This window comes from Pongo abelii, chromosome 8 (assembly GCF_028885655.2).
Source record: "Pongo abelii isolate AG06213 chromosome 8, NHGRI_mPonAbe1-v2.0_pri, whole genome shotgun sequence".
Taxonomy (NCBI): domain Eukaryota; kingdom Metazoa; phylum Chordata; class Mammalia; order Primates; family Hominidae; genus Pongo; species Pongo abelii.
In genome coordinates this window covers 56,983,530-57,055,618 of record NC_071993.2, presented here as the reverse complement: position 1 = coordinate 57,055,618, position 72,089 = coordinate 56,983,530, and the positions used below count along the sequence as shown (strand labels likewise).

General features: G+C 39.4%; 1 protein-coding gene across 1 annotated transcript; it reads left to right on the top strand.

Moving 5' to 3' along the window:
• Nucleotides 1-18,116: 18,116 nt before the first annotated feature.
• LOC112135138 (serine palmitoyltransferase 1-like) lies at nt 18,117-63,209 on the top strand. The gene is made up of 12 exons (XM_063727233.1): nt 18,117-18,136; nt 19,049-19,142; nt 19,977-20,049; nt 32,238-32,370; nt 41,011-41,140; nt 44,818-44,907; nt 50,226-50,333; nt 52,571-52,666; nt 53,015-53,111; nt 54,223-54,277; nt 61,753-61,870; nt 62,992-63,209. The coding sequence occupies exons 1-12, from the start codon at nt 18,117-18,119 to the stop codon at nt 63,070-63,072; spliced, it is 1,095 nt and encodes a 364-aa protein (XP_063583303.1). The 3' UTR covers nt 63,073-63,209.
• The last annotated feature ends 8,880 nt before the right edge of the window (nt 63,210-72,089 follow it).

Below are 72,089 nucleotides of genomic sequence, written 5' to 3'. Positions count from 1 at the left end.
AATAAAATGTTAAGAAAATCTAGGCTGTTGCATTTATTGAGGGGGAAAACTTTACCAATAAAAATGTGAACTGTAAGGACAATACAATTTATGCCATTAAGAAACAGGGGAAATTGGAGCAGATTGTTTCTGAGAAGAAATACTGTTTTCTTACGTAGGACATACAAGCTTATAATTTGTTTTACTGTTATCCTAAAATTTTTATTCTTAACCTTGATGATTAATTTAATATATTGGCTTCTCCATGTGAAGACACATATAAGTTACCGTCTACGAGGAACAGGCTCTTACCAGATAATGAATCTGTTCATGTCGTGGTCTTGCACTTTCCAGCCTCCAGAACTGTCAGAAATAAATTTCTGTTATTTTTTAATTACCAAATTTAAGGTATTTTGTTATAGTAGCCCAAATAGTCTAAGACAATGATAAATAATTCTTTGAAAAATATGAGTATTTTAATTCCAGCCTCTGGATTAAAACACTTAATTCTCATTGTCTTTAAGATAATGTTCTAATTTCTAACAAATCCAAAAACATATTACCACTTTGTATTACTTTAGCTTTGGTCAGAGATTCAGAGTTCTGTTGAGGGTATTTACTTAGATCTATAAATATTATCTTATCATATTTATGTACAAGTATTTCCATGTACTTCTCTTTCATATATTAGGACATTATTCAGTAAATTATATTTTGCCTCAACATCTACAACATATTTGTATATTTATTATTTCAATTAAAATAATTAAAATAGATAATACATGAAACTGTATCACAGTGATCACTCCTGTAATCTCAGCACTTTGGGAGGCTGAGGCGGGTGGATCACAAGGTCAGGAGATCGAGATCATCCTGGCTAACACGGTGAAACCCCGTCTCTACTAAAAATACAAAAAAATCAGCCAGGCCTGGTAGTGGGCGCCTGTAGTCCCAGCAACTCCGCAGGCTGAGGCAGGAAAATGGCAGGAACCTAGAAGGTGGAGCTTGCAGTGAGCCAAGATTGCACCACTGCACTCCAGCCTGGGCGACAGAGTGAGACTTGGAGACTCCGTCTCAACAACAACAACAAAAAACAGAAACTGTACCATAGTGAGATGTGAAGTTTGCAACAATAATTTGTTTTCTTTTTCATTTACAGAGAAAGAATAATTATCTTATTTCTTAATAACAAGATAGATCTGGTAGTGTCCTTTGTAGCTATCAGGAAGCACTGGGTGTTGCAACACCACTTAGACACTTACTGCAAAGTGATACTTCACCATCAGTTAGAGCAATATGCCTGTGCCTTCATCCCTGGAGGCCAGTAGAGCAGGAAATTGCAAATTAGTGATAGAATCTGGAAGAGCAAGTGAGGTTCAGTTGCCCTATATAATGAAAGAGTATAATGCTTTCTGTTTGATTTTGTAGTTGTGCTGATATTTTTGTCCTTAAACTGCTCCTTTTATTTTCCCTTTTTCTGAAATGGAACTGAAATCACTTTATGGTATATTACTGTTTTATTTTTCTTACAGCTACTTATTCCATTATATGAGCTCTCCAATTCTACTGCTTTTGACAAACTAGGCAAACTAGGCTATTTAGATATGAATCAGAAATGTATTGAAACACAATAATGTAATTATCTTGATTTATAATAATGCCTTCTATTTTTAAAATGGACCGATCTTAGCGTAATTTGTATAAAATTAAATTTTCAATGATTTTTTCTAACTCTAACCACATTTCAATAAAATATTAGTAGGAGTTTTAAAATCACAGTCCCAACATTTGAACTGATCAACATAATCTTCATGATTAATATAAATAAAATGTAGTAGGATTTTATATTCTGCTAAAACCTACTGTTTATAAAATTAATTTGAAACATTTGATTATTTTCCATATCAAAAAGTTTTCAGGGCATATCTTATTATCCATTCCTATCTTCTGTAATTTATTGTCTTCTCTCTTCCATTACTTTGGGACAAATGTTGGAAGCCTGTTTTTTGGGAACTGAGACCATAGATAATTGAGGAATAATTTTTAATAGTTGTTTTCCTATCCATCCTGCTTCAAACCTCAACAGTTGGGGTGTGTGGAGGTTAGAATCTAAGAAGAATTTCCTTCTAGGGTTTCTAGAAATACCCGAGATTGGGTAATTTATAAAGAAAAGAGGTTTAACTAACTTACAGTTCCACATGTCTAGGGAAGGCTCAGGAAACTTATAATCATGGCAGAAGGGGAAGCAAACACATTCCTTTTCACATGGCAGCAGGAAGAAGAAAGGCCAAGCAATGGGGGGAAACCCCTTATAAAACCATCAGATCTCCTGAGAACTCACTATCATGACAACAACATGGGGGTAACCACCCATATGATTCAATTACCTCCCATAGAGTCCTGCCCATGACATGCAGTGGTTATGGGAACCACAAGTCAAGATGAGATTTGGGCAGGGACACAGCCAAACCATATCATCATCTATCACTGTTTAGTGGCCACCCTACAGAATTAGAAGGGCTTCACCCAAAATTTGGTTCAGATGAGAAGACTGATGATGCTATACATACACCAAAATTATGTGACTAGGCTTATTACTTAATGAGGCTTTATGGGAGAGCAGGACAGCCTTCCTATTTTGGTCCAAAAATGATTGACAAAAGGAAAAAACTGGTTTGGGATTTTTATGGTGGTTTAGGGGTGTGGTCAAAGTGAGGGTTCACAACTGCAGGCAGGGTCTTATGTGGTTTTGAACCTCCTGCCAGTGGCAGATGAGAAAGCATCAGACTCTCTTAACAGCTTGCAACAATGTGAGGCAGAAAGAGGGGTGACTCTTGAAAGCTTTCCACAGTCAAACTTTTGATTACAACAACCTATCCACTAAACAAATTTTTCTTCCTAAAGACTTAAGTCTGGTCTTTTGTCATATGTTATCTGATTGAGTATATGATATGAGACTATGAGTAAACAGGTCAAAATCATGAGAAATTTGAACAGACCAACAATGATTTCAAAAGAAAAGCAACATGCTGGATTACTGATTTCCTCAGAAACAAAACTATAAGAACAGATGGACCAATACTTTTAAATTAGCTTAATAAAAATACAATAGCATAATACATCAAGAGAGAAATGTTAGTGATATTAAATAAAAGTGCATGAGGAATTACCAAGAATAATTATGATCCATGAAACATTCAAGAAAGTAAATTCAGAATATCATAGTAATATACATAACAAAACAAGCAAATGAAAACACAAGACCAAGGAAATATTTCAAAAGATGCCACAGAAAGAAAAGTAAAATTGTGAGGAAGAACTATGTGAAAAATAATCATAATGACTGTTTTGGCATTTAAAAATATAAAAGGCAGATTGAATGTACGTAAGTATAAAGTATACTTCAAAATATACAGTATACTTTCTAATATATGAAAGAGGAAAAATAACTAAAAACCCACACATAGTAGTAGCATTTAAAAGACAAAAGAGATGGAGAGGACATCAGCAAAATAGAAGAACAGGAAGTCTCGGGCTTCAATCTCTATCGAACCCCCCAACTCCCCGTGCCACCCAACACCTACAGAAAGTATAACCAGCGACTATTCACAGACCAGGCATCTTTTCCAAAACCTCAGTACTTGGTAACTATCTTGAGACACCCATGTCATTTGTGGAACTGAATGAAAACAAATTATATGCGTAGGAGTTATCTCACTATGATGCCGTCCTTCATCCCCCATGAAGTCAGTCAGCACAATGCTAGACAGAGGATTTCCCTGGGCCCACAGTTTCTACAGGCGGGCAAAGAAAACTGGAGGCATCCAATCTTCCCTAGCATTCTGAGACACATCCCAGAAAGCCCACTTCAGTCTCAACTCATGGGGAACAATGGGCTAATGGCATAGCTAAACTGCCTGGGGTCAGATAGAAACAAAGGAGGCAGAACTCATAGTGACCAGCACACAGATCTCGCTGGTATCTTTGTGTTCCTGACAGCTCAATCAGTGATACTAGCCAATTTTATAACCACTCTTTAAAACTGAGCTGATTGCCTTCATAAGTAAGGTAAGAAGTACATTTAGTTTGAGTCTCTAGATAGCTAATCTCCATGCTTAGCCTCAGAGCAAGATCTAATGACCCTGCCCAGGCAGAGACATTCCCATCTCCATATATTTTGGAGAAGTGTGGAGAAGTGTAGAGACTAGACCTGCTTAACCTGAGAGATCAAATGGCCACTCAGCCTAAAGCTTGCCACAGGCCTCCACCTGAGTGGGAGGCAATCCTCAGTCATGTATTTCCAAGGAGCACAGCCTCTGGTCCTGCCTGTCCCAAGCAGTAACTGACTAACCTCAGAGCACAGCCGGTAGCCCTGCTCAACTGCGGATCCCATACAGTAGAATTTCCTGGCCAGGAAATACATCGGCTTCCTAGCCTGAATAGAAGGGAAAGTAGTACCCAGCCAGCAGCTCTTCCTGATGGCAGAATCCTACCAGTGATTCTGATGGATGGCAGAACTCAGCCAGCGGCCCCACCTGGCATCAGAGCAAAGTCAGTGACCCCATGAATTAGAGAACACATAACAAGATCTGCCTGCCTGGGATTGTCACCAACTAGCCATTCCAGAGTCACGGGCTAGTCTAAATAGTGAAGGTCTGTTCCTGCCAAATAACACTTAAAAAGGCCAGAAGAGGAGGCTGTCTCCTCAGATGCACAGATAACAATGCAAGCACACAAGGATTATGAAGAATTAGGGAATCATTACACTCCAAAGGAAACTAACAAAGCTCCAATAATGGGCCCTAAAGAAATGGACATCTCTGTAATGACTGGCAATTCCAAATATTCATCCTAAAAAAGTTCAGTAAACTGTAAGAATATATGGATAAAAAAATCAAGTAAAATTTGGAAAACATGTCACAAAGTGAGTTTTACAACAAAATAGAAACAATTTTAAAAAACAGAAATCCTAGAGATGAATAATACAATGATTGAACTGAAAAATTAAATAGAAAGGTTCAACAGAAGATGTGATTAAGCAGCAGAAAAAAAAGCAGTGATCTGGAAAACAAAATTTACAGTTATCCAAAAGGAGCTAAAAAACAAAATAATGTAAAAATATAATGAAATCATACAGGAATTATGGGACCCTGTGAAGAAACCAAACTTACACAACAGAAGTTGTAGAAGATGAAGAAAGAGAACAAGGGCCATGGAGCATATTTAAAGAAATAAGAGCTAAAAAAACTTCCATATTCTGTGAATAGATGCCAACATCCAGGTGTAGGAAGCACAGAAGTCTCCACTAAAATACAACTGAAAGAGGAGTTCATCAAGACACATAATAAACTACCAAAAATCAAAGACCAAAAATTCTGGAGCAGCAAGAGATAAGAAACCCATCACATACAAAGAAGTGTCACTATCAGCAGATTTCTCAGGAGAAACACTGCAGGCCAGGAAAGAGTGGGATGACATATTCAAAGTGCTAAAGAAACACAAGCTTCTAACCAAAAATACTTTAATCAGAAAACTGGTCTTTTAGGAATGAAGAAGAAATATAAACGTTCCCAGACAAATGAAAGCAAAGGGATGTCATAATCATTACACCAGTCTTGTAAGAATTGCTAAAAGGACTTCTTTAAGCTGAAACAAAAAGCCACAAATTAATCATGATACATATGAAAGTACAAAGCTCAGTGGTCTAAGTAAAGCAGAGTCATATACGGAATACTCGAGTACTGTAATGCTCACATGTAATTTCATCCCTGGTACAAGAATTAAAAGACAAAACTATTAAAAATATAGCTGAAATAAATTGTCAAGGAACACACATTACAAAATGATGTAAATTCTGACCTCAATAACATAAAATGTGTGTGGGAGGAGCAAAAATGTGGAGTTGTATGCAAGTTAAGTTGTTATCTGCTTGAAATAGGCTGTTATTAATATATGTATATGTTATATATAAACCTTATGAGAAACACAAAGCAAAAATTATTGGACAAAAAAATTGGAAAGGTCAAAGCATACCACTTCTTTAAAAAAATCAATATATAATGGAAGACAGCATAAGAGGCAGAAAGAAACAAAGTATCTACAAAACAACCAGAAAACAATTAACAAAATGGTAGTAGTAAGCCCTTGCCTATCAATAATTACCTTGAATATAAATGCATTAAATCCTACAAAAAAGAGAGTAACTGAAAAGATAAAGAAACAGGCCCCAACTATTCGCTGCCCATAAGAGCCTCACCTTGTATTTTAGGACACACACAGACTGAAAATGAAGGGATGGAAAAAGATATTCCATGCAAATGAAAACAAAGAGAAAAACTCAAAAACTGAAATAGGAGACACATAAGAACATTATATGATGATAAAAGAGTCAATTTATGAAGAGCATATAACAATAGCAATTACACATATACTCAACATTGGAGCACTTAAAATATGAAACAAATATGAAATGCTCTTGAGAGAGAGAGACATTACCATACAGTAATAGTAAGGGACTTGAATATATCACTTTCAACAATGGACTGATAATTAAGACAGAAAATTAATAAGAAAACATGAGACTTGAACAACGCATTAGATCAAATGGACCTAACACACATATACAGAACATTCCATCCAATAGCAACAGCATACACAATATTCTCAAGCTCACAGAGAACATTCTCCAGGATAGATCACCTGCCCGGCCCAATTTACTAATCAGAAAGGAATAGATCGGCCTGGCATGGTGGCTCACGCTTGTGGTCCCAGGACTTCCGACGGCCGAGAACGGGGCCTAGGAGTTCCAGACGGGCCTGGGCAACATAGTGAAACCAGGTCTCTTTTTATTTTTTCTCAGGAGGAGTTTCGCTCTTGTTGCCCTGCTGGAGTGCAATGGCGCGGTCTCGGCTCTCCACGGCCTCCACCTCCAGGTTTGGGTGGTTTTCCTGCCTCAGCCTCCTGAGTGGGTGGGATTGCAGGCGGGAGCAACTATGCCCGGCTCATTTTGTATTATTATTATTATTATTATTATTATTATTGGTACAGACGAGATTTCTCCGTGTTGGTTAGGCTGGTCTCAAACTCCCGACCTCAGGTTATCTGCCCTGCTCGGCCTCCTGGGGTGCTGGGGTTGCAGGCGTGAGCCACCGCCCTGACCCAATTTATTAATCAGAAAGGAATACATCGGCCTGGCGTGGTGGCTCACGCTTGTGATCCCAGGACTTTGGACGGCTGAGCGCGGTGGATGGCTTGAGCCTAGGAGTTCCAGACCAGCTGGGCAACATGGTGGAACACGGTCACTTTTCTTTTTTTTTTTTTTGAGGTGGAGATTCGCTCTTGTTGCCGGGCAGGAGTGCAGTGGCGCGGTCTCGGATCCCTGCGACCTCCGCCTCTGGGTTTGGGTGGTTCTCCTGCCTCAGCCTCCTGAGTGGCTGGGATTGCAGGCGTGAGCCACCATGCATGGCTCATTTTGTAATTTTTTTTTTTTTTGGTACAGAGGGGGTTTCCCCATGTTGGTCAGGCTGGTCTCAAATTCCGGATCTCAGGTTATGCCTGCCTCGCCTGTCAAAGTGCTGGGATTACAGGCGTGACCGACCTCGCCAGGTGGTTCACACTGTTAATCACAGGACTTGGGACAGCAGAGTGCCGCATATCGCTTGAGCCTGGAAGTTTCAGACCCGCCCGGGCAACATGGTGAAACCCGGCCCCTTGTTTTCTTTTTTTTTCTTGAGGAGGAGTTTCACTCTTGTTGCCCAGGCTGGAGTGCAGTGGTGAGGTCTCGGCCCCCTGCGGCCTCCACCTCCGGGTTTGGGTTGTTCTCCTGCCTCAACCTCCCAAGGGGCTGGGATTGCAGACGTGAACCACCATACCACCATATCCGGCTAATTTTTCTATTTTTGTGGTTTTTTTTTTTTGGTACAGACGAGATTTCTTTTTGTCAGGCTGGTCTCAAACTCCCGACCTCAGTTTATCCGCCTGCCTGGGCCTCCCAGGGTGCTGGGATTGCAGGAGTGAGCCACAGGGTGCTGGGATTGCAGGCGTGAGTGACCGCGCCAGGCCCAATTTATTAATCAGAAAGGAATAGATAGGCCTGGCGTGGCGGCTCACGGTTGTGATCTCAGGACTTTGGACGGCCGAGCGTGGCTGATCGCTTGAGCCTAGGAGTTCCAGGCCAGCCTGGGCAACATGGTGAAACCAGGTCTCTTTTTTTTTTTTTTTTTTTTTTTGAGAGGGAGTTTCGCTCTTGTTTCCCAGACTAGAGTGCAGTGGCGAGGTCTGTGCTCCCCGCAGCCTCCGCCTCCCGGGTTTGGGTGATTCTCCTGCCTCAGCCTCCCGAGTGGCTGGGATTGTGAGCGTGAGCCACTATGCCCGGTTAGTTTATTTATTTTTTATTTTTTTGGTAGCGAGGTTTCTCCATGTTGGTCAGGCTGGTCTCCAGCTCCTCACCTCGGGTGATCTGCCGGCCTCCGCCTCCCAGGTGCTGGGATTGCAGGCGTTTGAGTCAGTGCGCCTGGCCAGATACCCGGTCTCTTAACGTTAAAACAAAACAAAAACCACAAAGATTAGCTGGGCCTGGTGGGCCCCGCGGGTAGTCCCAGCTACTCCGAAGGCTGATGTAGGACGATTGCTTGAGCGGGGGGTGGAGGTGGCAGTGAGCCATGATGGCGCTGCTGCAGTGCAGACTTGGCAACAGAGGGGGACTGTGTCTCAGGAAAAGGGAAAAGAAAAAAAAAAATAAAGAAAAAGCATATAAAATTGCTAAATCAAGGAACAGCTTGACGGTATATTATTGAGAGAAATAGAGGCAAAGGTTAGCAGACACCAATGTTCACTAAGTGGAACTGCAGATGTCTGCAGACAGGAAGCTGCTTCTTTTCCAAAAGAAATCTATTATTGACCAAAAAAACCAAAAAGTTGCAGGTTTGTAGGTTAAAATACACAAATAGCTATACTTTATATAGCCGCGACCCTCTTGTAGCACTGCTCTAAGCCTTTTCCTGCTCTGAAATAGTTACTATTGTTACCTCCATTGTAGAGAAAACAGATGCTAGAAGTTGTTGTGGAAGGACCAGGGAAACTGACTATGAAATTGACTTGTTGAAAGTTCCGGACTTAAAGGTTCTTCCTGCTCTGCTCCCTACATTGCCACATTTTAGTTAACCTATCTCTTAAAATACTGGTACTTTCTATGTTTGGAGGGACTCTTCCTGCAGTTTGAAGTTTTTTCTTGCACTAAGCATTTGGTCATAAGATCATCTGTGTTTTATGTCAATTTAAGTTTAGACATTGTTCAGTTAGGAATGTAAATATGAGCAAACAGGTATCTGATTGAAATAGATAACCTAGAAAAAATCACTTATGAGAAAGTCAAGAAAATGTGAACTCTGGATTTGTGGCTATTTTCAGAATGTATTAAATTTTTGGTATTTAATGGCATTGTGAATATACTTATTTTTAAAAATGCCTTGTCTTCTACAGATATATATATAAGGTAATTAAAAAATGATATGATGTATATGTTTTACTTCAAAATAATTTAGAAGAAGAAGGAATGTAAATGAGCAAACAGGTATCTGATTGAAGTAGATAAACTAGAAAAATCACTTATGAGAAAGTCAAGAAAATGTGAACTCTGGATTTGCATGGATTTGCAGCTATTTTCAGAATGTATTAATTTTTTGGTATTTAATGGCATTGTGAATATGTTTATTTTAAAAAATTATTTGTCTTCTATGGATACATATAAAGTAATTAAAAATGATATGATGTATAGGTTTTACTTCAAAATAATTCAGAGGAAGAAGGAATGTATACATAAGAAGTGGGAATATAAATGAAACAAAACTGGCTGTGGCCAGGTGTGGTGGCTCACACCTGTAATCACTAGCTTGCACTAGGATAATCAGACAGGGACCTGTTCATTTATTTGAGGGGACCCCCAAACTTAGTATTTATAGTTTTTATTCTCTTGGCTTTGTGTTTCCCAGGAGAAAAGTCCTCTAGTCTGTTACTTTGCAGGTAAAAAGCTACTCTCCACCATTTGGGAGCTGAGTTGAAGGCAAGAGGCCCAGGGTCTTACCATTCATTATGTAACTCACACTTAATTTTTGTCTTCAGAATGGCACCCCTGCCTTCATTCGTTCTTAGGACTTCCAGTTTATACACAGCCTCTCCAGAGAGCACTTCTTCAGGGTGGAGGAGGGGAGTGACTGCCTGTTGTCTAGGCACCCAGCCAGTCCTCCTGTTGTCAGCCTTTCCCATTTTCCAGTGTTTAATGGAAGCTGGTGCCCCAGTTTGGGAGCATGTTTCAGGCGTTGCTGCTTGGCTTTTCACAGCTGGCCTAGGCTTGCCTTTCTCTTTGATCTCTTTGACTTACCAAATACAACTTGTCCATTTGCTTTCCAGTTTCCAACATTTTGTCACCTTTCTCCTTGTTCTGGTCTGGGTAGGTTTAGACCTTTAAGCTTTGTAGGCATTTTGCATTTGCTTTCTGAGTGTGCTTTCAGAAGAGATCAAGGGTTGAGGTGTTTTTTAATGTTAGCTGATGTTAAGTGGTAGGAAGAAATATCAAAGCAGGGTCAGTAAAGACGGATAGAGTTGCTGCATGTATTTCTTGTTCATTTCTTTTGACTGCTACATATTCTTCTGTTATATACAGCCACCAAATTTTACTTCTCCATTTTCCTCATGATAGACACCTAAACCGCCCCCATTTCCCACTGCTGCAAAGAATGCTCTGATTAATAGTCCCTCATGAACCTAATATTCCCTTGAATTTCTCTGAGGGTATAGAACCAGGAATAGGATACTGATAAATGCCTGCCTAATTTTCCTGTAGGACTTTTCTGTGTCATCTATGGTCCCCTAAGATAGTGTATAGGAATTCAAGTTTTCCCTACATTTCTGTTTAGCAATACTGTTTGCTTTGGATTTCTCTTACTGTTTGAACCTTTGAGCATCACTTCATCTACTTTTTAGCTACTGGAGTTTTCTGCTTCTTTGAATGCCTTTTCATATCTTTTACCTGTTTTTTTACTGGCTTCCCAGTGTTTTGATTAGCAAAGGTTCTGTATACCTTGTAGATTTTACTCCTTAGTCAATTTTTGAGTTAGTACTCTGTTACATTGATTCTAAGACACATACTGTTTTTCCCTAGTTTAAAATCTCTGAAGTGGGGATGAATCTTAAAGCTGCTGAGAGTCACTGATGAGTCATTGTCAGCCAGGAAGGTAGTTTGTGACATGGTTGTCATTGCTTATGTACCAGTGAACTTGATGGTGGCGAGCTTACTGTCAGCACTCCAGTTGAAGTGTATGCCCTGCTGGTCAATGAGGCAACTGATGGCCAGAGAAATGGCCAGACCTGCAGAGCAGAGGCAGAGGATGGATGACAAAAGGCTTTGAAGATCTCTTTGTCAGACTTCCTGTTGCCTTTGGGTAGTATCAGCTTACTTTCTAGAAACATGTGATTTAATTGGAAGGACGATAAAACTATGAGGTTAGTTCAATAGGAAAGTTGCAGCATCAGAACTTGAGAATGGGTGACAGTTAACATGTCAGATAATCTCAGAAATGATAGTGGAGCATGCTGGTAAGAAATGCCAAGATACTGCCAAGAGCAAGAAGAACATGGTATGAAAACTTGTGGTATCAGTGACTTAGAGGAGAGGGACAGAACTCAGTTAAAGAGGTTTTAGGAATGTCTTGACTTATATTTTCCTTTTCATAAGTACAAACGTAGTGTAACAAAAATCTGGGTCTAAGAATGTATAATAGACCTTTTCATTAAGCATTAACTGACACTGTTTCTCTTCCTTAGTGATGAATAAAATACAATTGATGACATCTTAGATTCAGTGAAATACAATAAACCTCTTCTCTATCACCCATCTGTTAACTTTATCTTTGGTATCTTTCGTTGAACCAAATTTCTTAATTTTGACTTGGTCAGATGCATCCATCTTGGCCTTATGGTTTGTATTCTTGGAGACTTGGTTAAGAAATCATTTCCTACCCTGAGGTCCCAAAGACATTCTTCCACATTTTGTTATCTTTTCTAAAATACCTTTTAGATTTTTAATATGTCTGGAATTCACTTTATACCTGGCTGTTCAACATTATCCATAGAGAAAAATTTGTGTGAAACCTAGTGGTTTGTGATGTAACTGCTGTCATTTTCCAGGTATTCGTATGTACACAGTTCTCGTGAATTCTAGATTCTTTCATTGGTCTCTGCCTACCTGCTCCAGTACCAAACCTGTTGTTAACAGGGGTCTGTAATATTTGCTTTCTTCTGGTAAAGCACCTCCCTGTTTCTAAATTCAGTTAGCCATTCCTGAACTTGTATCCTTCTGTATAATTATTGAGGTTTATAGAGCTCCATTAGAAATCCTGGTGGAATTTTATTTGTGATTGCATTGAGTTTGTAGTTTATTTTGGCAAAATGTAATATCTTTAAAATGTTGAGCCATCCCTTCAGCTGACCGTCATATATCTTATCATTTATTACTATCTTTATATTTTTCTTGATACTGTGAATACTTTGTATTTTGTTACCTTTATTTACTACTAATTCCAGTGGTTTGTTGATTTCGTTGAGTTTTTTATGTAAGGTGATCATATCACCTGCCGATAACAGTGTGACTCTTCTCAGATGTGTGTGTGTGTGCGCACACTTGTTTATTCACATTTTTGGACTTACAGTTTTACTGGTATGGCCTTTAGTAATATGCTGAATAGTAAAAAGGTACCAAGCATCCTTGTTTTGTTCATATTCATAAAAGTAATGGCTCTCTTGTTTCCCAGTTAATATCTGTAGGTTTTAGGTATTATAGTTTTATCAATTTGAGACCATTTCCCCCGATCTAGGTTTCTAAGAGTTTTATAAATAGATGTTGAACTTCATCAAATGTCATTTCTGCATCTAAGATCATTGCATGACTTTTATTATGTTGTATTTTCTGAAATTCTTACTTGTTATTTAACTTCCATTAATATATCTCTTAGGTGTACTCTGTTCTTTTTCTAACTTAGTTGAACACTTAATTTACATTTCTAATCTTTTCTAGTATTGATTGACATTCTCTTTACAAAACACCCTGAGTGTAATTCAGGATTCAGGCTTAAAAAAAGGTTTTGAAAGATAATAAAGTACGTATTCCTTATTACAGAACCACTCTCATGCAGTCTAGGGCAGCATCCCCAGAATAGTTTCATTCCATTGAATAAATAAAAGCATTAATGAGCTTCATATATGTTTAGGACAGATTTTGCTACTGAATGAACTTGCTGCAAACTTTCAAAATTGAGTATGAGGGATAATGAACTTTTCTGTATTTAAGCCTATAAATTCCCTTCTAAGTACTACTCCAGCTGTAGGCTATACTTTTTTGGGTGGGGGGAGGCAGGATGGAGTCTTGCCTTGTTGTCAGGCTGGAGTGCAGTGGCGCAATCTCAGCTCACTGCAACCTTTGCCTCCCGGGTTCAAGCCATTCTCCTGCCTCAGCCTCCCCAGTAGCTGGAACTACAGGTGTGTGCCACCACACCTAGCTAATTTATTATTATTATTTTTTAATAGAGACAGGGTTTCACCGTGTTGGCCAGGATGGTCTCAATCTCTTGACCTCGGATGATCCACCTGCCTTAGCCTCCCAAAGTGCTGGTATTACAGGCATGAGTCACTGCACCCAGCCTGTAGGCTATACTTCTAATGTGTGTTATTCAGACCTAAATATTTTTTAATTTTCTTTTTTTTTTCTTTGACTAAAGCATAATGTTTTCCTTGAGTTTTTGTCTTCTCAGTAATTTATAATTTATTGCTATGTGATTAAAAAACATGTTCTGGATGACAGCTTTTCAGAATGATTCTGCTGCTCTTGTTGAGACTTGCTGTATGTCTTACTTTATTGTAAATTTTGCAAATGTTCCACAGCTTTATCACAAAAATTTATATTATATATTCCTTTTATTCAAAATGTCTTGTGTCCATTACATCAAGCACTTTAGTTATTATTCAAATAGTTGACAGTCTTAGCCATTTTCTATCTGGTCTGTAAATGAATGAGAAAGAAAGAGACAGTATAAAGATCAGTATTACCCACCATATGGATTCATTCTCTTTCTCTGTTTTGTTTTTAAATTGTTTAGTTTGAAGGTATGAAATGTATGTGGGCTCAGCATTTTTACATCTTTTTGAATGTCCCTTATCTCTAACAAAAATTATGTTTTACCTTAAAGTCCATTTATCTGATAGCAGTGTAGTTACACCAGCTATCATTTAGTTATTCTGTGATTAATAGGACTGTTTTCAGTTTTACTGTGTCATTGTGTGTAGTTCTTTTGTACATAATTGGATTTTAATCCTAGTACCATTTTTTAACTGAGGAGTTTAATCTGTTTACATTTATTTTGATTACTAACTTACTTGTATAGTAAACACTAATATCTGCTGAAATATGAGGTGATTCACAATTTTCCCAATAACATTTAAAACAGTTTCTTGGCCAATTTGATATGTAAACTTAAAGGGATGTATAAGAAATGGCCAAAAATAATGTTATTTGATTTATTAATTTAATTGCACATATATATTTAAAATGTCACTGTGCAAATAATATATTCAAAAATACTGCTCTTTCCTTTACCCCATGCAGCAGTTTTATTCTAATTCTTCCTAGGCATCTTGGATACCATATTCATCATTAGAAGCATTGAAAAATTTATGTTTAAAGTCTGTCATTTTCACTTCTGTCTGAATACTTGGATGCATAACGTTTTGAATCTGTGTATATTGCTATCCCTCAAAATTTTACCCAAGTCTCATTCAGTATTTGTGGTTCTACACTTGACCCCGTACAGGGTTGCTTTTTGTTGTGGTCTTTAAAAGGTTTGCTTACTTGGTTGTATACTGTTTCATTGTGAAGTCCCGCTCCCAGGAATATGTATTACGTGTGGGAAATAAGTACCATATCAGTGTCAAATTATTTTACCTCTCTTTATAAAAAACAAACTGATTTCTTCAAAATACCTAAAGGTAGCATTGTTAGAGATCATTCTGGTTGAAGTTGTAACTAGTTAGTAGTGGGTACAGCTGCATATAATAGGAAACCCAAACTTAGATGGCTTAGGCAAAGTAGAAGTGTATTTGCTCTCACAAGTGTGGAGCAAGGTAGCTAGTGCCACAGATGATCAGGGACCCAGGTTACCATCCTGGTGTTCTGCCCTTGAGGTGTGTGACTTCCATTCATAAGTCACCTTAAGGGAAGATGTCAGGCAGATGGGCAGAAAAGAGGCTCTTTCTAGGCCTGTCAGCTTGGTTACGGCAACACTGGCCACACCTAGTTGCAGGAGCAGTTGACAGATGTGGTCTTTTGTTCCAGGGCAGTGGCCTTAATTTGTTCATTTCTGTTTTTTTCCCTTGCCTTTAGTCTGCTTGATCACGTTTTCTTGGTTAGACTTCCCTGATTCTTTTCTTCTCCTCATGCTTAACATAAGTAATTCCTGTCCAATTTTTTGTTTGTTTGTTTTTTGAGACAGGGTCTCACTCTGTTGCCCAGGCTGGAATGCAGTGGCACCATCTCGGCTCACTGCAGCATCTCTCTCCTGAGTGCAAGGGATTCTCCTGCCCCTGCCTCTGGAGTAGCTGGGATTACAGGCATGCACCACCACGCCCGGCTAATTTTTTTGTATTTTTAGTAGAGACAGGGTTTCACCATGTTGGCCAGGCTGGTCTCAGACTCCTGACCTCAAATAATCCCCCCACTTTGGCGTCCCAAAATGCTGGGATTGCAGGCATGAGCCACCTTGCCCCAAATGTTCATTAATCTTCCTCTCTTCCTTACTGAGCAGTACAAGGACTTACTAGACTCCTACCTCAGTTATTCCCCATCCCCACTCCCCCTTTCTTGATGTCCTGGTCTGATATTTGACCTCCACTTATTTTGTATCCTCCAGGATTATTATATTTGAGAACCGCCTTCTTTACCTGTTTACCAGTTTCTTATTGCCAATCTTTAGGTTTTCTTTCTTTATCCGTGCAGCTTCTTTGGGCTTAAAATTCCTTTTTCTAAAATATATTATCTATTAGATTGTTATGTGGAGATTCAGAGAAGGTAGTCTGTATCTCTTAATGAGAAATGTTTTTATTTTACCTCCTTGGATGACAGTTAGTGGGTAACAAGTTCTAAGTGGATCATTATTTGACCTGCAGCCCTTGGAGAATTTCTTCATCATGGCCTGGGCTGTGTTATGGGGAGACTATGTCAGTCTAATTATTGCTCATCTTCTGTTTTTTCTAGTGGCTTTCACAATTCTTTTTCTCTTTAAAATTCTACAGTTTCACTGTCATGTGTCTTCTTGTAATTTATTCATATTTATCCTACTTGGGATTCATTTTTCTACTTCAGTCTGGATTTCTGTCTCCCATGAATTCTGGGAATTTTTTAGCTGTTACCTGTTCAAACATTGTCTCTCACTTTTTTCCTCCAGTTTTTCCCTGTAGAGCTAATGTTCAGTGTACTTTTAACCTTCATATCCTCCATGTTCAGTATGTACTCTTTCACATTTTTGCATCTCTTGGTAATCTCAGCTCTGTCTTTCATTTTTCTGCTGTGTCTGATGGGGTATTTAATCTATCTTTTGGATTTCTCATTTTATTGGCTCTTAGATTGTATTTCTGGAAGTTACATTTGACTATTTAGCAAGTTAGCCTGTCCTTTTTTGTTTTTGTTTTTGAGATGGAATTTCGTTCTTCTTGAGCAGGCTGGAGTGCAGTGGCACAATCTCGACTCACTGCAACCTCTGCCTCCTGGGTTCAAGCGATTCTCCTGCTTTAGCCTCCCAAGTAGCTGGTATTATAGGCATGTGCCACCAGGCCCAGCTAATTTTTTTGTATTATTACTAGAGATGGGGTTTCACCATGTTGGTCAAGCTGGTCTTGAACTCCTGACCTCAGGTAATCTGCTCTCCTCAGCCTCCCAAAGTGCTGGGATTACAGGTGTGAGCCACCATGCCCAGCCCAGCCTGTCCTTTTCTCAGTAACTTTTTAACCTTTCCTTATGTTTATGCTCTTGGTCCTTAGCACTTTCTATTGTCCAGCATCTCGCGTTCTTGGGCGGCGGCCCTTCTGCATGTCTTCTATGCTGACTCTCACTCATGGTGGGGTTGTGGTTTTTGATTGGGAAAGCTGTTTTCTCTCTTTTGAGTCCTCTCAGGTCTCGATTGTGGAGATGTCTTTCTGGTTGGTTTTACTTGCTTCTGCAGCATACCCTATAAGATTTTAAGTTCCAGGATTCCTGTTATCAAGTGCCCGTTATGACCTATTCCTGCTAGCATGCATGACCTATTCCTGCTAGCCTGCTATTCCTGCTAGCCTGCTAGCCTGCAGCCTGCTAGCCTGCATGGGGCACAGATCTGAGACTTCCATTTCTCACGGGAAACTTTGTTCCTTTGCTACTCCAAGTGCTGGACAGAAATCGTATCCCTACATCACATCATGCTGCCTTCTGATAGCTTTTGAGCCGTGGTTAAGGGTTTTGCATATATTTGTTCTTAATCATTTGTTTTCTGTGTATTACAGTTTTTATAGAATGGTCTCAATGTTTACGGCACCTTTGGTACACGGGTGGTCTGTCTAGGTATTTGTTTGTTTGTTTGTTTTAATCTTTTTGTGACTGCCAATACCTGACTACGAAATCAGGGAGGACTTAGGAAACTTAAGGAAACCCTGAGAAGTAGGAACCTAAATAACATGATAAAATCAGAATCACAGTTGAGGAGGTGAGTGGCACTGGATTTGAAAGAGAAACGCTTGAAGCCTTAGGGAAGAAGAAAGAAAATATTTGGAGAGCACCTCTTATGAGCCAGTCACTTTCATAATAGCAATTTCCCTGAGAGGTAGACTCTCCCCCTACTTTAATGATGAAGAAACTGAGAATCACAGAGGTCAGTGATGTCCCTAAGCTTCTGAAGTCGTCAATAGCCATAATACAGAGGGGGTCTGTCTGACAGACTCTACAACCCATGGTTTTTTCACTGAGTCTTCTTGCCTTTTTTATAAGTTAGTTCACTTTCATGAATTTACTTCAAGTTGTCGTTCTTTTCTTTTCCTGGTTTCCCAGCATCTGTGTTTTCTCAAGGATGACCAATGCTGTTAAAAGGTATTGATGAGAATAGTGTTTCTCCATCTTTTCTGGCTACAGTGCATTTTATAGAGCAACCCAGTACATGGACCAGTACAGATACATAGTCCCATCACTCACCCTGTGCCATGGTTCTGATAGTTTCTCTTCCATTCTGTTTTGTTTTACTGTTTCCTCTGGTTAAAATAGGCTGATTGTGACCAACTAACTTGTTCTCACAGCCCTTTAACAGTTTGCAACCCATAATTTGAGCCCATGATTTTGAAGCATGGCTCATGGCTCCAATATAGATCAGCAGAGGGCTTAACAGAAGTATCCTCAGGAGCCCATTCTCCTGTCCCAGCCGGGCTCATATCCGGCTCCAGTGTAGCTGCCACCCACATTCTCCTTGCTCCCCAGGAGTGTGAGGATTCCTCTTCAACAGCATTCCAGTGTTAACTTTAGACATTGGGAACATATCCCACTTACTCTTTAGTGGCTTCCTATACATGACATTTCTTTTTAAGCCATTTAACTATGCAAGATCATAACTCACTCTGCCTATTCTTGCCTTTGATCTTATTTTATATTTTCTTCCTGTTTGGCTTATTCCACATTTTTCTGAGATACTTTATTTAGCAGCTTCATTCTTAAGTGAGTTTTAAAACAAAAGCATTTAAGATTTGCCATTCATTCATCTTGGAATTCTAGCTTATTTTTTTTTTTATTTTAGTAGTACAGGTAGTTTATTAAAAATAAAATTAATGGAAAAATATCTTATTTTTAATGTACCATGCTCTAATATTACTTCTTAAAAACAAGAAATCAAAGACCAGTATGCAAATAGGGTAGGATGACAACACTATGTTGTTGTGTCTACCACCAAGGTACTATGATAGCATGGAACATGAGTGTGTAATTGACGTGGACCACTCTTTATCTCTTCCCTAGCCCTCCAAGCCACAAAATTGTGGTGAATGGAAAAGAATGTATAAACTTCACCTCATTTAATTTTCTTGGATTTTTGGATAACCCTAGGGTTAAGGTGAGTAGCACATATTGCTGAAGTGGACAGATAACATTACTGATTTAAGAAACTGGACATAAAAGACAAATGCAGGCTGGGCGTGGTGGATCACTTGAGGTCAGGAGTTTAAGACCAGCCTGGCCAACATGGTGAAACCCCATCTCTACCAAAAAATACAAAAATTAGCAGGGCATGGTGGCACATGCCTGTAGTCCCAGCTACTTGGGAGGCTGAGGTGGAAGAATTTCTTGAACCCAGGAGGTGGAGGTTGCAGTGAGCCAAGATGGTGCCACTGCACTCCAGCCTGGGCAACAGAACGAGACTCTATCTCCAAAAAAAAAAAAAAAAAAAAAAAAAAAAATCAGAGTATTGGAAAGTGCTATGCAAGTTTTTCCCATTACTTTTTGTCTGACAGAGTTGTGAGCTGGACCTAGACAGAGAGAGGCCAGAGTCTCTTATGTGGCTCAGTGTTAGGCAACAACCACAGAACTGAACAGGCCAGACCTAGAGAATAGTTGGAGAAGGGTCTAGGAGAAGGGTCTAGGAAACTGCTCTCTCACCTATTGGGATTGTGGGCTAACAGGCATTTTCCAGGAAAGACTTGGCCCACAAATGCAGAAAAGTTAACCAGGTTTTGAGAATCAGGCTAGTATAACTTTTCCATATTTTAAGTCATATACTCAGTCTTTACACCTGTCTCTTCTTTATATTCTGTTAGAGTTGTCATAGTTCCAAGAAAGGAAGAAAAGTGGAGGAGGGAGGTAGGAGCCCTGTGGGTTAAAGACTAGGAAATGTTCATTTTGAACTCTTAAAGATAAATTGTTAAAGTATAATTCTTTTACTTCAATAAAGGCAGCAGCTTTAGCATCTCTAAAGAAGTATGGCGTGGGGACTTGTGGACCCAGAGGATTTTATGGCACATTTGGTAAGTTTTTGTTTTGTTCTCTTTGCGACTACTGCTTTCAATAGTTAAGATTCAATTGTAGGCCGGGCATGGTGGCTCACACCTGTACTCCCAGCACTTTGGGGAGGCTGAGGTGGGAGGATTGCTTGAGTCCAGGAATTTGAGACCAGCATGGGCAGTACAGGGAGACCCTGTCTCTACAAAAAATAATAAAATTAGCCGGGCATGGTGGGCTCATCCTCGTGTGCATGTGTGGGGATTGCAGTGTGAGGAACGAATGCAGAGCAGCAGTACTCTTTATGCAGGGGAGATGGCCTCATACTTCTGCCCACAGTCCATTGATGAGAGCGGAACCCCTACCATGACTAGCCACGCAGGGGGCCGAGAAACAGCTCTAGGAAGAAAGTGGAGAGCAGATTGCCTGGGGTGGAGGGAGGGGGGATAAACAGTGTAGTTTTTTTTCTTTCTAGAATGAAGATGAAGGATCATTGATTTCCTTGTGTGTGTATAATCCGGGAATAGGCCAACTAAATATTCGATGAGTTTATGATTTCAAATACAGTGAATTACCTGGGAGTCATCAAAGAAGACTGGCATTTTATGGTTGTTTTTATTAAGTGTATATTCTTTGCTCCTGAAAATGTTATTAAATAATTGTTCAGGCCGGTCATAGTGGCTCATGCCTGTAATCCCAGCACTTTCAAAGGCTGAGGCGGGCAGATCACCTGAGGTCAGGAGTTCAAAACCAGCCTGGCCAACATGCTGAAACCTCGTCTCTACTAAAAATACAAAAATTAGCTGAGCGTGGTGGTGGGTACCTGTAATCCCAGCTACGTGGGAGGCTGAGGTGGGAGAATTGCTTCAACCTGGGAGGCAGAGGTTGCAGTGAGCCGAGATCATGCCACTGCACTCCAGCCTGGGCAACAGAGCAAGACTCTGTCTCAAAAATAAATAAATAAATAAAATTGTTCAAATGAATTTGTTGCTGGAAATAGCATTTTGGCTTATAAAATGACACAGTGTGGGGAAAGCAGAGCAAGGGAAATATCTTCCATCTTCCATCCTTGTTTCCATTTCTGAATCTTTTTATGTTTTTTTACTTTAACAGTTAAGTTTTTTACTTTTGTGATTTTTTTAATGTAAGAGAGCACTTTACGTTATCCGTAAGCTAGTTTGGTGATTACATTATTTGTCTTGGAAACAGATAAGGAGAAGTAGTGTCCAGGAATCCTACAGCTGGAAGTGATCTTTAAAATCTTTAGTTCTAACCCTAAAATTAGAAATTGGCCAGGTTTAGTGGCTCATGCCTGTAATCCTAACACTTTGGGAGGCCAAGAAGGGAGGATTGCTTGAGCCTAGGCATATGAGACTAGCCTGGGCAACGTAGGGAGACCCCATATTTACAAAAAATAAAAATAAACCTGGCACTAGCGTGAACCTGTAGTCCCAGCTACAAAGGTGGCAGAGGCAGGAGGATCCCTTGATCCTAGGAGGTTGAGGCTGTAATGAGCCGTGTTTACATCACTGCAATTCAGCCTGGATGACAGAGTGAGACCATCTCAAAAATCATAATAATAATAATATAAACCAAGTATCCTGACTTCCATTCTTGATGGCAAGTTCGAAGAAATAAGCTCATATCAGAGCCTCCCACTTTCCTCTAGTCTAATGCAAACAGGGGTTGTTTGCTTGGTTTTTGATTGGTAGGGAATTATTTTCTTGGCAGGTATTAGAAAACTAGAAAAGGCACATTCTGTGGGGTTGTTGATTATAATCTGATGAAAGCTTTCTGTGACTGCTTGCTGAGATAAAGGAATTGTTTTTGTAGGTAGATACAGAGGAGAGCAGCAGCTTGTTGGTATTAGATATCAGGGGAGTTTTTGCTGTATTTTTCTAGGAAGTAAAGAAGTTGTTTGGGAAGGTAAAGGTGGGGATCATTGAAAGAGGTTCGGAGGTGTAGGGAGACAGGGGAGGTTGCCGAGTCAGCTGGCAGGGCAGGGACAGCTGTGTAGTAGGAGGAAGAGAAGGAAATGCATAGCCAACAATCTCTGGCTAAGGAAGGATTGGAGATGGTGAGGAGGGAGTGGGTGAGGTTGATGGTTTGCTGAAGATAATTAGGGAGGGGTAGAGAGTGGCAAGGGAATGGGAGTGAGACAAAGAGTAAGTATAAAAGAAAAGAACTTCATCAGGATGGAAGAATTGGAGAAGGTCACAGAAGGTCATCTGTCCATTCTGAGAGAGTTAAGGGTGGCAGCTTGAGGGTGACACCACGAGACATCAGCTACAATGGTCTGGAGGAAAAGCATGAACTGGTAGTATAGACAAAAGCAGGGCATTTAGAAGTATGTGAGAATGGTTAGTAGGGACATAAGTAGACAGAGTTTAAATACTGGGGTGACTGTGTAAAGGCCTGCTGTAAATAAAAGGTATACAGGGTTATTGTTCTTTTTCAGGAATATGGGTAAGTTTAAAGGAAGTGGGGGAGAGTACTTGCGACTTCAGGAGGAGGCAGAGGAGCTAGGCTGGTCATCTGATGGGCACAGTTTTATCCTGGAGCAATGAACCCAGTGGGGAGGATTCTGCAGATGGACCGTGGTTGGGGTACTATAGACAACCAGGTAAGGTCCTGTCCACCGAGGTTGTAGAGTTTGAGGGATTAGGTTCTTAACGAGAACTGACCGTCTGGCTAGGATGTCTTTATATGGCTGGGTATCTGGAGTAGGTGAAAGGAAATTGGCAGTTTAGCAGACTTCCTCTCTAGCCTGTTGAAGGACTGGAAGATAATCACCAAGAGGGGTGGTGTCTGAAATAAGGTTGGGCCCCAGCAGAAAGATGCGGCCGTATAAGAGTTCAAATGGACTGTACCCGGTGGGTTCCCAGGGTGTGGCTCGAATTCGGAGGAGTGCAAGGGGTAGGAGAGTGGTCCAGTCTTTTTTAAGCTGGAGGGTAAGTTTAGTAAGGTGTGTTTTTAAAAGGCCATTGGTTTTTTCCACTTCTCCAGAGGACTGAGGGTGATATGGGGCATGAAGATTCCATTGAATACTGAAGGCTTGGGAAACTGCTTGAGTGATTTGGCTGATGAAGACCAGCCCATTATAAGACTGTATGGAAGTAGGGAGACCAAACCGGGGGATTATGTCTGTTAGAAGAAGGAAATAACTGCAGTGGCCTTTTCAGACCCCGTGGGAAAAGCCTCAACCCATCTGGTGAAGGTGTCGACCCAAACCAGGAGGTATTTGAGTTTCCAGACACGGGGCATATGAGTAGAGTCAATCTGCCAATCTTGAGCAGGGATAAATTGTTGTGCTTGATGCGTAAGGAAAGGACGAGGTTTGAGAAAGCCTTGATGGGGTAGTAGAGTGGCATATAGCCCATTGAGAGGTGATTGTTTTAAGGATGGATTTCCAGGCTGGAAAAGAAATGAGAGGTTCTAAAAGGTGAGTTAAAGGTTTATATCCTACATGGAAGTGGTCATGAAAGGAGGAGAAGATAGAGTAAGCTTGAGAGGCAGGGAGAAGGAGCTTTCCGTGATCTAAAAACCAGTTGCCTTGAGTGGGAAGTGACTGGTAGGTTAAGGTTTCAGAAGGAGAGTAATAGGAGTGATAGATGAGAAGGAGAAATATTGGCCACTGGGAGCAGATACTGGGGAGTTTGCTGTTTCTTTGGCTGTTTTATTGGCATAGGTATTTCCTTGGGCAATGGGATCAGAGGTTTTTTGGTGTCCTGTGCAGTGGATTACTCTGGCTTTGGCTGGAAGGAGGGCAGCTTTAAGGAGGGCTTTATTAAGGGGGCATTGATAATAGAGGATCCTTGTGTAATGAGAAAACCTCTTTCTGCCCAGATGACAGGGTGGCGGTGGAGGATGTGAAGGGCGTATTTAGAGTCAATATAGATATTAACATGCAGTCCTTTGCCAAGAGTTAGCGCACGAGTTAGTGCTATTAATTCAGCTTGTTGAGAGGTTGTAAATGGGGAGAGTGCAGCAGTTTCAATGATAGATGAATGAGACACAGTGGCCTATCCAGCTTTTCCTGGTGTTAATCAACTGGTTTTTGAAGAACTGCCATCAATAAACCAAGTGTGGTCTGGGTCAGGGACAGGAAAAAGGGAAATATGGGGAAAAGGAGAGGAGGCTATGTGGATTAAGGAAATATAGTCATGTGGATTAGGATTTGTAGTGGGTAGTAAGTGAGAGGCCGGGTTGAAGTCCTGTCCAAAGGCAATGGTCCCCATGGGATTTTCAATAAAGAGTCAATAGAGCTGGAGGAGGCGGGGAGCCGAGAGTATGTGTTTTATGTGTGAAGAGGAAACTAAGTCTTGGAGGTTGTAAGAGCTATAAAAGGTGAGTAGGACATAGCCTGTGATTTTGAGAGACTCTAAGAGTATAAGGGCTGTGGCTGCTGTGGCATGCAGGCATGACAGCCAGCCCAGGACTGTAAGATTAAGCTGTTTGAATAGAAAGGCTACTGGTCACAGGCCTGGTGTCTGAGTAAGAATTCCTACAGCGCAGCCCCGCATTTTTGCTGTGTGGAGGAAGGAGGGTTGGGAGGAGTCGGGAAGCGCTGAGTAGGGGTTGTCTCCAGGGCCTTTTTTATAGTAAAAGGAGGGGCGAGGGAAGGATTTAGGATCTGTGGGTTCAGCTAAGTTTCCTTTTGTGAGTTTATAGAGTGGTTTGGTTAGGATGGCAAAACCTGGTATCCAAAGGCAGTAGTATCCAACAACGCCTAAGAAGGAGAGGAGTAGTTGTTTGGTGGTGGGGATTGGAATTTGGGAGATTAGCTGAATACGGTCTGCTGGAAGTGCACACCTATGTTGATGGAGGATTATACCAAGATAAGTAGAAATTTGAGCTTTGGAGGGGAATACTCTGTACCCCTTGGAGTAGAGGTGTTGAAGAAGCAGGATAGTGTCTTGCTGGGAAGATTGGTAAGAGGGGCTGCAAAGAAGCAGGTCATCCACATATTGAATGAGATGGGAAACAAATAGATGAAAAGAAAGCAGGTCATGGGAGAGGGCCTGGCTAAAGTAGTGTGGGCTGTCTCTGAAACCTTCGGGCAGGACGGTCCAGGTGACTTGTTGGGACTGGTGGGTGTCAGGGTCAGTCCAAGTAAAGGCAAAAAGGGGCTGGGAAGAGGGATGTAAGGAGATGGTAAAGAAGGCATCTTTGAGGTCAATAACAGAATAATGAGTTGTGGAAGAGGGTATTGAGGATAGGAGAGTATAAGGGTTAGGCACGACAGGATGAATGGGGAGGACAATCTGATTGATGAAATGAAGGTCTTGGACTAGCCTGTAGGATTTATCTGGTTTTTGAATAGGTAAGATGGGAGAGTTGTAAGAGGAGTTGGTAGGGACTAAGAGGCCATGCTGTAGTAGACAGGTAATAACAGGCTTTAGGCCCCTTAAAGCCTGTTGTGGGATGGGGTATTGGCATTGAGCAGGATAAGGGTGGCCATGTTTCAATGGGATGATAAGGGGTGAATGATCAGTTGCAAGCAAAGGAGTGGAGGTATCCCATACTTTAGGGTTAATTAAGGTGGGGAGATGAAAGGAGAGGTTGTGAGGGAGGTTTGGAATTGGATAAAAGGGTAGCTCTGAGATGTGGCTGTAGTCCAGGAATAGTCAGGGAGGAGGATAATTAGTTAAAATATCTTGGCCTAATAAGGGGACTGGGCAGGTGGGGATAACTAGGAAGGAGCGCATAAAGGAGTGTTGCCTGATTTGGCACCAGAGTTGGGGAGTTTTAAGGGGTTTAGAAGCTTGGCCGTCAATACGCACAACAGTTATGGGGGCAAGGGAAACAGGCCCTTGAAAAGAAGGTAATGTGGAGTGGGTAGCCCCTGTATCGATTAAGAAGGGGATGGACTTACTCTCCACTGTAAGAGTTACCTGAAGCTCGGCATCTGTGATGGTCCAGGGGGCCTCCGAGATGTTCGGGCAACATCAGTCTTCAGCCTCCAAGCCGAGGAGATCTGGGAAGGAGTCCATCATTTCGGGTTTGAGCTCCAGGAGTTCCAGGATTGGTGATGAGAGTCAGACAGTCTGACTTCCAGTTAGGGCCCACACAGGGGCATAGCTTAGAAGGAATCCTGGGCCGTGGGCATTCCTTGGCCCAGTGGCCAGGTTTTTGACATTTGAAGCAAGGTCCCAGAGGGGCAGTTAAACGCTGCGGTTTGTACGCCTTGAAGTTTTTGCAGGTAGGCGGTGCTGCTGGGGTTTGTTTTACGGTGGAGGCAAGCATTTGTAATTCTGAAATGCGAGCTGCCGCCTGGCAGCCTCTTCCCTATTGAACACCTTGAAGGCAGGGTTGATTAATTCCTGTTGTAGGGTTTGAGGGCCAGACTCTAATTTTTGAAGTTTCTTTCTGTTAGGAGTTGACTGGGTAATAAAATGCATGTTAAGAATAAGGCGGCCTTCCGGCCCTTCAGGGTTTAGTGCTGTATATCGCCTGAGGGTGGCAGCTAGATGGGCCATAAACTGAGCTGGATTTTCACCTTTGTTCTCAGTGGTCTCCTTTAGTTTGTCATAATTCATGGCTTTATATGCAGATTTCTGAAGCCCTTGAACTAAACAAGAGATCATGTAGTCCCTTGGGCCCCTGCCTGGTAGGTCCTTTGGGGCCTTCACGGGGTACTGCCCTAGTGCCTGGCCTTGGAGGCCAGGCTCAAGGCGCCAGCAGTCATCAGCATAAGATTGAGCTAGGGTCCAAAGAGAAGATGACATTTAAGTCATTCCAAGTGGGATTATAGGACTGTGTTAAGTATTGGAATTCTTGTATATATTTGGGTGGGGTCTGATGGAAAAGAGCCTGATTTGGGAAAGGTCAGACATAGAGAAAGGGATGTGAACCTGGACTTTTCCTTCGGCTCCTGCCACCTCTCAAAGGGGAAATTGCTGGGCAGGGGCATGGGGGTCGGCTTCAGGGCCAAATTGTAAGCCAGAGCAGGTGTGAGGAGGGATGGTAATGGGAGGGGCATAAGGGGGTGGCTTGTGGGTAGAACTCGGTTCTGAAGGGGAATTAGGGCCAGGTTCGGATAGGTGGGTGGAGGGGAGAAAGATTGGAGGGGTTAACAGACAAAGAGGAGTCAGCATCCCCAGTGGAAGAAGGAAAGGTAGATGGAAGGGAGATAAGGAAAATTGGGGATGGACCACATTGGGAGCAGAGACTAAGGAGAGATTGTAGGGTAAAAAATGCCTGGTCGTAGGGTACCTCAGACCATTTGCCCATTTTGTGACAGAAGTTGTCTAAGTCCCACAAAATAGAGAAATTGAAAGTGCTGTTTTCTGTCTGCTGAGAGCCATTGTCTAATTTATATTGGGGCCAGTCCATGTTACAGAAAAAAAATATAGATGTTTAGGCTTTAGATTGGGTGAAAGCTAAGAGGTTCGAGGTTTTTGAGGAAACAAGCCAGTGGGGAAGATGGAGGGTGGGAGGTTGCCCATGATAGAACTGGGAAAGTTTGAGGGGAAAGAAAGAGACAAGGAAAAGAGCAACCACTAGCATCCTCAGTGGGCATCCCCAATGGAGGTCCCAGGTTGTGTGGCTGGCAACTGCCCAAGGCTGGCATCCCCAGCATTCACCAAACACCGAGGGAAGACTGTCTTCCCAAGAAGAGTCTGTGACCAATGTTGGATTTTGGAAACACGGATAAGAGGAAGGTTCCTTGGCTCAATTTTGAGGAGAGAAAAAGAGGGAGAGAGATGAGGAGAGACCGAGGCAGCTTACCCGATCCGTAGACAGAGGTGGGAGTGTTCATGGGGGCTGGTCTGAGGTCGAGGGAAGTCTCTTTGATGGAAGAGTGCGGGGAGGATAGGGGAGAGGTCTCCCGGGGAGAGTTCCCCTATCCCGGGCTTTCGGCACCAAATGTTATGCATGCGTCCAATTGAAGAGACAACCTGAACAGGCTAAGTGTGAGCAACAAGGCTGTTTATTCACCCGCGTGTGAGTGAGCTGAGTATGATAAGGGAGTCAGCAGAGGGTGGTGGGATTGGAGATGGTTTTATAGGTTGGGGTAGGCAGTGGAAAGTTACAGTTAGGGGCCGGTTTTTGCAGGTAGGGGAAGAATGTCACAAGGTACATTATCACGAGGTCGCAGAGCGCCGTGTCACAGGTTGACTGATCAGTTAGGGTACAGCCTGTTACAATGGTAGGGGAAGAATGTCACAAGGTACATTATCACGAGGTCACAGAGCGCAGTGTCACAGGTTGACTGATCAGTTAGGGTAGAGCCTGTTACAATGGTAGGGGAAGAATGTCACAAGGTACATTATCACGAGGTCACAGAGCGCAGTGTCACAGGTTGACTGATCAGTTAGGGTAGAGCCTGTTACAATGGTAGGGGAAGAATGTCACAAGGTACATTATCACGAGGTCACAGAGTGCAGTGTCACAGGTTGATTGATCAGTTAGGGTACAGCCTGTTACAATGGTAGAATGCCACAAGGTTGGCTAATCAGCTAAGACAGGTACTAGCCGTTTTTCTTCTTTTGTGATTTTCCTGTTGTCCCAGACTTTCTGGCTGCAGGACACCTTCTGGATGTGTACGTGTGGGTCACAGGGGTCATGATGGCTTGACCATGGCACAGCCTACTCAGGGGACCTTACAATTTGGTCATAAAATTCCTAGATCTGCCACTTCTTCTTACCAGTCATGGGATCATGGTTTTCTCAAGTGTAAGTGGGAACGATCATTGCTTGCATGGCTTTAGAACACTTTGCTAAGGATCACATGAGATACTGCATGTGAAAACATGAAAAACATTTGGCTCTATATGTTCCAGTGAGTACCTAAGGGCTATCACTTATACTCTTAAGAAGAAAAATTGTGCATGTCTCTAGGGATATTTGTGTGTGTGTGTGTTGTTGTGGTTGAGATGGAGTTTCACTCTTGTTGCCCAGGCTGGAGTGCAATGGCGTGATCTTGGCTCACTGCAACCTCTGCCTCCCCGGTTCAGGCGATTCTCCTGCCTCAGCCTCCCAGGTAGCTGGGATTACAGGCATGTGCCACCATGCCCAACTAATTTTTTTTTTTTTAGTAGAGATGGGGTTTCTCCGTTTTGGTCGGGCTGGTCCCAAACTCCTGACCTCAGGTGATCCTCCTGCCTCGGCCTCCCAAACTGCTGGGATTACAGGGGTGTGCCACCACACCTGGCCTCTAGGGATTTTTTTTTTTTTAAGGACAGTATGTATGCAAAAATATGAAGGCCTTAAGAGAAAATGTAGTTTGTTTCTAAACTGTCCTAAAGTCAGCTATTTTATGGTGTTTTCTCTGGAAAACAACCAGGAAGGCCGTAATCTCTCCTCCTTATAAGTGAGAAGCTGAACAAGTGGCTCTTATTGGAAGACAGTCTTAACAATTCAGAACTCAGATAGCTTTATTAGAAGATTGCCTAAAGTGTGACCAGGTTTTTGCTTTTAAAATAAAACCTTTTCTTTTATTCTTTCATTCTTTTATTTTTATTTTATTTATTCTTTTATTCTTTTATTCTACAAGTATCAATGTAATTAAACAAACTTAAATAGCATATTGCTTGTTCCATGCCAGGCAGTGTTCTGAGTGTTTTATCAGCATTAACTTGTGCAGCCCTCCTACTAACCCTTGAGGAAGGTAGGACTATTCCCCCTATTTGACAGAGGAAGGCACCAAGGCTGCCTAGGGCTGAACCCCCAGACCTAACTACAGTCTGAGCTGTGATGACCGAGGTAGTGAGGCCTCCTGTCCCTGAGATTCTGGTGAGGGAGCCAGACAGGCAGATAAGCAAGTGCAAGAAAGTGCTGAGGGCTGTGAGATGTGCAGAGGCATTCTAGGACACCTCCCTCTATGGTCACTTCTCTGCCATGTTTAGTGCTAACAGTGAATTGTAGAATATAGTACTTTAGTTTTATTCCATGCAAGTCTACAGCTCCAGTTAGTGAAATGGATCATACACACAGAAGATACGGACATCAAAAGTTGAAGAAAAGTGAGTGCCCTTGTAGTTTTCCTGCTTGCTGCCTTCTGCTCCCTTGGGTTGAGAGTTTCTTCATTCAACAAAGGAGCATCAAGAGAAACAAGTTCTGCAGTTACCCATATTTACCTGTCACAAAACCTGCTTTGCAAGGCTGACATCAGCTAAAACCCAGTGTCTTTTGATAGCAGGAAAAGACTAGTCTTTTTGAACTTTTGGGACTATGCTATAACCAATAAGTCATTGATTTATTGTTGAGAGATTCTTCTTCCCACTTATGGCAACTGTATATAAACAGTTACGAGTATACCTAATGATGGGAAGATTTGTAACATGCTGATTTTCATCAACTGGGTAACTCACCCTAAAGTCCTGAAACAGGGTCATACTCAGTTTTACATTCTCATCATTCATCAATGAAAAGAGTCATTTAGAGCTAAGAAGTCTACAGAATGATTTAAAATCCCTTTTGTGGTTAGCAAAAATAGTTTGTATACATAGCATGTTTTTCTTTTTGAAATGGAGATACCAAATGAAAGCAAACCACTGTTGCCTGAGTTGTCCTTCTGGCTGAACTGTGAAGGTTTGTGGCAGATATTTTCAATTAGAAGCACCATTATAGTTTGAAGGAGGCCTCCTACCTGGGAACGTGAGAGGTGGCAAAGTGATGGCGCTCAGAGAACAGTAATGAAGATGAGAAAGGAAGACATACCCAAGAGTAACCCATGCTCAGCTACTTCGCTGTTTTCCTCTTTCTTGCTAGATTTTGCCTGAAACCTTTTCTGATAGCATCTCTCCTAGAGGGTGGCTGTCAGATACAAGGAATCACAGCCTTGGATTTTGTGTGATCGTAGTGTCAGAGATCTTATATTCGAAGATCACCTGGGATACTTTCTTCTAAACTCTGTGTGTTGTTGTAAAGTCCCACATTTATTTAATGTTGGTGTAATGAAAAGTGTCCATTTCATAAAATAACTATAACCAATTGGTAATGGAAATCAAATGATATTGACTGTATTAACATACAAATAGGAAGAAGCATGCCTCATATTTTATCACTATTTGATAGGAATGGAATTAATAGTTCATTTTAACAGTTCTGTAATGTTCTTTAGAAAGTCTGTAAATATGCTGCCTCCTGCCAGGCCATCAGCCCTCTCTGCTGCCCCTAGCTCAGGAATGCCCAGACCGCCTGCCATTGCCTGTGCTTGGGTTCTCATCAGTAGACACATCACGGCTCATTCATCCTGGGTCTCAAAATCCAACTCTGTGGCCTCTGATTTCCCTCCTTTCTCCCATAGCGCTCTAAGACTGGAAGGGCCTGGCTTCTTCGAGCTCTCTCCACACAGGGCCTGTGGTAAAACTCTGTTATCTAGTCCTCCAGGCTTGGGTCCTGCCATAGTTAAAAGGGCTAAAGGAATTTTTTAAAATCCCTTTCCCTCTGTGATAATGTCTCATTTTAAGACTGCTTTAAAGTTTTAAGATTCTAAGCTGGCCAGTGGCCTATTTATTCTAAGCATCACTGGTCCTCCGTCCGAGGGCATGAAGCCTCATGGTTCAGTCTGAGAGGTAAAAGGCTGTAAGGAGCCATGACTTAAGAGGAAAATAAAACATATCAGTCTAATAATTATAATTTATCCTCATTATTATGTCAACATCCTCCTTACGGTGCATCTATAAAAGGACTATATTTCCTTTTGTACTATAAATTTGAATTCTTCATTACACTTATAAGAAATTCAGACAGAATCCCAGCCCCAGAAAGTGATGGGAGGTGCCGCTACTAAATGCTGACACAGATTGTTAGAGGAGTGGTCACTGGGGTTCTAGTAAGTGTCACCTTCTTGATGCAAAGTATACAGGGTTCTTTTTGCTAAAATGCAAACAGACATTAATAAGTTAACATCAAACATTGGTGAGACCTCAATGGTTTTGGTCAAGGGCAGTTAATGCAGGGAAACTTGGTAGGCCTCGAAGTCTTACAGTAGAGTGATATCAAAGCATAACCAGAAGTTGGAACTGCCCCAGTAACACATTTTGCAGATAGATGCGTAGCTGATTTAGTTCATGTATTTTAAAAGTTGTATGGGCCTGGAATTATTTTACTAGATCTTATATAATCTATCATTTAAAAACAATTCCATTTTGGCCATAAGGTGAAAGTATTGATAATTATACTGCTTGTGTTCTTTTATTTGTTCTTTAGTAGAGAAAAAGAATTATAAAACAGTTTAACCATTTAACTTTTTTAACTGAAATAGATGTTCATTTGGATTTGGAAGACTGCCTGGCAAAATTTATGAAGACAGAAGAAGCCATTATATACTCATATGGATTTGCCACCATAGCCAGTGCTATTCCTGCTTACTCTAAAAGAGGGGACATTGTTTTTGTGTAAGTAAACTTTACCTAGTTTTCTAATAGCAGTTCCTTTGAAATAATACTGACTGTCTTAGAGAAATACTTCATTAGAAGTTATCTGCATAAAATAATGCTGCTTTTTGTTTTTCAAGAAATGGTAACCTCACCAAAGGTTTCAAAATTTGTGAAACTTTCACTTAAAAGATGCTTAATGGTGTCTATAGTCATTTATTTGCCATGATAATTATTTATTGATGTCCAGATGAGGACAGCTATCTGCCTTCTTTGTGCAGCTCTGTGGCTGTGTGGTATCCTAGTCTGTGGTCACCACCTCACATTGTCACTCAGACTGCCCGGCAAAGTCTCTCCATGTCTCATCACCCGTTCACCCCGTCACCTGGTCTCAGCTGATCTTGCTTCCTACCTTATTAAGGATAGAGGAGCCATGACTTGGACACTTCTTTGACTACCCACAAGTGGATCTTCACACTCGCGTGCCTGTCCTAAATGCATGCTACCGAGGTTTACTATGAAGGGCAGAGTACAGCCAAGCAAGGGCTGGCAGGCCCCAGGCAGCTGATTAAGCCAGTCAAAAGCATCTGCCGCCCCAAGCCAAGCCCTGTCATCCTATGAGTGGACTAAAATTTGGTCTCAAATTGACTTTAATTTCCTCTTCTTTCTTTCTTTTTTTTTTTTTTTTGAGATGGAGTCTCACTTTGTCACCCAGGCTGGAGTGCAATGGCACAATCTTGGCTCACTGCAACCTCCGCCTCCCAAGTTCAAGCAATTCTCGTGCCTCCGTCTCCCGAGTAGCTGGGATTACAGGCATGCGCCACCATGCCGGGCTAATTTTTTGTATTTTCAGTAGAGATGGGGTTTTACCATGTTGGCCAGGCTGGCTCGAACTCCTGACCTCAGGTGACCCACCTGCCTCGGCCTCCCAAAGTGCTAGGATTACAGGCGTGAGCCAACGCGCCTGGCCTTTTTTATTTTTATTTTTAAATTTTTTTTTATTTTGAGATGGAGTTTCACTCTGGTCGCCCAGGCTGAAGTACAGTGGAGTGATCTTGGCTCACTGCAAGCTCCGCCTCCCGGGTTCAAGCAATTCTCCTACCTCAGCCTCCCGAGTAGCTAGGACCACAGGAACCCGCCACCAAACCTAGCTAATTTTTTGTATTTTTAGTAGAGATAGGGTTTCACCATGTTGGCCAGGCTGGTCTTGAACTCCTGGGATTACAGGCGTGAGCCACTGCACCTGGCCTCCTCTTTTCCTTTTTAACATCATAGCCAGAGTAATCTTTTTAAAATGTAAATCCTATTTTGTCACATTTTATTTAATACAATTTAGAGCTTCTATTGTTCCTAAAGTGAAGACCCAAGTCCTTTGTATGATCTTGTGTGAGCTCTGCACCACTTTTTCAGGCTCATTTTGTACCATTTTCCCTGAGGTGTTTAAGCTGTAGCCTTGCCAGCCCTGTATGCTAGTATCCTTTCACCTTGGGGCCCCGCGCACATGCTCGTTCTGACTAGAACACTGTTCCTCCTCCCCTCTCCTCCTTAACCTTCTCATCCTTCACATACGTCACCTCTGCAGGGAAGCCGTCCCACACCTCTCAGAGCAGGTCAAGACCCCTGCTGCCTGTAGACAAAATCTTACAGCCAGAGAGAATTTATTGTTGTTTATCCATGCTCACACGAGCACTCAAACTGCCTGTCAAGGTCACCCTGCTTCAAGCCTCCCTCCCACACACACACACACACACACTCTCACACACACTCTGCTCTGCTCATTTGCTTCATACTTAACTGTACTTTTCTTTTGTAGAACTTGTAACAGTTTATAATTTTATATCTGTGTGGTTATTTGCTTCTGTTTCTTGCTGGGAGCCCATTACTTAGAATAGTATTTATCATTTAGTAATGGTCAATAAACAGTAGTTCAGTAAATGAATGAAAGGAAGCTGGAGCTCAGAATAGGGGCCAGATAACTGTGTTGCAGAGCCTGGCATCCCTCAAGGCCTGCACTGGCGTCTTACTTACCACTCACCGTTGGAACGCTTGTGTGGCGACAGAACCTTCTATCATAATTACTACAGAGCTGACTCTACCTGGGGCTTCTGCAGTACATGTGACCCATTCCTCACTGTAGCCCCATAGCAGTCTAGGAGCACTACAGCAAATGTCCTGGGTCTAAGTAGTATACTAATGTGACCATAAAAATGAATATTTTTATTAATTTTTGGCAAATAGTTTAAAAAATAATGTGAAAGACTCATCACTAACTGAAGCGCCATTGACTTAAACAGTGTTTCTAGGTTTTTAGTAAAAGCAGAGTTACAGACAGCTGCAGTGTCATTCAGTGTCACTTTATACACAAGCACCCCACTATAAATACTTCTTAAGTCCAGAAAAAGTTGATGGTTATTGGTGAACTCCTATGCTTCCTTTGGTAAATACTACATTGTCTTTTTTTTTTTAACTGCTAGGAAACATAGGCTAAATTCACTTCCATGTGTTATGCCCAATGTCTTAAAATTTCCATTTCCAGTGAGTTGCTAACCTGTTTATTCTGCTACATAATTTTAAATATTCTACCTGAAATGTGTTTGAATGTAGGAGTGCTAGAGGTAAACATGGTGTTTGGTAAATTGATTTTGATAAATTTGTCAGGCATAGACACTGTCTGATGTTTCATTTCCTTCCTTTCAGTAAACACTGTTAATGCTTTGCCAATAGTGGGGCTCAGCACAGTGGTCATTCATGGACTTAAGTCTGTCCTATCACTCCACTAAGTCTGTGTTCATGCTGCTTCACAGATCTTTTTAAAATTAAACTTTTTACATTCAGATAATTGTAGATTCAAAAGCACTTGTAAGAAATAATATAGAAATCCTTTGTACTTTTTACTAAGTCTCTTCCAGTGAGGACCTCTTGCAGAACGAACAGTTTCACAGCCAGGATATTGACTTTGTCATTGTCAAGATGCAGAACATTTCTGTCACCACAAGGATCCTTCATGTTGCCACATCCACATAACTCCCACGTGCCCACTCCTTAACTCCTGGCAACCACTAATCTGTTCTGTTTGTTAATTTTGTCATTTTAAGAATTGTATACAAATGGAATCGTCCAGTAGGCAACACTTTGGGGTTGGCTTTTTTCATTTAGCATAATTCTCTGATGGTTCATCCAAGTTGTTGCTTGTATCCAGAGTTGGTTCCTTTTGATTGATGAGTATTACTCCATGGCATGAAGGTACCACCGTTACTGAAGTTATCTATTAAAGACATCTGAGCTGTTGCCAGCTTTGTGCTATTATAAAAAAAAAAGCTGCTCTAAACATTCATGTACATTCATGCTATGTGAGCATAAGTTTTTATTTCTGTGGAATACATGCCAAGGAATGCAGTTGCTATGTTTATAGTATTGCATAGTTTTTAAAGGAACTCCCAAACTATTTTCCAAAGTATCTATACCATTTTACGTTCCCATCAGCAAGATATGAATGATCAAGGTTCTCCACATCTTCAGAAACATTTGGTGTTGTCACTACTTTTTTAGCCAGTCTGATAGGTGTGTAGAAAAATTTATATTTTTCTGATGGCTAATGATGTTGAACATCCATTCTTATGCATATTTGCCATCTCTTCAGTGAAATGTCTTTTGATGCCTTTTGTCCATTTTCTAGTTGTATGATTTGTTTTTATACTAATGAGTTTTGAGAGTTCTTTATACATTCTAGATCCTAGTTCTTTATCAGATATGTGGTTTGCGAATACAAATTTTGATATCCACGTATTCATTGCTAAAATATAGAAATGAAATGGATTTTTTGTGTGCTGAGCTTGCCAAACTCAATTAGCTCTAGGAACTGTTTTTCTAGATTGCTTAGGATTTTCCATGTGGACAGTTGTCATGTCATCTGTAAATAGTTTTATTTATTTTCTAATCTACTTACTTTTTATTCCCTTTTATTGCCTTATTGCACTGGCAAGAACTTCCAGGACTATGTTAAAAGTAGTAAGAGAAGACATTCTTGCCCTGTTCCTGATATTAGAAAGCATTTACTCTTTCACCAATAAGTATAATGTTAGGTGCAGATTTCTTACAGATGCTCTTTATTGCATTCACTTTCCTGCACCTCATCCTTTATTTCTGAGTGTTTTCATTGCAAATCAATGTGAATTTGGTTGGTCAACTACTTTTTCTGTATTGATTGATGTGATCATGTGATTTTTCTTTTTTAGTCTGTTAATGTGGTGGATAACATTGATTTATTTTCAAACATTGAACCAGCCTTGCATACCTGAAATAAATACCACTTGGTTACGGGGTATAATTTTTTTTAATAAAAAGCTAAATTCGATTTGCCAATATTTTGTTAAGGATTTTGAATCTGTGTTCATGAGGGAGATTGTCCTATGATACACTTTTTTTGATACTTACTTTGGTTTTGGCAGCAGAATAACACTTCATAGAATCAATTGGGAAGTGTTCTATCTTCTGTTTTGTGAAGCTATTTGTATATTAAAAGTAATAGAATTACTTTTAATTATTTAATTGTTTGGTAGAATTCTCCCATGAAACCTCTGGGCCTGGAGAGATTTCTTTTTTGCAAGTATCTTAACTCTGAATTCAGTTTCCTTAGCAGTTATCAGGCTATTCAAATTTTCTGTCATATTGAGTGAATTGAGGTAGTTTGTGTTTTTCAAGGAATTGGTCCATTTCTTAAAAGTTGTCAGATGTATATGTGTGGTGCTGTTCATGGTATTCCCTTATTATTCTGATGTCTGCAGAGTCCACAGTTATATACCTTGTTTCACTCCTGGTATTGGTAATTTGTGCCTTTTCTCCTGTTTTCTTTGTCAGTCTTGTTAGAAGTCTGTCAATTTTATTGATCTTTTGAAAGAATCAGCTCTTTGTTTCATTGGTTTTTCTCTATTGTATTTTTGTTGTCAGTTCCATTGATTGATTTCTCCTATTATTTCCCGCCTTCTGCTCACTTTTGATTTATTTTGTTCTTTTTCTTGATTTGGAGGTAGGAGCTTAAATTATTAATTTGAAACTTTTTCTCTTTTCTTGAATGTTCATTTAGTGCTATGAGTTGCCCTCTCAACACTACTTTAGTTGTGTCTCACAAATTTTGATGTGTTGTGTTTTCATTTGTATTTAGTTCATTTTTGTTTTGTTTTAAGAAATAGGGTGTCACTATTTTGCTCTTGTTGGCCGTGAACTCCTGGGCTCAATGGATTCTTTTGCTTCAGCCTCCTGGGTAGTTGGGACTATAAAAACACACCACTGTGCCCAGCTTACACTTTCCCTTTGACCTATGGATTATTTAGAAGTGTATTGTTTACTTTTCAGGTGTTTAGGGACTTTAAATTTGTTGTAGTTTGGTTTATGACTAATACGGTAGTCTATTTTGGAATATCTTACATGGGCACTTAAAAAGTGTGTATTCTGATTCTGGAGTGTTCTATAAATGTCAAATCTTTTTGGTTGATGGTGTTTTTGGGTTCTTCTATCTTGGTGATTTTCTGTCTAGTTCTTCTATCAGTTGTTGAAGGATAATGAAGTTTCCAACTGTAATTGTGGGTTTGTCTATTTCTTTCAGTTTTATCAGCGGTTGCATCTCAAATTTTTTAGCTTTTTTGTTTAGTGCATATTTAGGATTACTAAGTTTTCTTGATGAATTGACCTTTTTGGCATTTCATAATGTTCTTCTCTGTCTCTGATAATTTTCCACTTTTTGTGTATGTGCTGCCAAAGCAAACACTCTGATAATTTTCTTTCTTCCCAAGTTTATTTTGTCAGATACCCTTTTTATTATTTTTTATATTACATAGTTGTGTGTATATATCTGTATTTTTTACTACCTATATTATTATATTTGTAGTGAGTTTCTTACAGACAGCATATAGTTGGGTCATGTTATTTAATTTATTCTACCTGCCTGTCTTTAAATCATGTATTTGTACATTTACATTTAATGTAATTATTGATATAGTAGAGTTTAAGTCTGTTAAAACAAAGTCTGCCATTTCGCTTTTTGTTTCTTGTTTGTTCGTTCTACTTTGTGTTTCTCTATTTTCTCTTTTCTGCCTTTCTGTGGGCTAACTGAACAGTTTTTAGAATTTACTTTTTCTTTGTATAGCTTTTTTTAGTCATTACTCTGAGTGTTACATTGCACATATATTATAATAGACTACTGGTGTCATCATTGTACCAATTCAAGTGTAGAAACTTTTACCTTCCTTTACATTCCTTTATTTGCCTCATTTACATTATAATTGTTTTAAATATTTCCTGTACATACAGTGAGAACCACATCAGTGTTGTAATTTTTGCTTTAACTGTCCAAAATAATTTAGAAAACTCCAGAGGAGAAAAAAAGCCTAGTGTATTTGCCCATATTTTTTACTTACTGTGTTCCTTCCTCCTTCCTGATAATCTAACAGTCTTCTTTTATGGCTTTTTTCCTATTTAGAGGGCTTCCTTTGGCCATTTCTTTAGGGTAGGTCTGCTAGTGACAAATACTCTTCATTTTTCTTAACTGAGAATGGCTTGATTTCACCTTCATTCCTAAAGTATATTTTTGCTGGTTATAGGATTCTGGGTTGACAGTTATTTTCTTTCAGCATTAGAAACACATTGTGATGCTTTTTTTCTGGTGTCTGGTTTCTGATGAAAAATCTCCCTTCATTCAAATGTTTTTCTCTATGTATAAGGTGTCATTTTTCTCTGGCTGCTTTCAAGATTTTTTTTGTCATTTGTTTTCAGAAGTTATCCATGATGTGCCTTGGCAACTATTTGTTTGCATTTGCCCATATGGATTTTGCTCAGCTTCTTTAATCTGTAGATTTAAACCACTTGACAAATTTGGGAAGTTTTTAGCCATTATTTATTTGAATACTTTTTTAGCTCCCCGCCTCTTTCTCTTCTGGAATTCCAATGACACAAATGTTACATCTTTTATTATAATCCCATGGGTCCCTGAGACTCTGTTCATCTCTTTCTAGTCTATTTTCTTTCTGTTGTGCTCAGTGAATAATTTCTTTTCTCTTTTTTCTTTTTTTTTTGAGACAGAGTCTTGCTCTGTCACCCAGGCTGGAGTGCAGTGGCACGATCTTGACTCACTGCAAGCTCCACTTCTCGGGTTCACACCATTCTCCTGCCTCAGCCTCCCGAGTAACTGGGACTACAGGCACCCACCACCAAGCTCAGCTAATTTTTTTTTTTTTTTTAGTAGAGTTGGGGTTTCACCATGTTAGCCAGGGTGGTCTCAATCTCCTGACCTCGTGATCCACCCGCCTCAGCCTCCCAAAGTGCTGGGATTACAGGCATGGGCCACTGCGCCTGGCTGTCAGTGAATAATTTCTATTGCTTGTCTCAGTTCACTGAGACTCTGCCTCCATTCTGCTGCTGAGCCCATCCACTAAGCTTCTTATTTTAGTAATCTGGTTTTTCAGTTCTGATATCTCCATAGGACTCTTCTTTGTATCTTCTGTTTCATCACTGAGGCTTTTTATTATTTCATTTGCTTCAGGTGTCTTCATGGTGGCTCATTAAAATATTTTTATCGTGGCTGCTCTAAAATTGTTGTAAGATCATCTTGATATCTCTGTCATCTCACTATTGGCATTTGTTGTTTCATTCTACTTGATATCTTCTGGTTCTTGATATAAGGGATATTTGATGGAAACCTAGACACTTTCATATTATGCTGCTGTAGTCCATGTCTAGTTTAAGCCATCGCTTTTATTTGGCTTTCTCTGACATGGTTCCAACAAGGGAAGGGGCTGGGGGACTGCTGCCTCATACTGCCAGGAGGAGAAACAATTCAGGGCCCCTACTTGCCCTCCATTGACATCATTAGAGGTTTCTTTGTTGCTGCTGGGTGATGGTAATAGTCCTGACTCTCCACTCGCCCTCCTACGACACTGCCCAGGAGGAGATGGGGAGGGTGCCCACTACTCCCAAGTGCAGGTGGAAGTTAGGGCTCTCCATGTGTTCTTTGCTGACACCACAGTGGGGGTGGAGGGGGTCCACTTGTTACCAACTGATAGGAATAAAAGGCTCAGCTTCCTACTTGGCCTTCCCTGACAACACCCTAGGAGGGGTGTCACCTTGTTGCAGCCTCTCGAGGGTCAAAGTCTAGGTTCCCTGCTCAGCCTTTGCTGACATGGATGGGGCTGGGTACCCCTCATTTTTTTCTGTGGTGTTTGGCTACAGTAGAATAGTCATTATCTAAAAGTTTTCTATCTAGCTGGGCTGCCAGTATTACTTCTCAGGGCAAAATAATGGCAGAGTAATGTGTCAGTCAAATCAGAGATGCCACTGATGATGAGGCACACCAGTACTTTATGTTTCTTAGAAAGAGAAAAGTATGTGAATAAACTGATATGTCATCCATAGTAAGATGCATGCTGATTTCAGAGAGATTAATATATAGTGAGAGTGTGCTTCTTGGAATAGATTAAATATGGTAGTTATGTGAAAAGGACTCATGGATGAAGAGCAAACAATGATGTATAAATATTCAAATATGTTTTATTTTTTGCTATGCTCATGTTAACAATCAGTGATTGGTCAGCTTACAAAAACAAGCATTCCTTTTTGAGAATGTTGACAAGACCCTTTAAACCCAATTTGGTGGATCTCTTTTCCTTGCAGAGACAGAGCTGCCTGCTTTGCTATTCAGAAAGGATTACAGGCATCCCGTAGTGACATTAAGTTATTTAAGCATAATGACATGGCTGACCTCGAGCGACTACTAAACGAACAAGAGATTGAAGATCAAAAGGTATGATTCTTTGAAGAAAATTATACAGTTCTTTTGTACTTTCTAACCAGCTAAATTATATATGAAATGGTAATTTGTCATGAAAACTTGCCTGTGGATCACATTTGGATATTAAGGTGTTCCTGCTTATTAAATGTACTTCGTGTTGAAGAGCCAAGTCCGATTGTAATTGCCTTGTCATTGCCGTAATTACATATAGCAAATTGGAGGGAAGTAATCCAAGCAGCTTTCTAAGAGATCAAGAGAGGCTGAAAAACAGCATGTGCTTAGTGAGGCAGGGAGATGTCTACTCATAGCTGGGCATAATGACACCAAAACTTACTAGGCCTTTAATGACATGTACCTAGTGAATTCAGAATAGGCTTATTCATACCAGAATAAATCATGTATCAATTACATGAGGAAAGAATGGCAGCAAGCTTATTATATTAATATATGAACAAAGTGAAGCTCTTTCTCCCCATCCCACCTGTATCCTGCTCTGAGCAGCTGCTGCCTGTGGGAAATAACTGCCCCTAACATGATCTCCATCCAGCTTGCAGCCCTGTTTTTAGCTCTTTCCTCTCAAGAACCTAACATAACCCCAGGGGATGGTGGTTTGGAAGTAGCTCCTTGGTGTTCTGATTAGGGTGAAACAGAGGAAGTGTGTTCAGAGCATCGTTGTTAAAATTATAATTTATTTTCCCCTGATGACATGGGTAAGTAAAGTAGCTCAGGTCTGTGGTTCTGAGCAGGGCACCATTATGTGTGTCTTCATCTCAGACACAGTTTCAAGTGGACTTTGTCAGTGCAACTCATTCATAACTAGAATAAATGATAAAAATGCTCATCACATTTCTTAATTTTGTGTATTTTGTCTTAATTTTCAATTTTCCAAATATTTGCATTATTCATTTAGGATTCTGTCATCTTTGTTTAGGTGTCAGCCTAAGTGCATCACTTCATGAATATACACATTCTCATGATGAATATGCATGATCTTGCCATTTTATACTAAATCTGCTGTAGGCTAACATTTCACATTTACACAATTTAGAAAAATCTATAGGCAAAATCTGAAAACAGCCCATTCCACTGGTTAATTTCTTTCTACAAAGTATAAAAAGATGTTTCTTATGATGATGCAGTAATAGAAAGCTAGTCTGTATTCAGTAATAGAACTGCAGTCTGCTGCCATTTGTTTTGCCAAGTTAGTACTGTATAAATTTGGAAAACATCAGATTCAAGTTTTGTATGTGCTCTTTTTCTACAAGATCTGTAAGCCATAGAACTTTTTTTAAATGAGCAACAAGAAGTAAAATTAAATATCTTGAAACTTATTTCTACTTTATAATTTTTACTTTTTTACTAATTTATAGTTTTCTTGCTGAGAGCAGGCTTTCTAAGTAACTCTACATTTTGGTTTTTAGAAATATTCATTTTCAATTTCATTTTCACATAAATAATCTGGTCGTTAACACTTCGAATGTTTTCTTTGTCCATTTCCCAAGTGCTATGGTTCATGAATTGTTTTTTATCCCCTTTACTACAGGGTTCCCATAATGGTCAGTGGATATGAACAGTAGTTCATAAAAGGAATACACATAACTATGAACAAGTGAAAAATAGCCTGGCCGCAATAATAATTAAGGAAATTAGGCTAGGAGTTTTGCCTGTTCATTTTGAATAGTAATAGTCAGTGCCAACACAGGTGTGGTGAGACAAAGAGTGTTCCTATGACACTGGAAAGAGTTTAAATTGGCACTGCCTTTCTAGAAGGCAAATGGGCAGATACATTCCAGGATCCAAGTAATTCCATGCCCTTTGACCCATTCCTGTGGTGCTGTCTTTAAAAACTTACGAGAAATGATGTCACATATTGAAGGATATTCATATTGTGATATGAAAAAGCAAATGAGGGAAACAACTAAATCCAGCATTAAGGAAATAAGTAGTTTATGGTATACCCACAGGCAGTACGTCTCCATTAAAATCATGTAATCTGAAATAATTTAGAAATGCTCACAGCATAATGTTTTTAAAATCAGGTCCTAAAACTACAGTAAAATCCTGATTCTGAACAAAGTAATTTATATGTTTATACAAGAAAGACAAAAATTATCACCATGTGGTATTATTAGCTAATTTATTTAATTGTTTTTTGTACTTTTCCATTTCCCAAGAATCCTACATTGAATATTTTTAAATCTAAGAAAATGTTTTTCCTTAAAGACAGGAAGAGGTAACATGCCCTGTGTAGAAATTAGGGTGGCATCTCTTCATCAATCACTTCTAACATATTGCTAGCTCCCCAGCTTTCAGTTGTGAGTTGACAGAGTAAAGATGATTGAGCAACATCAGTGATGTATACTTTTTATTCCTCAACAAACTTTTTTTTTTAGTGCTACTGCTGTGGGCTGTAAAATACTCCTTAAAGCATTGCTCTGATACTTTCTAATTCTGATCATTTCTAATTGACCATTGGAGCAGAAGCTTAGAGGCAAGAAACCTCTGAGTAAGAAGGTAATGGCAAACTCTATCTGTGGATCTCAGTATTTTTTGCAGTCCCACACACCTGAACCATGTACAGTTTCATACATGTGAGAGATTTATTAGTGACTTGCTCTGAGCAGTGTGTGAAGGTGTGTGTTTTTTGAAAAGAAGATCTCTGCCGGGCGTGGTGGCTCAAACCTGCAATCCCAGCAGTTTGAGAGGCCGAGATCAGTAATCAAGAGGTCAGGAGTTCAAGACCAGCCTGGCCAACATGGTGAAACCCCATCTCTACTAAAAATACAAAAATTAGCTGGGCGTGGTGGCGGGTGCCTGTAATCCCAGCTACTCAGGAGGCTGAGGCAGAGAATTGCTTGAACCCTGGAGGTGGAGGTTGCAGTGAGCAGAGATAGCGCCACTGCACTCCCACCTGGGTGACAGTGAGACTCTGTCTCAAAAAAAAGGAAAGGAGACCTCTCTACCCCACCACCTGGGAACATCATTGGACAAGCTCATAGTCAAATTTTACTTGATCCAATAATACATCAGTGGGGAGTGAGGAGGGAACAGGGTTCTCCTTTTTTTGGGAGGTGAAGGAAAATGGTTTGAGTTTTTTAACTTTTTGTTAGGAAAAATGCCATCATATAAGAAGGAAACACAGTGGTATAGTGAAGCCCCCTGTGCCCTTCTCCCAGCTTTGTTATCAGCATTACATCATTCTTGTGCCATCTGTTCCTCACCCCACCTTCATGATGGTGACCTTCATTATAGTTGTTTTGGCTAAAATTGACAGACATTGAATCACATGAATGCAGCCGTACAATTTTGACCAGTGATTATACCCATGTAACCCAGGAATGTCAGCCCCATTATGATGTAAAACATTCCCATTTCTTTAGAAAGTCCCTTAGGCCTCTTCCCAGTTGGAGGTGGGAGGGTTTTGTTTGTATTTTAATATTCTCAGAGTGCCTAATTAGTTTGTGTGTGTGTGGGGTCACCTAGCTAATGCTGTGAGCTGAAAAACAAGTCTGAGAGAAGATAGCACTGTTGTTCATCTCAAAATAACCCATCACAAACGCCGAGCTTTCAATTCATTCAGAATATTTTTTAGGAATAAATCTTGTAAGGTGAAAGTGCTGGGGAATATGTAACAGATCTTTTCTTTAGAGTTACTGAAATGTAAGATGTCTGCTTTTTCTCTTGTAAAGAATCCTCGCAAGGCTCGTGTAACTCGGCGTTTCATTGTAGTAGAAGGATTGTATATGAATACTGGAACTATTTGTCCTCTTCCAGAATTGGTAAGCAACCATGTTCAGCCGTAATTTTAATATTTGGACTATTTGACAGATGTGCCTTTTGTTTATGACCGCTTTTAGTGTATAACATCTGTGTTGCTTTCACATTAGGCCTCATAAGCATGTTTTGCTCAGATTAGGGAAAAAGAACAACACTGAATGCCAGTGCTGGCCTTCAAAGAGTAATCAAGACTGCTCTGTTGCCCAGGTTGGAGTGCAGTGGTGTGAACACAGCTCACTGCAGCCTTACCCTCCTGGGCTCCAGTGATCCTTCCACCTTAGCTTTCTGAGTTAGCTGGGACTACAGGTACATGGCACCACACCTGGCTGATTTTTCCCTTTTTTGTGGAGTAGGGATCTCACTGTGTTACCCAGGCTATTCTCAAACTCTTGGGCTCAAGCGATCCTCCTGCCTCAGCCTGCGAAAGTGCTGGTATTACAGGTATTAGCCACCACACCTGGCCAAAACTTAGCTTTAGCTTTTTTTTTTTTTTCAAGACAGAGTCTTGCCCTGTCGTCAGGCTGGAGTGCAGTGGCCATCTTGGCTCACTGCAGCCTCCTCCCCTGGGTTCAAGCAGTTCTCCTGCCTCAGCCTCTTGAGTAGCTGGAACTATAGGCGTGCGCAACCACCCCCAGCTAATTTTTGTATTTTTAGTAGATATGGGGTTTCACCATGTCAGCTAGGATGGTCTCAATCTCTTGACCTCGTGATCCGCCCGCCTGGGCCTCCCAAAATGCTGGGATTACAGGCATGAGCCACTGCGTCGGCCATACGTAGCTTTTAAGATCCAGCTTTATTTAGGTGAAATCAACGTATAAAGTACACCCACTTTAAGGGTAAAGTTTGATAAGTTTTGACAGATGTATATACATCTCTATCACCACAGCCATCACCACCACAGTCAAGATACAGAACATTTTTGTGTAAGACAATGTTTATCCAGAAAGAAAACTTTATCCAGAAAGCTTCCTGATGCCTCTTGGTAGTGCGTACCCATGTTGGCCCCAGACAGCCATTAATCTACTTTCTATTCCTGTAGATTAGTTTTACCTTTTGTAGAATTGCATATGAATGAAAGCACAGCTTGCTTTTTTGTTTTTTTTGTTTTTTTGTTTTTTGTTTTTTGTTTGAGATGGAGTTTCACTTTTGTTGCCTAGGCTGGAGTGCAATGGCACGATCTCGGCTACCTCAACCTCTGGCTGCTGGGTTCAAGCGATTCTCCTGCCTCAGCCTCCCAGGTAGCTGGGATTACAAGCATGTGCCACCATGCCCGGCTAATTTTGTATTTTTAGTAGAGACGAGGTTTCTCCATGTTGGTCAGGCTGGTCTTGAACTCCTGACCTCAGGTGATCTGCCCTCCTTGGCCTCCCAAAGTGCTGAGATTACAGGCGTGAGTCACCACGCACGGCCAAAACTTAGCTTTTTAATAGTGAAAGCAACATAACTGTTTTTTAGAAACCATGACCATTGGGATTTCCTTTATTGAGGTGAAATTCATGTAACACAAAATTAACCAATTTAAATTGTACAAGACAGTGACATTTATTACATTTACCATGTGTGCAGCCATCAACTCTAGGTCAAAAACCTTTTCATGACTGGCAAAGAAGACCTGAAACCCATTAAACAGTCACTCCCCATTTTCTTCTCCCTCTAGCTCCCAGCAACCACCAATCTGCTTTCTGTCTCTATGGATTTCCCTTTTCTGGTTATTTCCTATAAATGGCATCATATAATATACGACCTTTTCTTTCTGGCTTCATTCACTTAATGTTTTTAAAGTTCATTAACATTGTATACCATGTATCAGTATTTCATACCTTTTTAATGCTAAGTTATAGTCCATTGCATGGATAATACCACGTTTTGTTTTATATGTTCATCCACAGATGGATATTTGGGTTCTTTCCACCTTTTTGCTACTGCGAATAGTGCTGTTGTGAACATCTGTGTACAGGTATTTGTCTGAATTCCTGTTTTCAGTTCTTTTATGTCTATATCTAGCAGGCTAATTGCTGGATTATATGGTAATTCTGTGTTTAACTTAATAAGGAACTTACATACTGTTTTCCACAGCGATTGCACCATTGTACATTCCCGTCAGCTATGTACCAGGGTTACAGTTTCTCTACATCTTTGTCAGCACTTATATTTTCTAGGGGTTTTTGTTGGTTTGTTTTAGCCACCCTATTGAGCATGAGGTAGTATCTCACTGTGGTTTTGATCTGTGTTTCCCAAATGGCTAATGATGCTGAGCCTCTTTTCTTGTTTTTTTGTTTGTTTGTTTTTTTGGCCATGCGTATATCTTTGGAGACATATCTATTCAGGTGCTTTGCCCATTTTTTAAATTGGGTTGTTTGTCTTTTTGTTTTTAAAAGAATTCTTTGTATATTCTGGATACTAGATTTTTATCAGATACATGATTTGCAAATATTTTCTCCTATTTTGTGGGGGTTGGTTTCATTTATTTGATACTGTCCTTTGACACACAGTTTTTAAAAATTTTGATGATGTCCAATTTATGTGTTTTGTTGTTGCTTGTGCTTTTGTGTTTTATTTTAAAATCTTTGTTTAATCTGGCTGGGCGCGGTGGCTCACGCCTGTAATCCGAGCACTTTGGGAGGCTGAGGCGGGTGAATCATTTGAGGTCAGGAGACTGAGACCAGCCTGGCCAACATGGTAAAACCCTGTCTCTGCTAAAAATACAAAAAAATTAGCCAGGCGTGGTGGTACACACCTGTAATCCCAGCTACTCTGGAGGCTGAGGCAGCAGAATTGCTTGAACCCGGGATGTGGAGGTTGTAATGAGCCGAGATCATGCCAGTGCTCTCCAGCCTGGGCAACACAGCAAGACTCCGTCTCAAAAAAAAAAAAAAAACTTTATTTAATCCAAAATTATCAATATTTACTGCTATGTTTCCCCCTAAGAGTTTATAGTTTTCAATCTTACATTTAGGTCTGTAGTTCATTTGAGTTCATTTTTCATATGCGATGATGAAGAAGTCCAATTTTATTCTTTCACAAGTGGTTATCCAGTTTTGCCTGCATCATTGGTGAATGTTTCCCCATTGACTGGTCTTGGCACCCTTGTTGAAATTAATTGACCATAGATGTGTGGGTTTATTTCTAGACCCTATTCTGTTTCATTCTTCTATATATCTGTCCTTATGCCAGTACCACACTGTGTCAATTATTGTAGCTTTGTAGTGAGTTTTGAAATCAGGACATGTGAGTTCAACTTTGTTCTTTTTCAAAATTATTTTAGCTATTTGGAGTCTCTTGAAATTCCATTTGAATTTTAGGATTAACTTTTCCATTTCTGTAAAAAGTATTGTTGGGATTTTGGTGGGGATTGCATTGAATATGTAGTCACTTTGGGAAGTATTACCATCTTAATGATATCAAGTCTTCCAGTCCTGAACTTGGGATTTTTCCATCTATTTAGATATTTCCTTCAGCAATGTTTTGTGGTTTTTAGTATACACGTCCTGCACCTCTTTGGTTAAATTTATCACTAAGTATTTGATTTTTTTATGCTACTATAAATGGAATTGTTTCCTTAATTTCCTTTTTAGATTGTTTACTGCTAGTTTATAGAAATACAACAGATATTTGTGTATTGCTTTTGCATAATGTAACTTCTGCTGAATTTATTAGCTCAAATAGTGCTTTTGTGGATCTTATTCTATGTATAAGATTACACCACCTGTGAATAGAGGTAATTTTACTTGTTTCTTTTCAATTTGGATGCCTTTTATCTTTCTTGCCTGATTGCCCTGGCTAGGACCTCGACTACAGTGTTGACTAGAGGTGGCGAAAATGAGCATCTTTGTCTTGTTCCTGATCTTATAAGGAAAGCTTTCAGTCTTCTACCATTGAGTATGATGTTAGCTGTGAGTTTTTTATAATAACCTTTTATCAGGTTGAGGAAGTTCCTTCCCATTTTTAATTTATTGAGTGTTTTATCATGAGAGGTTGTTGGATTTTGTCAAATGTTTTTTCTGCATTTATTGGGATGATCATGTGGGGTTTTTCCCCCTACATTCTTCTAATATGTATGTAATACATATTTGATTTTTCCATGTTGAACCACCCTTGCATTTGGCCATTGAGATTTTAATCTAGGAGTCTATTAATTGAATAAGGATTCAAAATAAGGGTTCCATATGTTATTTTAAAATGTTTTCACTATTTCTGAGGAAATCTAAATATATTTTAAGTATCAATAGAAGAGATGTATTTGTTTTCTTCTTTCTGTTTTTGTAAGAGTGTCAGCAGTTGATAGAATAATGGGAGGGAGGTAGTGAACCAGAAGGTACTAGGACGTATATTATAGGGCTACAGTAATGAAGCAGTGCTGATGGACAGATACAAAACTAAAGATGAAGTAGAGGAACAGCTCAAGTGTAGATAAGCACTGAAGCTGGGCATGGTGGCTCACAACTTTAATCCCAACACTTTGGGTGGCGGAGGTAGGAGAATCATTTGAGCCCAGGAGGTCAAGGCTGCAGTGAGCCATGATCCTGCCACTGCACTCCAGCCTGGGTGGCAGAGCAAGACTTTGTCTCAAAAAAAAAATCAGTATTGTGCTGTCTGTTGTTAAGTTGAATTATTCTAGACCATCTAAAGGACAATTGATTCTCATCATTCACCCTACTTATATTCTATAAAGTTGCCATGAACACTGCAATAAGAAATACTAAACTATTGCTGCTAGGGCAAATAATTGGGTTAGGTTCCTCTGCACCTTTGGTTACAACATTTTCATCAACCAGTTGTCACAAAACTTGCTTTATGTGTATTTTTGTTTAAAGGTGCCTTATTTAATGTCTGTTGATTCATTGCACTACAACTCATGCCTGAACAAAGCTTCTCTAACACACAAATTTTCTCCATAAGGGACATTACAGCACTAGGAGTAATAGACGGCACTTTAGCATGACACTTGGGGGCCACTCTAAATAGCAAAATCACCAACAAAACACAGAAGTCCAAAAAAGTGGCAATAAATAGGCCATGAAAAGGATACTTTTTCACAGGATCAGAGCTGAAACAGTTGCCTGTTCACCTTCACCTGGGAAAACACGTGTCAGGTAATTCAAATTCTTCACAGTTCTGCACATGCACATATCTGTGATGACAGGAAAAAAGTATTGATTTGGAGGTTGCAAATAAATTTTAATAAGTAGATGAATTTGCATGTATAGAATTCACAAGTATTGAGAGTCAGCTGTACATACTTTTTAATCTTAATTTTTTCTTCATAATATGTTCTATATGGTGCTAATCATTAGTATTTTAACCGTTATATAACACTTAGGTTAAGTTAAAATACAAATACAAAGCAAGAATCTTCCTGGAGGAAAGCCTTTCATTTGGAGTCCTAGGAGAGCATGGCCGAGGAGTCACTGAACACTATGGAATCAATGTAAGTTCCCCTTTTTTAAGAATGTTTCCCCTCTTATAGGAGACATAGGAAACATGTAGTTCCATTCTGCTAGGCATATACTTTTATAGGCACAAGACAGTGCTCCTTAGTTTGAAGGGTCATGAAACTTTGGTGTCTCTCACCTCAGTGAGCCCAGGATGAGTCTAGTCAGCCAGACCAGGGAACCCCATCTTCCTTCTGAACTTATAAACTCGGAGTGGGTAGTCATGGTTTGTGCTCTGTTTGCAAAGTTGCATTTGAATTGGCTTTAGTGTCTCTTCTGTAGAAATGGTTAAATTTTGCCTTCCAATTATTTCTTAAAATCATTAGGAATTTCCTGAGTAGTTTTTTCAGAAGTATTCATGATGGCAGAGAAAGGATACTGTTTCTAGTATTTAAAAATCTGTATTCTATATAACGTGTTTGTGGGAGGTAGATACAGTTATGCGTGCGTGTGTGTGTGTGTCAGTGTGTGTCAGAAACACCACTGGCATGCATTCAGCAAAACCTCTTAAAGTCCCAAACAGAATGAGGTGTCATGTTACCTTTTCTGAGGGAAAGGGACCCAGACTGCCCGCAGTGCCTAGTGGGTTTTGCTCCTGAAGCCTCAGGGCAGAGGAAGTCAGTCAGTCTTGAACAGCTGTCTTACCAACCACCACGGGAAGAGTTACAGAAAGCTTTTTCTCCAGAACATGCACATAAGAGCTGTGCAACCTGTGTTACAGAGTTGAACTGTAAAACGTAAAATTGCCTTACATTATCGACATCCCACTACCATATAGTCCCAGAGAAAAATGTAGAGCAGAGTGAATATCCCGGGAGGTTGGATGGAAGCACCTCCTCCAAGGCAGACTGACATTCAGCAGTTACATGCACCGAGGAAGCAAATGGAATAAATGGAAAGATAAATGTAAGTGTAATTCAAGCAGATTTAGCAGTACACTACAGCCTTTTTTAAGGCATGAAATTTTTTATGGAGGAAAAAACTCGAACTTCACTGTTGTAGTTTTGTGAATGCTTCCAGCAGTTGTCACTGAGGAAATATTCACCAGCGCCTGAGAGTAGAGAGCAGAATGTACGGGCTTTATTTGGATCCTGATTCAAACAAATGCTGTTAAAAGAAAATTTGGTGAGACAATCAGAGATATTTGAACACCGAATATTTGAATGTATTTAACATCAAATTTAAATTTAACATTTAAAAATTGTTAACGTCTTAAGCATGATACTAGTTTTGTGATTATATTTTGAGAGAGTTTTTATCTTTTAGAAATACACAGTGAAATGTTTATAGATGAAACCCCGTGAAGTCTGGGACTCACTACAAAGAAATGATGAGGGTGGTAGGGGATATAGGTGAAGCAAGGTTGTCCTTGAGTTGATAATGTTTGAATCTGGATGATGGGGATTCTTTGTTCTGTTCTACTTTGTTCAGGCTTGAAATTTTTCATAATGAAAGGTTTAAAAATGCTTTTTAAAAAGAGCAGGAGTGCAGAGTTTCTCAAAACTCTGCTGGATCTATGAAACACTAAGGAAAACACTAGCTGTGTTCTGACAATCCATTAACATGGCCATCAGTAAGTAATGATTGAATGCCTACTGTGTGCCCAGAATGGAACTTGGTGCTGAGGGCTGGACCCAAAGATGAGGACTGAAGGAGTTCTGAGTGGTCAGAAAGATGCAGGACTCAAAGCCCATTAGGTCATTAGAGCACATTAGGTTCTTCTGCTGTCCAGTTGGTCAAAGATTCCATCGCCATGACGTTTGGATAAATTGACTTATGAAATGCTGAGAGGCAAACTGAATACAAGAATAAAATGCTCAAAACTTTGATAGACTTGTTTTTATTTATCTCAGTGCATCCCATGAAGAAGGCCAGCTAGACAACTGTTTTAGTGAGGAAATAGTCTTATTTTATACCTGTGACTACGTTTAATATCGAACAGCTTTGGGTTTTATCTTCTTATAATTTATTTGTCTTTGCTGTGAGTTAATTTGTCATGTATAATGAAATGGTAAAAATGTGTAAGATGAGACAGTTTCAGAGACGGGTCATGAAACTACAGTTCATTCAGCGATAGATGTTATATGGTTTATTTTTTATTTTCATGTAGATAGGTAGTTTGAATCCAGATATTAACAGACAGTTTAATGCTGTTAAATTTTGTCTCTAGGCTTGAAGTTGGCCTTTTTTTCTTTAAATTGTGGAATAACTGTCACTCCTCCTTTTCTGGCAGATTGATGATATTGATCTTATCAGTGCCAACATGGAGAATGCACTTGCTTCTATTGGAGGTTTCTGCTGTGGCAGGTCTTTTGTAATTGATCATCAGGTGGGTTCTTTTTAAAAACAGGAGCTAAAACTGAAACTAATTTCTCCATTGGTCACCTCAAAATATAACTTCAAAATACAAAATTTTACTTAGTTTATCACACAATTTTTATTTAAATGTCAATTTTTAAAGAATCACTCAAAAGATTTCTCTTTAGAAATGATCTCTCATTTAACAAAATTCTTGTTTCTGTTACACTTATAATGTTTATTTATGGCTGGATCTTACCCCCCTCACCACATGTACACACTGTTCAGTAGTTGTTCTAGAGAACCGTTGCCTTTCAAATGTTTACCTAGAAAGGACAGAGAATGTGTATATGTCTTCAACTCATTTGTTTCTTCTCAGCGGCTTTCCGGCCAGGGATACCGCTTTTCGGCTTTGTTACCTCCCCTGTTAGCTGCTGCAGCAATTGAGGCCCTCAACATCATGGAAGAGAATCCAGGTATAACCCTTTAAAAACCCAAGAAATCAAAGAGATTTCAGGTTACATTAGTTGTGTTACTGATTTAATTACTGGAGAAATTATTTGCCAGACAAAACTGGTTTGCAGTTACATTATATGGCATTCGTAGGAAGAATGGCAGTGAAGAAGCTATTCCTGCCCCAAGGACTTGGGGTCAGAGCTTTTCTCCTGTGCTTGGAGCCAGAGCCAGAGCCAAAGCAAGGCTAGCTCAGATAATGGGTGGAGATGCTGGGAGGAGGAGGGGCTCTCAGCCAGTTCTGGGCCTAAACGTTCCATTGGTGTAAATAAGCCAGTCTTTATTTGGTTAATAGTTTTTTGAGAAATCAGCTGAAGCATGCCGCTTTTTTATCTGTGCAATTTTATAAATATTACGAGTTTTCGCCTTTAGCCTTTGAATCATCAGTTGGTACTGAGGCCAAGCTGGGTTTACCAGCAAAGAACTTACTCAGTGGGAAAAATAAAAAGTCTACTAAGAATTTAAAATGTGGCCTTTGGCTATGACAGTGCCACCTTTGCAAAGCTTAAAATGGAAAGGGAGCAGCAAGCCCTACCCAGTACAGTATTTCTGAATCTTCATCACTGATACTAATTCAGAGAACCAGAAAATGTGTGTCTCTGTGCTCATTCATATGTTTGCTTCTCAGATGGCCTGGCACTCCTACCTTCTGATTAGATACTTTAGTTTTGGGATTTTCCTTGAATAAAAAAGGAAAATATCAAGAAATATTGTAAAAATTATTTTACTATAGTTGATTTTTTACCAAATTGTTGATGATAAAGAAATAAGCAATAAATTTGTACCCTTTGATTCTTGCCCAGATTAGGATCTTGATGAGAACAAGAGGCATTGATTGCTCTTGAAAGCATCATTCCAGGTGTGTTGAAAGTGGAATAGTGAGGTGAGAAGGGGCCGGTTAGCACCAGACAGAGCTTGGGCCTTCAGGGGAGTGTGGATTCCTGGCTCTGTTAGTATGTAGAAGGATTTGTAGCATTTTAAATTGATGAGCTTGATCTGGGTCTTCAAAAATATTTTTAGGTTAGTACTATCATGCGTTTCAAATAGACTGTCAAATGTATTTTTTTCATCTAGGTATTTTTGCAGTGTTTAAGGAAAAGTGCAGACAAATTCATAAAGCTTTACAAGGGTGAGTTTTATATATTTTCAACCAACATAAAGTTTATCTGCACCACACTTAACAACTAATGGAAAGTTTTAAATTTATAGGCCTGGGTCAGTTTGACCAAATTGCAACTAAGAAACCAAAAACTTAGTTCACTCACATTGGTTTATTTGTATAAAACCAGATGATCTGTTTTAAAGAATCGTGACTTTGTTTTTCTGAAAATGAAACAAACTCATTAATAAAATATTACAGCAGTACAGAAGATAGAAAGATGAAAATAACAACCCAACATCTTACCACCAGAAATAACCAGGGTAAACACTGAAGCATCTCTCCATGTCTGCACACACAGGGATGCCATTATATATTATGTAATTAGATGACTGGGTTCATAACATCTGTATTACTTTTTAATAAATTACTAAGTTTTAACACAAGAAAAAGAAACAAGTGAAATTTTATCAGTGTTTCTTTTTTTTCTTTTTTTAAACTACACAAGAGTCACTCTTTAAGATTCCTCTGTAGTTAAAAAAAAAAAAAGATCGAGGTTGGTGATTCTCCAGGCACATTTCTGGTCTTATAGGAAGTGATTTCACATTGCCCGGGGTCTTTCTTTTTGCCTTTCGTAAGGTGAAGCATGCTTTCTTGGTCATGAAAGTCCTATCTCTGTTCCAGATATGGAAACTGGAGACTTAACTGAAAGAAAAGGACAATTGATAAATGAGTACATCACGGCTGTTCCAGATAAAGAAGGGGCAGAGACAATTAAAATTCTGGGTGTGCCTGTGTGATAGTAACAGCAGTTCTTGCATGATTTATGGTAGAGAGATATATTTGTATTGGTTCCAGTTCCATTGGTTTGTGAAATATTAATATGCCAACACAGCCTAGCGTATTGGAGTCACTGGAAATTCATCAGTGCTAGCCTTATATGCCCTTCACTCTATGGTGTTAACCTGCCTTTTTCTAAGTCCAATCTCCACTTACCCCAGCTCTGTCACACTTTTTCTTTCCAAAATTCCTAATCCTCTTGTCTTCACTCCCCTCACTTTTAGCTAACAGCCTGGCCTTATGCTGTCACTTGGGACTCTGTCATATTTCCTGACAAATCTACACACCTGTGGGTATCTGAACCAGTCTTCCCTCCTGTAGGCCAATAAATGTTGCTCCAACTACCACAGGCCCTTTTTTAAGGACTGAGTGCCTTTGCTTGTCCCTGCTACTTTGTCCTCAGCCTGTCCCCTTTCTTGTGTCATTTGATTAGCAGTCACGTCCACTTTAAATTCCTCTTGCCTGTCACCCAACGTTTCCCTCTGCAACTTCCCATGTCTTTGCTCCTCTCAGTAGCTATCATCTCCACGTCTTCACTTACACTGGCAGCTCTGAGACCTGGCTTCTGCTACTGCCCTTCACCTGGACTGTTTTTGTGGAGGTCTCCACTGACTGCTGAATCCAGTGGACCATCTTCAGAGCTCATCTTCTTGATGTCCCCATAGTTTTCAGCACAGTTGACCACTCTTTCCTTCTTTGGACTCTGCTACACTGCACGCCTGGATTTCCTTTTACATCTTTGAATGGCTCCATCTCGGTCTCCTCTGAAGGCTTTCTTTCAACACCTTGCTCTTCAAGGCTTTGTCTGTGCTTCTCTTCTTCTCGTTACCTTCTTGAAGAATGCCTTCTTCCACAGCTGGAGCTCCACATCATTTCATGACACGTGTATGTAGACAGCTCCCAGCTTCATATCTCCACCCTGGACCACTGCAGCTGCAGGTCTCACACCCAGTTGCCTACTCATTATCCACAGTTGGAAGACTCCATGGCACCTCATAGTAAACACGCATTCAAAAGGGTCGCAGGGGCAGACCGTGCTGGTATCTAGATGGTTACAGAGAACAGTAAACAAAATAGCAAAGAGGCCAATGTGACAGGAGGGAAGGAGTGGGAAATCTGGTGGAAGATGAGGGCTGGGTCATGGGCCATCCGCACACAGGGACTTGTGAGCCGTGATGAGGGCGTTGGCACACAGAGGAAGCCCTAGCATGGTTTTGAGCAAAAAAGTGAAACAGCCTATCTGATACCATAGCAAAATTACTTTTGCATGGTGTGAAAAAATACATTGAACAGCAATAAGAACAGAAGCAGGGAGACCAGTTAGGAGATTGACTCAGGTGAAAGGTGATGGTGACTCTAACCATGTTGGGAGCCATGACGTGCGAAGTGTCTGGATTCTGGGTATCTTCTGAAGGGAGAGCACACTGGATCTGGCAGAAGTTCATATGCAGGGTGAGTGAGAAAGAGAAGACTCCAGGTAGAGCTTAGGGGGTTTGGTCAGAGTAAATAGGTAGAGTTGCTAATGAGTGAGAGGGACAGAACTATGGAGAAATACTTTCTGGGGAAGGTCAGCAGTGGTTATGTTAAGCCCAAAGTGCCCATCAGACATGGAGTGCAGAGCAGCAGCTGGATATATAAGTCTGAAGTGTGAGGGAGAGTACTGAGCTAGAGATAAATTTTTGAGTCTTGGGGTATGGATATTATATGAAGCATTTCAGTGTGAAGAGGTCAGAAACTAGCGAAGACTAGTCCGAGAAAGAGTGGCCAGTGAGGAAGAGGCAGACTAGAAGAGACTAGGGTCCTGGAAACCAGGGAAGAAATTGCTTATGTAGGTCAGCCTGTGACATGCCACTGCTGACAGGCCAGACCAGATAACAGAAAACTGATCCTTTGACTTCATCATGTAGAGGTATTATGACTTGGTGAGTAGTTTCAGGGGAGTGTGGGGTAAAATGCCTGCTTGAAGGAGGTTCCAGACAGGTGGACACAGCTTAGATGACTGTTTTGAGGAGTTTTTCTCTGAAGAGGAACTGAGAAACAAGATGGTGGCTGGAGAAAGAAATTGGTCAAGAGAAGAATATTTCAGTTTAAGATTACTGAGATCAATTTCTGAATAACATCTGGCTAAGTATAAAACATCCTTTCTCCTACTGGTTGGCAGTACTGTATCATATACCAGGTTCCCATTTGTACCTAGATCTGTTTTTAAACTGTCTCTTCCATTCCATTGGTATATTTGCTCATTCCTCAGACTCTTTTGATTTTGTCTGTTTTTATCACTGTTTTGGAATACAGGTTTACCACTAATGTCTGCTTTTATCGCTGTTTTGGAATATGGTTTTCTCCAAAATTATTGCTAGAATCTTAATTGGAACTGCATTAAATTTTCTGATGAATGTGGAGGGAAATGTCATCCATGAACATGAGCTCTCTATTTAAATCTCCCTTTGTGTCCTTTAATGGAATTCCTATAAAGCCCTTGTACCTTTATGGAACCTTTAAAGGGAATTTTCAGACATCCTATAGATTTTGTTGCTGTTATGAATAGAGTTGTCTTTTCTGTTATATTTTCTACTTGATTATTGCTGATTCATAAGAATATTATTATTTTCTCTAAACTGACCTCATATCCAGGAGTCTTTCTAAACTCTTAGTATTTCCAGTAGTTGTTTCATTCTGTTATAATGACATGCATGGAAGTCCTGTTGTCTGCAATAATGGTGTTCTCTCTTTCCTTCCTAATGCTTTTACATCTTAGTTCATTTTCTTATTTTATTGCTTTGGTCTGAGTCCCTAATCTGTATTGAACAGTGGCAATAATAGCAAACATTCTTTCCTTATTCCCAGTATAGAAGCACTTCTTCATTAAGTATAAAACATCATGCTATGGGTTTTTGGTGAGCAGCTTTTATTGAATTATTCCTAGTTTTGTTTTGTTTTGTGGTTTTTTTAAGAGACAGGATTGTGCTATATTGCCCAGGCTGGAGGGCAGTGGCTATTCACAGATATAGTCAACACACTATAGCCTCAAACTCCTGGACTCAAGCACCTCCCAACTAGTTGGGACTACCGGTGCGTACCACTGCACCTGGCTAAATGATTCCTAAATTTGAAGGCCTTTTTTTAAAATCATAAATAGATGTTGAACTTTATCCATTTTTTTAACATCTATTAAGGTAAATCATAAATTTGTCTTATGGCTGAATTACATTGAAATATTTTCTGATGTGAAACCATCCCTGCATTCTTAAGAAAACCATTACTTCATTATAATATCTTTTTCTACACTGTTAGATTTATTTAGCTAATATTTTAATTTGACTTTTTATATTTATGTTTATAATTTAAATGGATCTATAACCTTGTACCAACTTTACGTAACATAGCAGTCAGTGTTAGGGTAGCTTCAGTAGATGATTTGGCTATTTGCCACTCTTTCTGCTTCATGGAAGCACTGAGTAAAACAAGACTTGATCGTTTCTTCAAAAGTTGAGAGTAGGTCTCCCACTTTACGGCCATCTAGGCTTGGGGCCTTTGGTTTGGGAATAGTTGTTGATTATCTCTCATATATCTATATTATTTTAACTTTTTATTTATATAAATTTGGTTTTGTGTGTTTTCATCAGTGTGTTTTCTTATTTTTATGCACTGTCTTATTGCACTGTGTTCTTACTCTTCTTCAGCTTCTTACATTTAGCTTTTGGTTTTATTTCTCATTTTCCAATAAATACGTTAAAGATAAATATTTTCAAAGGCAGTATCTTCAATGTTTAGTTCTGAGTAATTTTTTTGTTCAGTTTTTCTCTAATTTCTCACTACTCTCATCTCTGAGATTGAGTTTGGGAAAGGAAGTCAACATCCTATGCTGGTTTGCCTCTGTTTTCATTGTAATAGAGATAGTTATTGGTGTCAGATGCTCCCTATAGACTATAAGCACACAGTGGAGACCGTGGCTACCTGGGTGATTGCTCTGTCCCTGGGAGCTAGCCCAGTGCTCGTTTATCCACTGGGATAAGATGATACTCTTTTGTTAAAGAGTAGTGTAATAGACTCTGAAACATGGCTCCTCTGAACTCAAGCTACAAGCGTGTCCATTTGGTTTTAATTAAACTCATCTGACATTCAGCATCTAGGCAACCAGAGATAGGGCATTTTGTTTAATTCCTTCTCTCACCAGCATGTGAGATGAGACCATTTGATCAAAAAGCACAAGTTAGATTTGGACCTCAGGTGCCTTGTATTTCTTTTCTTTTCTTTTCTTTTCTTTTTTTTTTTTTTGGAGACAGAGTCTTGCTCTGTCACTCAGGCTGGAGCACAGTGGCACGATCTCAGCTCACTGCAACCTCCACCTCCCAGATTCAAGTGATTTTCCTGTCTCAGCCTCCTGAGTAGCTGGGATTACAGGCACGTGCCACCACACCTGGCTAATTTTTGTATTTTTAGTAGAGATGGGGTTTCACCATGTTGGTCAGGCTGATCTTGAACTCCTGACCTCATGATCCCCCCAACCTTGGCATCCCAAAGTGCTGGGATTATGGGTGTGAGCCATCGTGCCTTGTATTTCTTGAGGAAAATTGAGGCCATTTGATTCATATGAAATGCTATTTGGAAAGCAGTTTTTTTTTGTTGTTTTTTGTTTTTTGTTTTTGTTTTTGTTTTTTTTTTGAGACAGAGTCTTGCTTTTGTTGCCCAGGCTGGAGTGCAATGGCGTGATCTCAGCTCACTGCAACCTCTACCTCCCAGGTTCAAGTGATTATACTACCTCAGCCTCCCGAGTAGCTGGTATTACAGGTGCCCACCACCGCACCTGGCTAATTTTTATATTTTTAGTAGAGACACGGTTTCACCATGTTGGCCAGGCTGGTCTCAAACTCCTGACCTCAGGTGATCTACCTGCCTTGGCCTCCCAAAGTGCTTGGGATTACAGGCATGAGCCTCCACACCTGACTGAAAGCAATTTTTTAATACTGTGAAAATACATGACCTTTAAAAAAAAGATACTTGATATATGCGTTTAACATGGTCAGAATTTACACAGGAAATGGGTTTTCAAAGTGTATTGCTTAGTTTCTACATTAGTAAGGAACTAATCTAGAAGGTTCCCCCACATTCCACATGCCCAAGAGTCCATGATTCAGACCTGTAGCCTGCTTTATTGAGAGATCTAGCATGATGTGTTATATTTAAAGAAAGGAGACGCTAATTAATAATGTTCCAAGGGTGATTGGAAGGTCAGGTCAGATGAGTTTCCAGAATTCACATTATTGTAACACACAGTAGTCATTCTGTAAAGGCTTTTTGAGTCCTAAACTGGGAAGATTCAGTTGTGCTACCTAGTACTTTTTATTGTCATTTCATTCTGAGGGAAAAACAAATCATTTTAGGTGAAACAGACTAAATGAAAGGAATCTAAAATGTTTAGCTCAGTTTCAAATAGACATATATCACATTTGTGTCCTAGGAGGTAGGTCAAAAATCAAATAATATTTGTTGTTATAGGAGAAAATAAGACTTTAAATGAACCTGACCAGATAGTAGCCGAGATCGTGCCACTGCACTCCAGCCAGCCTGAGTGACAGAGCAAGATGCCGTCTCAAAAATAATAATAATACTAATAGTAATATGGAATAGCATCTCATGGCAGCTGTAGTAAAAATACAGGATTAAATTTAATTTAATTTAAAAATACAGGATTTGGCCCCTAAAGATCTACCTTTCTCCCTGAGAAGCTACAGATTTTTGTGCTGTTAATCCTAAGTAAAAAGAAAATAATTTTAATCCAAGTAAAATCTAAAACTTAACATGCAAATAAGGACTTTTTCTATCTAAACATATTGCTGTTAGTCAAAATATAATGTATGTTTGGTATTTGTTGGGTTTTTCTTTGAGACAGAGTTTTGCTCTGTCACACAAGCTAGAGTGTAGTGGCACAATCTCAGCTCACTGCAACCTTGACCTCCTGAGTTCAAGCGATCTTCCCACCTGAGCTTCCCAAGTAGCTGGGACTACAGGCGCAAGCCACCACACTCGGCCAATTTTTTGTTTTTTGTTTTTGTTTTATTTGTAGAGATGGGGTATAATGTTGTTAATGTCAGGAATCATCCCTGTAATTTATGAGAGACAAAATAAAAACTAAAGACGTAGATAATAAGCAAGGAAGCATAACATGAACTGTAGTGAGTAGCTTGTGAAGGATCCAGACAGGATGAAAAATAGCAAATGATGGAGCAGAGCCTTCCCTAAAGTGGGCGATGAAGAAGGCCCCAGCAGCAGGCAGTGTAGGAGCAGGGCCCCGGCGCGTGCAGCCAGCACAGGGAAGAACAAACATCGGGGGCGAGGGAGCACAGGGCAAGGGGATGATAGGCCAAGGTGGGGCCCAGAGGGCCTGTAAGGAGGCACAGACTCCCTGGTGGGAGGCTGGGGCCACGAGACCCGGTCCTGCGCTTGGGAAGCCACATCGCAGGCAGACTTTTTTAGATGAGGAAGCACTGCCCAGAGTGTCTCGTTTCCCTTTCTTTGTTGGAATTGGAATGATGCTTCCCGTCGTCGCAAGCTTCTGTACATTCACTGTGCCTTGACGTTGCGGACTTCTAACATTATTTCTCCGTGAGCGATCTTCAAGCCTGGAAGGGACTTACGGCTGTGTGTGTGTTTCCCTTCTTCAGCATTTCTGGATTAAAAGTGGTGGGGGAGTCCCTTTCTCCAGCCTTTCACCTACAACTGGAAGAGAGCACTGGGTCTCGCGAGCAAGATGTCAGACTGCTTCAGGAAATTGTAGATCAAGTAAGTATCCGTTGACTTGAGGCAATCCCCCCACACCACTTCTGCCCTTGCCCCAAGCAATTTTTTAATGTTAGTTTTTAAGAAAAGTCTGTTTGCCCTGAGAGAGAAGAGGGTAGAAAGGAAGATGCTGGTGACCCGCTCTTGACATGGAATCCTAATCCTCCAGGTCCTTCCTAGCTTCTAGGAGGCAGGACCCAATGGGAGCGCCATGGTAACAGGCCGCAGGCCCTCCCATTGGGTCAACATGTGGCTCCCTCCAAAGATACAGTTTTGTACCACTTTGCATTTAAATATACTTGGCCTCTCCTCTGAAAAACTAGCCTTGCAGAAAACTCACTTGCTCACCATTTTACAAAGCCAGGCTTTCCTATGTGTAGTTGGGGGAGGCATTGTGTGTGGGCATCTCACACATTCCTGGACGGTTGGCTGTCCCCGCAGCACAGCTCAGGGACAGTCCACTCACAGTCACCCTGAAGTCAGGATGCTCTTGTAAACGGAAAGGAAGACCACTTTTTATAACATGCCTGTTTTTGAAACTGCATTTATGAGGAGATTTTGGGGAACAGGGTTAAATGGTGACAGAATAATGTCCTTTGTGAGTATGTGAACATGGAATAATTGGGATAAATAAATAGGATTTATGATTCATTGATTACTAATTCTTGCTACAGTATGATGAGGGCAATAACATGTTTGAAAACTTAATCTTAAATTTTTGCTAATTCCAGTAGTAGCAAAATGTTTATATAGCCCTAAATAAATTTTGAGGAATCAAAGGAGTGATACATAATAAGTGAATACATATAAAATGTTGATTGCAAACAAAAGAAAGATGGTTGAGAGAATATAATTTGTCAGGACATTTTATTTGCAGGACATAATAAAACTGGACAATAATATCTATCTCATATAGTCCTTGTGAGTATTAGATATATTAATCTTATAAAGTACATGAAAGAATGCTTAGCACATAGTATTTGCTATATGAGTATTATTTATTATCAATAGTATTCTTATTAAGTATCTAGATTTAGAGCTACCCTCAGGCTGTACTGAATACAGTACATAAGAAATTTCTCATTGTAACTTTCTCTTTTCTGTTTTGCACACATTTCTTGTAGGATTACCTGAAGAAATATTCTCGGTATTGTTCCACATCAAGATGGCCACTAGTAGCACTGAGCTTATATCTTACTAGCTAAGCTACTTTTTCAGAAAATGAACATTGTTTTCCTCAGTAATTTCAACAAAATTTTTAGTTAAGTTTCTCATTGGACTAGGTTGGATCATGAGCATATTACAAAATAAACCATATGGTTAATGGGGTAGCATATTTATTTTGGGCAGGTTGAGACATATTATGACCACTGCCCATGATGATTAGGTCCATTGCTCTCACATGGTGTGAACTAGAAGTGAAAGAGGGGTAGAACTTCAAAAAAGATTGAAATGCTGCTACAGAAGAAAAAGAAAATACTGAGGTCTCTGTAATCACAGATATTTATGTTATAAGAAATCAATACAGATTAAAAATTAGGTAAGAAAATTGATTTACTAATAATCTTGATCTCTAGCCACATTTCCCTGAAATAAATTTGCTATGAAACAGTGATGGGGATCAGCAAGCTATGTTTTCCAAATTCCTTCAAGTGGGATCCTGCTAGGTTCTGCTATTGGGAGGTACTAGAGAAACATAGGCAAGAGAATGGAGGAATAGATCTCCTTTTCCTGTTTGTTTGCGGTCCTTGCCGATATTCTCCCAAGAACATCCCCTTGCCCTAGGAGCAGTAATTGTTTCAGTTTACCAATTTTTTCAGAGCCCCAGAAAGTGCCTCTTCAGAGGTAACAGCAGCAGTTGGAACATATCTCTCCCTCAGAGGTCTAGCCTCAGCTCAGGAAGGCTTTTACTCTGCGTTTACAAATTTTAGTAACTCCAGTCTCTTCCCTTTATTCATCTAAGCTTCTGAGGAGGTCCGTATGTGGCCAGGAGACGGTGGTGATAGCTGCATCTTGCAGTCATTTTCTTTGCTTTCCACAGTGTTGTTACTCTTTTCTCCTATTTCCTATGTGGTCAATTTTTTAATATTAACTCATAGTCATAGTATAGTATTCATACTTTATGTGAAATGAAATGTTTTTTATAATGTAGCCATGGCCAACCAATAGCATATTTTCTTTTAGATTTCATAATATATATTTTGCTTCAGTGACTTTATATCCTTTTTTGTTGCCGAAATTAGTTTTTTATATACAAAACATCCAATATTACCCTGATCCCATCATTTATTCTGATATCCATTGTCCTGTGATTTCTCCTGGAAAGTGAATTGTTTATCTGTCCATTTCACTCTGTGAAGTCATACAGGTCTATCTATATAGAACTCCTGTGCTCCAATTTATTCCTTGTGTGAAACTGGGCAATTTTTTAATCTCGGAATACGTTTCTTCATATGCAAATCAGATATGACACTTGCCTCACAACATTGTTTAGAGCATTAAAAGAAATATAATATGATATCATTCACACAGAATTTCCCTGGGTGTGAATTGAACAATGTCAGTGTTTCTCCCATTTAATGTGAAAACTAACTATATAAATAAACAAAAAAAGTCTAAAAGAAGAAAAATATCAATAAAAATAATTATCAAATGTATACATATTAAAATATTATCAAGAGTCCTATACAAATTGAGTTTTTCATGAATAATAAGGATTGTAACTTTTATGTTGCAGTTAATGCAAGAAGCATTATCAAGGAGAATCACATGTCTAGAGCAAAGTGATATTAATAGTGTTTATGTTTGAGCCAGATGGAACTCCTCATAGGAGCACACAGTGCTCATCTCCTCCCAACTTTGCATTCAAAGAAATCATATTTGTAAGCCAAAATTGGTCCTAGAGGAAATATTCAACACCACTAAATTAAGCAAACTAAAAATACAGCAGTTTTTCTCAGTGTACTGGTTGTTAAATACATACTAAACCACCACTAGGTGGTATAGGCCCTCATAAATGGCAAAATAAAAATGGGACTGCTTAGTTTCTATTTTGTTACTCTTTTTATTTCTGAAGAGAATGAGTTCAAATTTTAACAGCAGAGAAAAAAATATAGTTGTGAGAGAATCAGACTTTCAAGTATGTGGGGCTATTTTAAGGAAGGACATAGATGTTCTAAATTTATCCTAGCCAAGAAAAAAAAAGTGCTTGGTTGGCTACAAATGAAAATCATTAAAATCCTCCCATTGGATTATTGATCAGTCTAAACCAAGAGTCAATTTTTTTTTAAAGGGTCATATTGTAAAAATGTTGGTCTTTATTGGCCTGTTTGTGTCTCAGCTAACAGACTCTGCTGCATTAGTGTAAAAGTAGCCATAGACAAAGAATGTAAATGTAAATGAATGAATATAATTGTGTTCTAATAAAATTTTATTTGTATATCAAAATTTAAATTTTAGCATGTCATGATAAGTTATTCTTTGGGTTTTTTTAAATGAGTAAACAATGTATAATCTACATTTAGTTTGCTTGCTCTACTAAGTGAGGTGGGGGCCAGATTCGGCTTGAGGAGGGTGGCTAGCTAACTCTTAGTGTAAACAATATATATTATTCAGTATTCCTTTGAAGTGATCAACTTGGTTATAATCATGGTAAGCTGGCAAGTGAGTTGTAAGATAAGGACTATATTAGTTAAGGTTCTCCAGAGAAACAGAACCATAAATGAGATAGATAACTAAGATAGATGTAGACATAGAGGTAGAGATATAGATAGAGATAGATGAGATAAAGATACAGATGATATAGATGACACAGAGATACAGATACTGATACAGATGAGATAGATAGAGATAGAGACAGAGATAGCTAGAAGAAGATAATTCTTGGGAGGAATTGGCTCACAAGGATGTCGAGGCTGAGAAGTTCCACAATCTCCTGCCTGCACGATGGAGGTCCAGGAAAGTTAGTGATATAGTTCAACCTAAGCCCAAAAGTCTGAGAACCAGGTGTTCCAATATCGGAGGACAAGAGAAGATGGATGTCCCAGCTCAAGAAGACAGATTAAATTCACCCTTCCTCTGCCTTTTTGTTTTATTTGAGCTCTGAATAGATTGAAGGATGCCCATAGATATTGGTGAGGATGATCCTCTTCACCCAGTCTACCTATTCAAATGCTAATTTCTCTGGAAACACAGACACACTCAGAAATAATGTTTTATCAGCCATGTGGGCAACCCTTAGCCCAGTAAAAGTGACACATGAAATTAATCATCACAGAGAGGTCTGGAACAATTCATGTCTTTGTTAATTTAAATAGACACATGAAGAAATTATTTTTTTTCTTTTTTCCTTCTTTCTCTTTCTTTCTTTCTTCCTTTTTCTTTCTTTGTCTTTCTTTGTCTTTGTCTTTCTCTTTCTTTTTATTTTTAAATAAAGGACATTTTGTAAGCACATGAAACCAGAGAATTGCAGTAGCCATATGACTACTATGAGGTGAGAAAAAGGAAAGTTTTTGCATCCTACAGATCTGCCCCATCTGTGGTCTTTGTGTTAGCTGAGACGACAAATATGTTACTATCTAAGCTTCCTTTAGTAACGTCTTCCACTACCTTTATGTTAAAACATTTTAAAAGATAAAATTAAAAGTACAAAATTTTGTCCTTTTAGAGTGGAATAAAGTTGGCTTCCATAAGCTCAGATATGAATTTTACACTGATTCTGGCCAAATTTTTCAGATAATTTTAGAAAATTGTCTAAAAATACTCTGTAAATCTAGTGTTAATTATTAGACATTATTTTTTTCAAATGTTATCAATATTATAGTGTTAGATGAAGAAAGTATAATCACTAGGGATGAGTTTAATTTCTTTAAGAAAGACAGATATCAGGATCCTCTAATAATACATTAAATGCCCACTAAAGTCAGAGGTATATATTTGGTAATGTACCTTACTATATTCTTGTGGACAAGAAGGAGCAATATGGATTAGGTAATGGAATAATTTGGTAAATTATTTAGTGGTTAATTGATATACTTACATATTACTAACAAAATGGTTTTAACCTGAAAATTTCATTTTTGTTTATATTCTGGTAACATTTTCATCAGTGTTTTAGACATGTTCATCTGTCAAACACATGAAGAATGAAACAGAACTCTAAGGATTAGCTAATAGGTTGAATGATAAAATAAAAACCTATATAGATGTCTGTGCATTATAATTATGAAACAGCTTTTAGTTAATAAAACTAAATAGGAAAGACCCTTAAATATTACATATTTAACAATAAACCACACACACATAATGACAATACTAGGATGAGAAACATGTTTTAAAAAGCAAGATTTTACTACAACAAGCAGTGTTTAGCTAGCTAGGCTGTAAACCAAGGGTTGGCAAATTACGGCCTGCAAGCCATATCCAGCCAAGAGACTGGTTTTGTAAATAAAGTTTTATTGCAGCATGGACACACTCATTCATTTCTGTATTGTCTATAAATGCTTTCTCACTGCAACAGCAGAGTTGAACAGTTGTATAGAGATTATATGGCCCACAAAACCTAAATCTTAGCCTCTTTCCCTTTAGAGTAAAGGTTTATTAATCCTGCCTAAAAACAATTTAGCAGAATAATTTGGCTACAAGGAAAATAATGATTTTCTCTTATAAGTTTAATGTCTGGACAAGGTTAATGAGAGCTATGTTTTTCTCCAGGTAGAGTATCCTGGATGTGCAGGTTTTAAGAAGAAATGCATCACATTTTGAGAGTCTGTCATTTGAAGGCATGGTCTAGTCTAATCTTGGTTTATCTCAAATGTAAGTTCAGTAATTATGGATGTTACAGCAAGACATAATTTGACTCTAAATCAGCAGGTACTCTCAAATATTCAGAACTATCTGGAAGTGAAAACAGCTTCCTCTGTAGACAGACAGCAAGTTTCTTATCCCAGAGCCTTGTAGATAGACCATCTGTGCAGGTTATAATCAGGAGATTCACAAATGTGATAATGATGACATAGTCACATTGACAATGAGGCTTTTAGTCATACAGATTAAATATGTACTCTATTGTGCAAACCTTCTAGTAATTGAGAATAAACTTAATCTTGGGCTACAAGTAGGTACAAAGTATTCCCAGTTAGATTTTACATGTATAAATTTTGAAACTATTAATTTTTTTAAAAAAGCAGCGACTTTAAAAAAATTTTTATTTATTTATTATTTATTTATTTATTTTTATGGAGTCTCACTCTGTTGCCCAAGTTGGAGTGCAGTGGTGTGATCTCGGCTCACTGCAACCTCTGCCTCCCAGGTTCAAGCGATTCTCCTGCCTCAGCCTCCCAGGTAGCTGGGACCACAGGCATGTGCCAGCATGCCCGGCTAATTTTTGTATTTTTAGTAGAGACAGGGTTTCACCATGTTGGCCAGGCAGGTCTTGAACTCCTGATCTCAGGTGATCTGCATGCCTCAGCCTCCCAAAGAGCTGGGATTACAGGTGTGAGCGACTGCACCCAGCCAATTTTCCCATTTTTGATACACTAATTCTAAAGTAAACTTTCCCCTTCATTACTTGAAGATTTATTTCAGGTGTTTTTCAGTTCCTCCTAATTTCAGCTCCTCAATTCAAATTTGGCTCACATTAATGATGGTTATCTGTTCTTGGCACATAGAAAATACAAATATAGGACTTTTACTGAATTCTATTTTTTTAAAAGTTCTAAGGAAAAAGCTATTACATCCACATATATGTGTAAAATGAAACATGGACCTAAGAACTACTGTGAATAAATAGCTTGACTTTTAGTACAAGAGAGTATATTGAATTTAAAGCTAAGAATCTGGGAATTCTTGAGTACTGCCTGCTAGGAACATTATTATGTCGAAATATGTGATTTGCTGATCACTAAGCCCACTGAGGGAAGCCCTCCAAGGTTTATGTGAGAAGTAGCCAGTTTTTTACTGGTGCAGAAGAAATGCTTTTTATTGCTCCAAGGATGGCACTGAACCCCACAAAGCAACCACTGGGGAATATCAGGTAAATAGCATGAATCTGTGGTTATAAAATGAGCACACTGTTTTAAAAACATATTTAAAGTAATTCATGAGTTGGTTGTTTCCTGATGGGTATACTTTTCAGTTTAGGCATTTAAAAAAAAGTCTGTAGTGTACCTTTATTTGCACTTTTACTTTGGTGTTTTGATGTCTATAGAAATGAGCAGTTTCTCTACTTCTTTCCCAGAAATTTATCTCCAATGCTGACATGAGCACAAAGACCTTATGTACTGTGCTGGGAAATATTTTGTGTCTTAAGAATAAAAATTTTCATTAGAGTTAGTCCATGCATCATAGATATTACCCTTCCTGACAAGAGGAACACTGAAGCACAGACACTGTGTTGGGCTATAGTTCTCAATGGAAAAACTAAGCTTTTCAAAATGTTAGTCACTGCCATGCTAGATGTTTCCTTAAGTCACTTTTACAAACTGTTTTGATAGATTCTAAGAATCAGTCTTACATTGTATTTTTCTATGGCTTACTGTTAAAATCTTATTCATAAAAATAACTATCACGCATGGAAATAGTATATACCAACATCATAAACCAGAAAGTAATTTATATTTAACCCTCATAACAGTACTTCAAAGTAGAAATTATCTCATATTGTAGAGGAAACACAGGCTCAGATAGGATATAAATTGCCCATATCACAAAATTAGTAAGCCGTGGAGCTAGAATACAAACAAGATCTGCTGATTTACACAAATCAATAATTTTTCCTGTATAACATGTTGTCATTACATGCCTTTGGTTTTCAAGTGAAATGCACTCAACTTCACATTTTAAAATATGCCACAAATGTACCCATAAAGTAAGTGAACATGACTATTGAGTGGGACCACAATTATTAAAAAGTTTGCCTTGGGACCTTTTAAACAAAGACAGTATACTGACCCTCAGGGAACTGAGTTACATGCCCAAAGGGGACATGTGCCATCTACCTGGGCTCAATGGGGGTTTCCCAATGGATTCTTTGTAAATAGGTGTTGCACATATTTCTGTTTTTTTAAGCTTTCCTTTCTAACTTCCAGACCTACTTCTGATGGTGATGAATTTCTTTCAAAACCTAACCCTAGATATGGGGTCAGCTTTAGGCAAAATTGAGAGTTGCTATCTAACAAAAGTAGCTAATATTTTAATCAAATGTCTTATTATAGATTGATTTATCATCAATGTTATTCCCTGTCCATCTCTTTTTCATTTGTAACTGTTTATGAGGACTTGTTATGTACCAGACATTTTGCTAGCAACTTTATAAGCAGTATCCCATGCAATCCTCAAAATACTCTATGAGGAATTTTTGTTATTTATTCTCCTTTACAGGCAAGGGAATCTAAATCTCAGGGAAATTCATCACATGTTCCAATGTTACAGAGGAGAAAGGTGATGGAACCGGGATTTTAGTTCCATCCAGGCAATCCTACATCAGCTCTCACTTTTAATCTCTTCCCAACTTTGTCTCTCTCTATTTCCTTGCAGCTGATAATGATTTCATATGTATGATTGATTTTGCCTGACTGAGCCAAACTGTATTAGCACGTTATTAGATTAGAATAACTTAATCCCTTTACTTGGAGAAAAAAAACCCACAAATCAATTAAACAATTGCATTGATGAGACAGAGGAACTGTTTTAGGCATAATGTAGTCTAGAAGTTTTTTTAAGTGTGATCAACAGACCAACAGCATGCACATCATACACAAATGTATTAGAAATGCAAATTCTTGGGTACCATTCCAGCGTGAATGAATCAGAAACTAAGGAAACAGCAATCTGTCTTTTAACACGTCTTTTAAGTGAATTTTAAATTCTAAAATATATTAGCCACTGCCATAATCAAGGGGTCAGTAAATTAATGAACATGAGTCAAGCTTAGGCACCTCCTATTTGTTTGCTTTTTAAAATTTTAATATGATATACATACATCATTAAAAAATTTTAAGTGTATAATTCTATGGTAGTAATTACATGCAAAATGTATAAACATCAGAACTATTTCTAAAATTAGCTTATCACTCCAAACAAAAACTATACTCACAAAACAGTAACACCTTTTAACTCTCCCCTCACATCCTAGTAATCACTAACGTATTTTCTATCTCTATGAATTTTCCCATTCTAGATATTTCACATGTTTGGAATCATACAATATTTGTCCTTTTGAGTCTGGCTTATTTCACTTAGAAAATGTTTTTAAGGTTCATTATGCTGTAGTGTGTATCAAAACATCATTCTTTTTTATGGCTGAATAATAATCCTTTGTATTTATGTACAACATTTTGTTCATCTATTCATTCATTAAAGATTCATCTGTTAGGGTTTTTCTACCTTTTGACTATTGTAAAAAATGCTGCAAAAAAAAAAACACTGGTGTACAAGTATCTGTTTGAGTCACGCTTGAATTATTTCGGGTATACACTTAGAAGCGGAATTATTCTGTGTTTAGCTTTTTGATTAACCTCCAAATTGATTTCCACAGTAAGCACACAGTTTGATATTCCCACCACCAATGTAAGTGTCTAACTTTATCCACATCTTAGCTAACCCTTTTTTCTCCCCCTACTCTCTCTCTCTATATATATGTATAATTTATGTATTTATGTATTTATTTATTTTTATTACAGTCTTCCTAATAGTTGCAAAGAAGGCCGGGCGTGCTGGCTCATACCTGTAATACCAGTACTTTGGAAGGCTGAGGTGGGCTGATCACCTGAGGTCAGAAGTTCGAGAGCAGCCTGGCCAACACAATGAAATCCTGTCTCTACTAAAAATCTGAAAAAAAAAAAAAAAAATTAGCCGGGCGTTGTGGTATGTGCCTGTAGTCCCAGCTACTCAGGAGGCTGAGGCAGGAGAATTGCTTGAACCTGGGAGGAGGAGGCTGCAGTGAGATGAGATTGTGCCACTGCACTCCAACCTGGTTGACAGAGTGAGACTCTAAATATCGTTGCGAAGTAGTGTAATAGTATCTCGTTGTGATTTTGATTTTTATTTCCTGAATGACTAATGATGTTAACTCTCTTTTTATGTACTTGTTGGCTATTTGTACATTTTCTTTGAAACTGTCTATACCAGTTCTTTGCCCATTTTTAAAATAGGTTCTTTAATTTAATTAATTCTTAACAATTTATCTTTATATTGCATTTGCTTTTAGGTTCTTGGTCATGAA

Bases quoted from the DNA above. Each gene is read 5' to 3' on its own strand.
- LOC112135138 (XM_063727233.1), top strand. From the start codon at position 18,117: ATGACCAATGCTGTTAAAAG. The intron at 20,050-32,237 runs GTAAGTTTTTGT...TAACTGAAATAG, and splicing joins AGGATTTTATGGCACATTTG to ATGTTCATTTGGATTTGGAA. The intron at 52,667-53,014 runs GTGGGTTCTTTT...GTTTCTTCTCAG, and splicing joins CTTTTGTAATTGATCATCAG to CGGCTTTCCGGCCAGGGATA.